The following is a 72,089-nucleotide window of genomic DNA, read 5'->3' on the forward strand; positions in this document are numbered from 1 at the left end:
ATGCCATGGTGACCCACGGCAGTTTTTGATGGATCTCATCAAAAGACTCAGACTGCTTGTTGCAATATTCACATGCAAATGGTTATAAACTGGATGCATGCAATTACTAACCATAGTCATGTATGTTTATACATTTTAGTTTTAGACCTATGTCATATGAATACAGTGCATTTTCTCATAACTGTTATATCAGCGTGACTATCATTAGTTTACCTGACTGGTTGTGCTTGTGAAAATGTTTCATTATTGCCTACTTTATTGTGTAAAGTGGCCCATAAAGTGTTCTGTCACGTTTTTATATGTTTCTTAAGTAAATATTCTTTTTAAAATGAGATACATTATCTTTTAAGGAATTAAAAAAAATTTAGAATTATATTTTCCCGATTTCGATCTCTCAGGATTTCAACAATCAGGATTGTGCCTTTCCGATTGTGGCTAAAATCTGTTTTGGCTTAATCCTATAGGGTGTGAGGAGCCATTGGTAGTTTTGGTGCAGAGGAATCACACGATGAAAACTGAGCATAGAAAGGATTAAACATGCATTTAGAGGCGGTTACTATAATTTCAGGAAGAAGTAAAGAGGCTGAAGAATAATGATGATGTTGACAATATTTTAAGAAGTATAAATATGACCAGGCACCGTGGCTCATGCCTATAATGCCAGCAGTGAGACCCCACCTCTACAAAAAATAAAGAGTGCAGTGGTTCATGTCTGAGTACCAGCTACTCAGGAGGTTGAGGTGGTAGGATTGCTTGAGCCTAGAAGGTTGAGGCTATACAGTGAGCCATGATCATGCTACTGCACTGCAGCCTAGACAAAAGAGCAAGACTCTGTCTAAAAACAAAAACAAAAACAAAAAGGTATAAAAATGTTGTACTATGAACGTATTGGGAGAAAGGACATTCATATTGGCTTATAGATTTTGAACCTGGATAAAAACATATCCTTAGATTGAAGTAATAAGTTCTAGTGTTCGATAGCACATTAGAGTTTTGATGAGATCCATCAAAAACTGCTATAGGTCACCACCGTATATGCAGTTGCCCAGAGACAAGATCCTGAGAAATCTTATCTTTCATAAATGCTGCAGATGTAAAATAAGAACCTTTCTTCATTTTCTGAAGAAGTTTCAGTGTTTTTACATATAGGCATAATGCTTACACAAAAAGTAAACATTGCGCTAATACACTTTCATGGAATCAAATTTGCAAAACATGCGTAAAACAAATTAGAGCTCTTTAAAATTCTTTACACAATTTTAAATTCCAGTATTGAAAATGATGCTAAAATGAAATACATAACAGCAATTTTGTGCATGTGTAAAGGAGAAGTCATACAATATTAAATTATTATTATTATTATTATTATTATTTTGAGATGGAGTCTTGCTCTGTCACCCAGGCTAGAGTACAGTGGCGTTGATCTCGGCTCACTGCAACCTCTGCCTCCCAGCTTCAAGCAGTTCTCCTGCCTCAACCTCCTGAGTAGCTGGGACTACAGGTGCATGCCACCACGCCCAGCTAATTTGTTTGTATCTTTGGTAGAGAAGGGGTTTCTACGTGTTAGCCCAGATGGTCTTGGTCTCCTGACCCTATGATCCACCAGCCTCAGCCTCCCAACGTGCTGGGATTACAGGCATGAGCCACCACACCTGGCCAAGATTAAATTATTGAATTAAGAAATCACAACAGGGAAATAATGACAGAGAAAACTAGAGGAATAATTAGATAGTATATCATTTAAATCTATGCAAATGAGATTTAAAGCAGATGAAAATGATTGTTTCTAAGGAAAAAAAATTCCAAAAATGTTCCCTGAAGATACAGCAAATTCTAAATTGTTAAATTTGCTATTTTTAAATTATTTAATTTTTCATTTAAAAAAATGTCATTAGCAATAGTAACAACCACCACCAAACAAGGGAAAATACCTAGAAAGAAACATGCAGAATCTACGTGAAGAAAACTTTAAAGACTACTGGGAAACCCAAACAAGTATTTAAAAAATAGAAAAATGTACTCTATTTCTCTATTTCAATTTTTAACATTCCATAAATATCATTTATCCCTAAATTAATCTGTACATTTAATATGATAGCAATAAGATTACAGTACATTTTTAGAAATAAGCTGATTCTAAATTGTATCTGGAAAAATATTAATAGCATTAAAAAATCCCTAAATTTAAGAAAATATTAAGGAGGGATTAGCCTTCTGATATTGAAAAAAAAAGTATGATGCTACAGCAAATATATATGGTTCTGATACACAAATACATATGCAAATAAATGGAACAAGATAGGTGATATGCTGGTGAGCTTAGTCTTTGCTCTGAGATCCAATTTCCATGCTTGCCCTTCTCTTATGTGAATGGCATAGAACTACGTTTATCATTTCTCTCCATCTTCTGATTGGGTCTAGTCAATAAGAGGCACTGGCAGAAGTTGGCAGGAAGGAAGGGGAGAAAATCCAGGATATTTCTCTGGCTCTCTCTCCATGACTCCTATTCCTGTCAGACAGCTACTGTCTCCATCATCTTAACTCCCACTGGGTGTCCCTTAAAATAGCCGTCTCCCAACAGAAATCCTGACTTTGGGGCTCCCATTACTAACTTCCCCTTTGTCACCATAGCAATAAAAGTTGTAGGAGCTTCTTGCTCTTGCTAATCTTCAGGTTGTCTTGCTGTCCCCTTTCTGGTGCCCTCATTTCCCTTACCTGTGTAACCAATTCTGTCTATTCTTACAGGAATGTATGAGACTACCTTAATCCTACAAAGCATTGTACATTTTTTATAAGATAGGTTTATCATTATAGCATAAATTTGCTTTTCTCTTATGAGCAAGATTTAACATCTGTTTATGTATTTAAGATATTTCATATCTAATTGTATTTTTCCCTTCTGTGTACTGTCTAGTTATACCTTTGCTTGTTTTTTCTTATATTGTTCCTTGTTTTTGAAGATTTGCAGTATAATTTTTTTTTTTTTTTTTTCTGGAGACGGAGTCTTGCTCTGTCACCCAGTCCGGAGTGCTGTGGTACAATCTAGGCTTACTGCAAACTCTGCCTCCCAGGTTCCAGTGATTATCTTGCCTCAGCCTCCCGAGTAGCTGGCATTACAGGCATTTGCCACCATGCCCAGCTAATTTTTGGATTTTTAGTAGAGATGGGGTTTCACCACATTGGCCAGGCTGGTCTCGAACTCCTGAGCTCAAGGGATCCACCCTCCTCAGCCTCCTAAGTTGCTGGGATTACAGGGAGCCCCCTGCCTGTAGTATAATATTTTTATATTAAGAAAAATTAGACTATTATCTATAATTAAAGAATATATATTTTATAGTTTGACTTTGTTTACTCTGCTTTTGTTTCGTGATAGATTTTTATTTTTATGTAGTCTCATTTATTTATCTACCTTGTCATTCACATCTGAGTTTTCCATCATACTTAAGAAAATTTCTTTCCTTCATGATTTCTTGTAACAATTTTACAAAATGTTTTTAAATGTAAATCATTTGACCCATCTGGATTTTATTCTGGGCATAAGGAGTTAGATGAGCTATCACATTAGTTTTTCACAAATATTCTCCAATTTTCTCAATACAATTTGTTGAATGGCACCTATTTCCCTCCTTAAATACATTGCCACCAGGAACACCTGGGGTCTAAGCAAGAAAACTGAAACCACTGTAGGTATTATAAGCAGAGACCTTTGATACAGGGAATTGGTTACACAGGTGAAATAAGGGTACAAGAAAGGGGACAGTGAGACAACCTGAAGATTAGCAAGAGCAGGAAGCAATTAGACAATAACTACCAGATATAGAAATATTCACTCAAATCATAGCAATTCTACTCCAAGAAATTTATCCTTTCACCACAATTGCACATTTTCAAATTGAAATAAACATTAGGATATTAATTGTTTCATTGTTAATAAAAGACTGAAAAACAATCTGAATGTCCAATAGGGTATCAGTCAGGTCAGGTAATAATGTTAGGACATACAATGAAATATTGTGTAGTCATTAAAAAGAGCAGCAGATCTCCAAAATGTATTATGTATAGTAACAAGCAAAATGCAGTAGAGCATATGTGTTATGCTATCTTTGTGTTGCGAATGTATATAGAGATAGACATACATTCAATGTATAAAATATCATTGAAACGATAGTAAAGAACTATTAGTGGGGAAAAGAGTGATTAATGCACAGGTGGAGAGATATTTAACATAAACCTTTTGAATCTTTTTATTCTTTCTACTATGTGCCTGTGTAACTTTAGGAATGTAAAAATATGAGCATTTCAACTTACAGCATTTATGTTTAACTTAACACTCAGTCAAGAAAACATTTTTAGAGTTTATAAATGAAGGTACTTCTTTGAATACTAATATTATTTTTGAAATGTTCATTTTTAGACAAAAGCAAGAAAATAAGTATTCTCTTTCAAGTATTCATCTGAACACACAAAAAAATCTCTTTGTTCTGCATTGCTTTATCTCAGTAAACTACAAAAAAATTGTAAGAGGTCCATTCAGGTGTGTCTGGCTGAGGCACATGAAGCTATTTCAAAAATAAATCACTTATAACTCCCCAGACACTAAACAAACCAGCACCAAGTCAGCTACTGTCACAGATACCTAGTTAGTGCAAAAAAAAAAAAAAAAAAAAAAGGAAGAAAGAAAAGAAACAAAATTCTGCACTCATAAAAAGAAAGAAAGTTGAAATCATATTGATACACTTAAACTAGTTTTAAGGCAAGTGATTCAAATTACAGGTTAAAAATCAGAAAAAATAAATTTCACAAAAAGATTCTGTTTCTAAACATTGACACATAACCCTCAATATCTTAAACTTGTGAGGTACAAACAAATTCTTACACACATTAATTAAGACCAAAGAAAAGCCTTACTGACATTAGATCAGGGCTTCAAAAATTAATATCCATTGGCAACAATATGAGAAGACTTATAAAATGCTGATTCAGTAGGTCTGGGTTTAGGTTTGAGAGTCTGCATGTCTTATATGCTCACAGGTGATGCTAATATGGTAATCTGCAGACACATTTTAAGTAGCAAGGGTTTAAAGTGTATTATTAATTCTAACCCTTGCTTATAATGGTTATCTTATGAAAGTATCTTGACACAGATACCCTGTGTCTTAATTATGAAAAGGCTGTATTAAACAAATAAAATGCATACCATCATCCCTTTGTCAAGAAAGTACATCTGGTCAAGCTAAAAAAGCAGCATTTTTGCTTTACATAGTGAACTTTTTTGGTAGTTTTAATTGACATGGCGATGAGAGACTGAATATCCTCAGAGGGCTTCTGCTGGTTAAGAACAGCAGACTATCTAATGACATGTCCATGCCCTCTTAGCCACCTGGTTGGGCCACCAGCCAAAGGACTGAAAAGTTATAGGAGAGATGATAAGCAGTGAGAAAAGGCTAAGGTGGTGCAGGATTTGATAAAATGAATATACTTCTCACTGATTCTTGAAAGATTCTATTATCATAGCAGATATATTCAATTCTACTCTCTCAGTTGGACTTTATTTTCCTCGGCCTGTCTTCTAAATTACCACTAGTGTAGGTTGACTATAGCAATGTTTCAAGTAGATTGCATAATGTTTTCATGTTACTAACTTGCTCCTTTGTTCCTATTTTAATCTATCTTTTATTCTCTTGATGAATACACTTGATTTTAGAAGTGTGTTGGCCTCCAGCTATGTTATACATCTCTTGAAAAATGCTTGCTCAAGACTATTGATTTCTGAAATTGTTTGGTTATAGCCAACAGCACACTCTTCTAATGCCATTTGATTCCAGTGTCTTACAATGTCACATTATCAAAGCCATTTATGTATATTTGCAGAATTTGTACCCGAATGGCACTGATTAGTCAACTGGGCTGTTGGACTCTTCTAAATGAAGAAAGCCACTTCTCTTACTGCCAAGGAAATGACAGCTTCCATACTCAACTTGACTATTCTATTGTATTGCTGATGTTCCACTGTTTGCTATTTAAATTATGCAGCTAGATATAGCTCAAATCACCACAAATTCCAACAGGGAGCCAATTCCTTTATTGTAGTGGTTGGATTTTAAGTTCCTTTGTAGTGAGATGTTGCAATAACAGAACCATCACCTGGCTCCAGATATTCTTGATTATTCAGATGTTTTTGTTACAATGGGATTTACTTTAATAGGATTTAACCTGGAGGGACCACAAGAGTGGTGGCCCCAGCACCCATGTAAGCACTGGGGAATAACATCAATTGTATAGTACTTGATGTCTAATCCTCTTGGTTCCACTAAGTAAATTTGTTGAGAAGTTAACCTTTAATCTTCAAAAGGAAGACTGTTTACTTCCCAGAGCCATTTTACTAGATTTACAGGAATGTACCAATTTCTTCTGCTTTCAGAGCGTGGAAAATTTGACAATAATTAACTCAAGTTTTACTTCACCCTTTTACTCCCCTAGACTAATAATTTAAAAAATAAAGCCCTCAGGATTCTGAAAGTCACTGGATAAGGTATTTATAACTTCCAAAGTGAAGAGATTTCTAAACATGAAAGAGCACAATGAAAAAAAAACACTTTTATCCTGCTTAACTTTTTTTAAATGTTTTTTCATTTTAAGCAACTTTTTTCATTTCTTATTTCATAATAGTCCTTTTCACTACCAAGTCCAGCATAATGTTTTGCCTAAAATCAAAAATTATACTAAAGAGCAACAGCCTTTAAGACTTAGTAAATAATACGTGTGAATTGATCAAATTAACATATTCCTAGGTTTTATGTTCCCTACTTTAATCTGCCTTATTTATTTATTTATTTATTTATTTATTTATTTATTTATTTATTTATGTTTGAGATGGAGTTTTGCTCTGTCATCCAGACCAGAGTGCAGTGGTGCTATCTCGGCTCACTGCAACCTCCACCTGCCGGGTTCAAGCGATTCTCCTGCCTCAGCCTCCTGAGTAGCTTGGACTACAGGTACACACCACCACGCCCAGCTAATTTTTGTATTTTTACTAGCAATGGGTTTCACCATATTGGCCAGGGTGGTCTTGAACTCCTGACCTCGTGATCCACCCGCCTCGGCCTCCCAAAGTGTTGGGATTACAAGCATGAGCTACCGCGCCCAGGTTTGCCTTTTTTTTTTTTTTAATGCAAGAAAACATGTTTAGAACAACAAATGTTAGCATTAAGGGCAATAATATTTATAATTACAGTGAGTGTTAGAGTGATTACATGTAGGGGATTTTATATACTTTAATATTTACAACATCTCTATGAGTTCAGTACTAATATTGCCATTTTACAAATGAGAAAACTAAGACAAAAAGAGGTTGGGTTACTTGTCAAAAGTCATTGACACAGTCAGGCTTATGAACTCCGTCCATGTGAACCAGACACCCAGGCACAAGGTTTGTTTGCTGGAGGGCATACATTTCATTTTGGCATTCCTCTAACCTTCAGTTCTTTGCCAGCCTCTTTCATTATGACATCTGTGGAATCCTGAAGAAGGATGCCTTGTTTGACACAATAGGAAGCCTACCTTCCCCTCTTGTCCACACCCTGAAAGAGGGGAAGGTGGGCTTCTCCAAACAGATCCCTCCTGGGCACCTGGGAAAAGATGAGGAGGCCAGGTCCCTTCTCTCTTTGTCAAAATGTTGGGTTGTCCCCCATTGGGTGGAGCAAGCACTTCCTCTCAAGTTTAAAAATTGGGAGTGTTAGTTTCAAGAGGTTATCTGAGTGACTGCCAGAGCTCAGACAATGCTGGACTTATTTTATTGTTGTTTTCCTCATCTCACACAGTATAATCCATCCCCTAGTCTTCTCCTCTGATTGTTTCCTTACCATCTGTTGACTTACTGTTCTGGGTCTCTTTTCTTCTTTCATATACAGTTTATTGATAATAAACAAACCTTACAGAATTCATAAAGAACTAAATAATATACACAATTAAATTTGCTTTGCAAATAAAGAAATATATTTAAAAAGTAAATGACAGTCAAAATGCACAGACAGTAGAAATATATCTAAGAATGACTACTGCACATTTTTAAAACCAGCAGAAAGAGAGCATTGATACACAACAGGGAAAACAATACCTCCATTCAACAATCAAGTGTCCAGCTACAAGAAGTTATTTTGTGAGCATTGTGGGATATGAGAGGATGAAAAGAATATGAAACCCTCTTTCAAAGTTCTTAAAGCCTGGTGGCAAAAAAAAAATGATGCATGTATAAATAAAAGTAATACAAGACAGAAAGCAGTAAACATTACTGTCTAATCTTTCCTGATCCCTGCCACCATTCCCACCCCCAGTTTTGCCACTTGTCTGTTTTTGATAATATTCAGAATGCACAGTTCCATTATAAGGTAACCAACTGTATGTCTGGATTTGTTGGGAAAGTCCTGAGTCATGCCTATGGTTTAAGCATAATTACTAATTGTCCCTCTCACTCTCAAAAATGGCCCAGATTAGGCAATTAATCATATGGTCACCTTAACTAGTGTGACATTTTGTTACTTTGTTTTTTCTTTTGCTTATGTGTCTATTCCTCTACTAGAATGTAATTTCCCTGAGAGACAAGACCATATTTTTAATTTAAAAATATCCCTTGCATTTAGCGTGTACCTAATATGTAGTGGGAAATCATTACAAGCAGTGAAAAAAGCACTATTTCTACATTTGAGGAAAAGGCACATTTACATTTATTTAAAACAAAGGAGGAAATTTAAATGAAGAAATTGGCATCTAAAATGGACCCTGAAGGAAGGACGAGATATACTCCAGAAGAGATGAAAAGAATTAAACTCTAGGTGAGAGAAACTTCAGTGATATCAAGGCAAAAGGCAGAGATGTAGACAGAGAGGACAAGGATTAAATTACCACAAAAAACATAGAAATGCAGTGCCGTTCCCAGTCTCAAGCAGAGGAAATGAAGTCTACCCTGTATTGAGATAAACTCAATCTTCTCCTATGACCTTCAGGATCCAATAAATTTCCTTAGTACTTATTACTTTCCAAGATAAAGATACATATTTGTAATTTGCACCCCAGAGGGTTTTTAAATTTTTACTTTTAATTGTTGCTGGAATAATACAAATGAATAACAGTGTGGAATATTAACAAAGAGTAGACGTTCTATACTGACATGGTTTCAAGACATAAGTTTGACACTGTGTGTGAGCTTACTAAACTTCTGTAATCCCCAGTTTTATCATCTTTAGTACAAGACAAACCACTGCATTGTTTCCGTGACTACTGATAGAAAGCAGAGCCTGCTACAAAGTAAGCAATCAACCGATGTAATGATTAGCTATTACATCAACTTCAAAATGAACAAGCAAAACTTGTCTTCTATGTGTATACATGATTAAAGAACTAATCCCAGATCATTTCTGCAGTAGAAAGAGTAGATAAATCTCTTTGCTGTATTTCAGTATATGCCTGCGTTCTAAATGGATTTTTTTTCTTGATTTACTTCATCAATAGTAGACATTTTAAATTTTAAATTACAAAACTATGTTTGAATTCTTGAAGTCACACATTTGCAGCAGTGGGAAAGAGCTTTCTTTCAGAGATTTGGAACACACATTTTATAACATCTATTTTTGAAACTGAAAATTTCTATAATTTCCAAAAGAGTTTTTCAGAGAAAAAGAGATGTTGATACATTTCAAAAATAGAAGGAGGAGGAGGAGAAAGAAGGGGGAAAGAAATAGAAGGAGGGAGAGAAAGGGAGAAGAGAAGAAGGTGGAGGAAGGGAGGAGGGGATAGAAGGGGGAGGTGGAGGGGAAAAACAGAGTTGCCAAATAAGTAAACATGCTTAGAGAAAAAGATTAATATTTAAATGTTTCTTTTCTTAAAAAGTCTTAATATTTTTTCACTATGTAATTGATCATATATGCATTATATATATTATATATTTATACATATATATATACACACACACACACATACACACACACTTTTTTTTTTTTGAGACAGAGTCTCACTCTGTTGCCCAGGCTGGAATGCAGCGGCGAGATCTCAGCTCAATGCAACTTCCGCTTCCTGGGTTCAAGCAATTCTCCTGCCTTAGTCTCCGGAGTAGCTGGGATTTCAGGCGCCCACCACCATGCCCAACTAATATTTGTATTTTTAGGAGAGAAGGGGTTTCACCATGCTGCCCAGGCTGGTGTCAAGCTCCTGACCTCATGTGATCCGCCCACTTCAGCCTCCCAAAATACAGGGATTACAGGTGTGAGCCACCACACCCAGACCCTCATATATATTTGATTATGCCTTTTCTCTTTTTGTAATTTTCTTTTGTTTTTATAGATTTAGGTAGTATAAGTGCATTTTTCTTATATTCAGATACTGCATAGTATTTTCCTTTTAGTGGAGCATATTCCATTGAACACTGGAAAATGAAACACTGTTCAAGTTCAACCCCTTTCAGTTTGCAATGAAAGAAACTGAAGCAATAAATCTTTATTGACTTGCTCAAGTTCCTATAACTGATTTGTCATAGAACAAGACATATAGTCCTACATTCTTTATAAGGTCACCAGTAATACTAAAAATTACATCAGATAATTTGCAAAAGGCTATTGCTTGTTGATACTAACAAGTACGTGCCTATCACACTGATGTGAATCTATAATTTAACAGTATGATCTTATTCTGCTTTTCTCTTGGCAATCACATATTTCTCCTACTTGACTGTTTGCATCAACATGTCTGTAATGTGTCATCTTGCTTCTGATTGGTGTTTACCAGTCTAGTCCCATCTTTGTAACTGTCTCCCAACATCCACTGTTCAGCTCTTGTAGATGTTTTGTAGTTTCCTTCTGAACTAAGTCATTGATTGGATACACAGTATCCTGTAACTGTGTGGTTGTAGGTTAAATAGTTTTAAGGTTTAAATGATATGTCACAGGTGTGCTAAGTGTGCCTTTAAGCTTCTCCATGGATATGAATTAGCTCCAAACTATATAAGTAAGCTATTTCAAAGTGATTTATAATGCACATTTGAAGTATACAGAAGGCACAAGATTATAAGGCCATTTGTTGATTTTTGAACTGTTAGAATTGGAACAGACTGAGGAATTACTTAGTTAACTGTCTCATTGAATGCAGGAATCTGTTCCATTTATTAGCATGATAAGTCCCCTCTGCTCAAATGAGAGTGTCAGTGGTACAGATCAGACATTACAAAGAAGCTCATTTTCTTATTAGAAAGTTGTATTAGAATTATTAACCTCATGTTTGATTGAAATATATTTTTTAGTCTTTTCTTTCTTCTCTGAAGAAATAAAACAATCTCTGATACTTCTACCTGACATTAATTGAGCTTCAGAAAAGAGCAGAAACCTTAGTGGGACATCAGGGAGATGTTTTCTAATCTCAATTGCTGTATCTGATGGGGCTTTTGTAGGGAGAGATAAAAACATAAGCATAAAGGTGGTAGTTTGAGTAATGCAGGAAGGGATCTCAGTTTCTAAATATAGGATGCAGAGCCTTCCAGTATCTATATCCCTCTAATAAAGGACAGCGCAAATATTTGTGGCATTTAATAATTTGTCTCTCCTCCTGTTTTAACACTTGCCTTAAGTAAACTAGTAATCCATAATTCAACTTGTCCTCTCCTTTCCCCTGAAAATCCAGTGGTCTTATATTGTGGAAGAAGACGGGAGAGACATAGACCAAGGGAAGTTTATGATGATGACATGACTCCAGTTCTAGATAGCTCCAAGGGTAATTTCAGATTCAGAGGAGAGCTAAACAATAATCTACTTAGTATAATGCCTGTGTCTTTGAACTGGAAAGTCAGCTGGAAGCAGTCTCATATTATACTGAACTTTTTGCCAAGCCATTTACTCCATTTTGGTAAGAGATTGTCATAGGTTGTATAAAGTTCACGACTGTGCTTTGAAATCCATCTACATCTCTGATCAAGTCGGTGGACCATTCCTTGGACTTTGTGATTATATTTGTTTTATGCCATTTCCATTAATAATGCTGCTGTTTTCTTCCTTTTGTGTGTTTCCATGGGTTGGTTGAAGAAATCTGGAAGAATGCACTTGTCTAGTCTGGCACCACAATAATCAAAGAATTCCCCATCACCCACCCACATGCCTAAGTGCACTCACATAAATACAGATTTCACCTGTTTAAAACTTCATCATCATTTTTGCCAAGAATCAACAAAACTTTAGAAACACAAAAACACAAAATGTTAGTTTTGAAAGAAATAGTCCTAGAAGAAACTCTAAAAATCAATAGAATAATTATTTGAGCCAATTTGAACATCACCACTTACTGGCAGAGGTGAAAAAGTTTGATATTTCCTAGCATTTATTAATATCCCCTGCCTGCCCCAAAAAGCAAAGCTACCCCTTATGTTTGTATTCTTGCTCCATGTAGATTTTAATCATGCTGTTACATACAGCCATGCTGTTTGGGCTGTGACCATCCTAACACCATTCTTATGTAAGAATGTTCGTGTTATTCTTTCATGGCCACAGTAGGGTGGCATTTCCCAAAGCTGACCACTGGTCTGTAAAAATGATCTATGTATACAATGTCCAACATCAAATAAATATGTACGCTACTACATGCTACTTCTCTTAGGAAGTTACACCGAGTGTGGTGGCTCATGCCTGTAATCCCAGCACTTTGAGAGGCTGAGGCAGGCGGATCACCTCAGGTCAGGAGTTCGAGACCAGCCTGGTCAACATAGTGAAACTCCATCTCTACTAAAAATACAACAATTACCTGTGTGTGGTGGTGCACACCTGTAATCCCAGCTACTCAGGAGGCTGAGGCAGGAGAATCGCTTGAACCCGGAAAGCGGAGATTGAAGTGAACTGAGATTGCCCCATCGCACTCCAGCCTGGGGCACAAGAGTGAGACTTCATCTAAAAAAAAAAAAAAAAAAAGTTACATTGTGTATCAGCATATAAAAGGATATTTTAAGTCCTGTTCTAAGATGTCCCACGTATGATATACATCTACTCTTCCAAATTTCATCTTAAAACATTCAGAAACTACTATCACAGGTATACTGTCCACATTTTGCTTATATGTCCTTGATATATGAACTTTTTAAAGAATAACTTTATAAGCTTACTTGTTTCCCTTAATATCTGGATTTCGAAGTTTTTGGAAGTTGGTTTACAAAACTTTAAAACTGAATTCCCATTCATATTTAGCTATACTCCCTTCTTTAAAGTATCTTATACTATAATTACATGTATATTTTTTCTCTCAGCTGTATGAAATATATTTCATGATATCCTAGGGATTATATCTGACACTTTCCAGAATAGATTTCTTTCATTAGTCAATATTAAATTTTTTTAAAATTAAATACCACAGAACCCTCTGTGCATATTAGAGAACAATTTAACTCAATTTTTGAAATAACAAAAGCATTTTTATTTTTAGGTTTTTAAAAAGAAGTCCATCTAGTAACAATATAAACTTTGATATGCCCAAAAAACATGTGGTCCCAAACCAAATCAATATAATTTTTATTGAATGTTACTGTGGCAAAGTACTGGGTAATGATGTGAAGACTACAGAAACACTTAAAATCTATATTCCCTGTTCTCCACATTCTGTCACCTAGGTGGCAGTGCAGTGGTATGATCATGGCTTACTGCAGCCTTGACCTCCTAGGCTCAAACAATTCTCCCACCTCGGTTTCCCAGGTAGCTGGGACTACAGGTACATGCCACCATACCTGGCTAATTTTTGTAGGATTTGTAGAGATTGATTAAGTTTCATAATTTTGCCTAGGCTGGTCTCAAACTCCTGGGCACAAGAGGTCCACATGCTCTGCCTCTCAAAGTGCTGGGAGTACAGGCATGAGCCACCATGTCTGGCTTCCACATTCTTTTTGTCAAGTTGAAAACATGCTAAATAAACATGTGTGAAACAGAAATAAAGGATTTAAGCAACTGTACAAACAGAAATAGAAAGGATGCTACAGTCTACAGTCTACTCTGTATTGAACAATACAATAATTTACATGGAAATTAGTATAAGACATTGTGAAATATCTAATAAAATTTCATCACCGATAACAAATGTTCGTTTTTAATATATATGATGAAGTTACTGGAATGTCATCAATTTCTTAGCAGTACCCATATCCAGAGAAGTGTTGTCAGCATTGCTATATTTGTCAAGATAAGTCAATTTCATTTTAATTGGAATTTCTAGTTCATCTTAGAAATCTGTTTAGAAGATATTTTTTCCCAATAGTGCCTTTCCCAGTGGTTTATTTAACATCTTGCCACTAATTAAATGGAAATACTATTTTAAATTTTTTTTCTAAAAATACTTTAAGAATATGAATGGAATAGACACTCAGAAATTTAGAACCATGAAATTGAGTAATGGAAAAATAGAGTAGCATTATAAAAACAGTAAAACTAATCTACATAAAATGATTATTTTGGATTTTTACTTATCGATTTATTTTTTGATACAACTGTTATGCTGGCAACATCCTTTGAAGTAGAAAAGATCTAAGATCCAAATTACTTAGTAGTTGTGTGACTACTACTAATACAATCACTTAACCTCTTTTCCCCACAGTGTACTCATCTGTGAAGTGAATGTAATAAGAGTACATAATTTCTAATGATGTGATGGTGATTAGATAATTTAACTACTTAGCAATTTTTCTATCAAAAAAGTAACTACTATTATTGTTTCTAAACAAAAATGGAAATGCTGTAGATATAGTATGCCTCAGTTTCAGCAACACAGTTGACACACTCTCTTATGATTCCTTGTGGACAAGATAAAATGTAAGCTGGATGACAGAAGAATTAGGTGGATCCATGCTGGTTGAACAACTATAGCCTAAAAATATTGATTAATGGATGTTTATTACTATGAAGGAGGTAAACTGTGGGGTTCCACCCTTGGCACTTTTCAATAGTTTCATCAATGAAATTGGAGAAAAGCATAAGTGAACTTACCTAATTTACACATTACCCAAAGTTGAGAAAAACAACTAACACCTTAAATGAAAGTATCTGTGTTCACGTGATCTCAATAAAATATGGCAAAAAAAAAAAAAAGGTTAAATGTGATGATGGGGCAAATAAAGGTTAATGCCATTCTTAATTAGTAAACAAACAATATTATTTCTATTTAAAATATTCATGTGTACACATATAATATGAAGGAAAATTTAAGAGGAAAGAAGCTGTTGTAAAAAAGATCCATGAAATATTTTTGGTTTTCAAAATATATTATTTAGAGGAAGATAGTCTATTGTAACAAACCTACTCAAAATTATATAATCATTTAAACACAATCCAAAATGGATTTTCCTGATCAGTTGGTGACTCTATCAGGGACCATTTTGCAAATGCTATTTTAGTCCTGGATTCCTATCCTAAGTGCACTTCCTTTTTTTTTCTCTTTTTTAAAATTTATTTTTTATTGAAGTAAAACATGTATATGTAGTTTACTATCTTTACCATTTCTAAGTATATAGTACAGTGATAATAATCAGGCCCTATTTAAAAAACAATTGATCTAAAATAATTGTCGCAACTTTATAGACTTCCATTGACATATGTTAACGAGATAAAATGTCATATCTAAGTTAAAAATCATATAAATATGTCAAAACAGTGATTCTTAAATTTGGCTATATATTGAAATCACATCAGGAGCTATCTAAGAAAACGCTTTTTATCACTAATGAGGATAACATTGCCAAATACTAGAGGCCAGATGGTAATGTTTAATCATCATAATTAAGGTGGACTTAATTATCTTAATTAGCACTGAGGCTGGAGTGGCAACCAGGACTTCAGACCCATGGAGAACTATGGCAGCAGTACATGAAGCACAGTCTTCTAATGGTAAAATAGATAAAAAATAACCAATCAGAAGTCTGAAGATAGCCGCTGTAAAGATATGTCACAATTCTCATCCATCTTCTGGGCTTAGGCCAGTTTTGAGACCTGGAATTCATTGACTGAGAGTCCAAGTCCCTAGTATGAAGGGCCCTACAATACCACAGCCAGTTTTCACAATAATGATTCTTCCAGTCCTTTCACAAAGGATATTATGGTTATTTCCTGTGTGAACATACAATGCAGAATGGAGAATACCTAGACATTTCAAAGACTATGGGAGATATGGTCCAAAGTGACCTAAGGACCTGAATTGCCACCATGGCCCTCCTGTTAGAGTAGTGGAGGGAGAGGATGTAGAAAAGACTTATATGGGAATTGTGTGAAGCCCTGGCACCAATCCAACTCACAGTGGATTCATTGGGTCCACAGATATACTTAGTGTCCATTTTTTCTGTGCCCAAATATTATTGGATGGGAAATACTTAATAGTTGGCAAAAATCTCCATAGTCGTTTCTTACTCTGAAGGTTAAGAATTATTATAGAAGGGAAAGTCAAATAGAAACCTATGAAACTTCATCCTTTGGCCAAGACACTAAAAGAAAACACATTATTGTATTTCAGAACAATCATGTGGATACATGCAGGTTGAACAACTATAGCCCAACACTGTTCAGAGGGAGTGATAGAAATTAATGCCATTCTTAAACATTCAAGGAATACAGGGATGATGCTTCCCATCAGAACCACGTTCAATCAACCAGTCTCTGCCTTTTCAGTAACCAAGTTGCTCCTGGAGGATGAGAGTGGGCTACTGAAAACTCAATCAAATTGTAACCTCAATTGCAACTCCTATGCAGGTGTGGTATCTTTGCTAGAGCAGATTAGTATTAGCATGGCTTTAGGAACATAACGTGAGCTATATCCTTTATTTTTCCAAAATTATCTGAAAAGAGAAACAGAGTTCACATTAAATGAAAGAAACAACAGTATATTTTAAAAATCTTGCCCAAAAGCTCTTTTAATGCTCCTGTCCTCTGTCATACAATAATCTATAGTTACCTGGGCCATCTATCAGGACTTTCTGCAGAATATCACACAGGTCTACTTTAAAGATGACTAATTTTAATCAGAAAAAAAAGAAAATAAATGACAAGCATATTGGAAGCTTTGGTAAGGTAAATGTGGTCCACTTTTTTTAGTTATTAAATTAAAAATTCTGCAAATATTTAGATTACTACATCACCAGTGAATATTTAATGATCCCATGATCAGGACCATGGGACCATTAGCATTCTCTGCCAAAGTAAAATTCAAGTGAGTGCATTCTACATCTTCCACCACTGAGAGACAGGCCTCTTCAAGTACTAGAGGCAATATAATCCACACTTCGAATAATGGTTCCAATACATTTACCAAGTGACATGGAAAATGGCCAGCTTTTAACAGGGCACATAAAAGAAGATATACTGGAAAAGGCTCAAGCTGTGGTGCAAGCAGCCTTATCAGATGGGCCATATGAATCAGCAGACTCTACAGTCTTAGAGGGAGCTGTAATGGAAATTTTTGTTGCATAACATTTATGGCAAGTCCCAATAGGAGAATCAAAACTGAGGCCTTTAGGGGTCTGGAACAAGAGTGTTCCGTATTGCCAGTTGTGGTGGCTCATGCCTGTAATCCCAGCACTTTGGGAGGCCAAGGTGGAAGAATCGCTCAAGCCCAAGAGTTTGAGACCAGCCTGGAAAACCTGCTCTACAAAAACAGTAAAAATGAAAAAAAAATTAGCTGAGCATGGTGGTACACACCTATAGTCCCAGCTACTTGGGAGTCTGAGGCAAAAGGATCACGTTAGCCCAGGAGGTCAAGGCTGCAGTGAGTCATGATCATATCACTGCACTCCAGCCTAGGTAACAGAGTGAGACCCTGTCTCAAAAATAAATAAATAAAATAAAATAAATAATACAGTTTGGCTCTGTGTCCTCATCCAAATCTCATCTCAAATTGTAATCCCCATGTGTAGAAAGAGGAAGTTGGTGGGAGGTGATTGGATCATGGGGGAGGTTTCCTCCAGGCTGTTCTCATGATAGTGAGTGAGTTGTCATAGGATCTGATGGCTTAAAAGTGTTTGTCAGTACCCCGCTCACTCTGTGTCTCTCTTGCTGCCATGTGAAACATGCCTTGCTTTCCCCTCCCTGTCCACAATGACTGTAAGTTGCATGAGGCCTCCCCAGCCATGAGGAACTGTAAGTCAATTAAACCTCTTTTCTTAATAAACTACCCAGTCTCAGGTGGTGCTTTTTAGCAGTATGAAAACAGACTAATAGAGTAAGTATTTAAAACAGTGTTCCATTTTTAGCAGAGAGTTATCGTCATTGAAGGAACAGTTAGTTATTCTACTGGGCCCTGATAGAGAAAGATCAAGTTAGCATGCAATCAGAACTGCATTACTTGGATTTTGTCAGGTCCATTAAGTAATATTTGGGCAGGCTAACACTAATCCACCATTAAACGAAAATGATATATACAGGATTGGGTAGTATAGGACCAGAGATCAAACATATACTACGTAGAACCTTATGTTGTATACCACTATATATATCCTTCAGTTGTGTACTGAGGAAGAGGTAATACAGTAAGGTTGCTTCACAGATGACTCAGCTCTGCACGTGGCATATGTCAAAATGAAGTACTGCTGCATTATGATATTAGTGAGGTCCTTGAAATACATCAGCAGGGCAGTTATTCCAAAGGGAAGTGCTTTGGGTAGTACATCTGGTCAACAATTTCATGTATAAAGAAGTGGCAGGAGGTAATAATATACATGATTTTATGGAAAGTAGAGAATGGCTTGCCTTTCCAGGAAGGGAAAAAATTGGAAGGTTAGGAACAAGAGGCACATGGATAATCTATAAAATTGGACACAAAATGTGAAATTTTTTGTGCCATATGTAATTGCCAACCAGAGGACATCTGCCACCAGAAAAGGCACTAAATAACGAAGTAGACATAATGATTCAACCATTTGATGTTAGCCAACTTTCTGTCATCTTCCATTCTAGTGTTGTCAAAATGGAAAGATAAATGGAATATTATGAATGCAGGGATGAGGATTTATCTGTGGGCCACACATAAGTCTCTACTCACCAAGGCTAACTTAGCTACCATGACAATTAAATGTCCAACCTGCCATCTGGAGAGATAACACTGTATTCAAATGCAGCAAAATTAGACAATATACCATAGGACGGAAGGTCATGCTGATTAACCATGAAAGGAAATAGTGTAGTTCCATTTTCATGAAATATTCTTACTTATCTAATATTCAAAGTGCTTTAAAGAAAATTGCCACCTCATCTGGGGTGAAGAAAGTCTTTGCACAATATCCCATCTCTCTCTGTCAAACAGCCACAGTCCACTCACCACTGGGACTAATCTGTTTGTGCCCTTGGATTTGGTTTATGCTGTCACACAGAAACTCCAATTCTCATCACCTCTTTCTCTCCTTCTCTATGCAACTAAGGCTGCACCATCTCCCCTTCTTTTCTTCTTTCTCAAATCCTGAAACTCACAGTGCCCACTGGAATTCATAATTCATTATCAGAAAAATCTCTGATATTCTTCATCTCTCTAACTGAAATGTGGCTTTTCGCTGAGAAATTACTTTGCCTCATATGAAATGTGTTTTCTTTCCCATAACCTTGTAACCCTGGGCCTAAAACTATTTATATTTACCCATTTCATCTCATGGTTAATGGTACCCTAATATTGCTGTTGTCTTTCTCAATTGTAATTGCCTGTTTATTTGTATATTTCCTTTAATAAAGTGTAAACACCTTGATGTACATGATAGTCTCATATTCAGAGTTGCATTGAGCACAGTATTTTGCACATCAAAAGACCTCCTACACATCTGTTAAAAGAAACAATAAATGAATAAATATAGTAACAAAGATATTTCAGATATTTCAGAAATGTTTATAACTTAAACCCAATCATTCCACTTCAAAAACTTGTCCAAAGGAAACCCTAAGAAAATTTATTCAGATGTGTTCAAGAAGATCTGAATCTTCTTGACTCGGAGGGGGGTGGAAAGCTAAATTAACATGAAAAAGTGACTACTTAGGTATTTTACCATGCATTTATAAAATACAACACTATGAAACCACTAAAGTCATATTTTGCAAGAATAATAAATATTGATTATGTTTATTATGAACTCAAGTTTATAGGCAGATAACTGTTAAGTGAAGAAGCTATTTTCAATTTTTAAAAAATTCAAGATGCTAATGAAGGCTTCTTCTGTGTGGTGAGATTATGAGTGACTTTTTCTCATTAAAATATGTGTACTAAAAATTCTACAATGGGCACATCTCTTTACTACTCTGAGACTCAGGTTCCTTACCAATAAACTATGAAAAATTTCCCCACAATATTTTTTTTCATGCTACAATGATACCTCCACATTTTCAATGTGGATAACACTTTCTGCTCACGGATTGTACCTTGTTGAATAAGATGATAAACCTAGAGTTAGGACAAAAAAATATCATTGATTAGGAATGTCAATAGTATATGTCCTACAGTGTTGCTCTGTTTCACTTTTTCCACGAAACCTGCAATTACATTAACACTACATTCCCTAAGTGAGCAATGAATTAAAGCTTTGAGAACCAGCCAGCAGGTCTAGACCCACTTACAGATGGCTAATAACTTCTGAAGCAGGGAAGATAAATGTCTCCCTTAGGAACCAGCATTTAACATGGTAGAAGAACACCCCGACTCCCTATCAAACAGTTTTCTATGGAAGTTCTCATTCAGTTGAGATCTGATCTCTTCACAGTGAAAAGTGAAGTAAGATGAATCATTGCCTCTACTCAACTTGGAAAAATTAAATTATCTTCTTCAGTGTTTGGATTCAGGATATGGCTTTAGAAGAGCTATTTCTCACCATACAGGTCAAATTCCACTTCAAAATATGCCATTACAACAGCAATCTCTGTACAACAAAAATATTTTTCCAGCTAGCAATACCTATAATTATTCGTATAAGAAATTTCAATTGCTATGGCAATAATATGTAAAATCCTTTAGAGAAAGTCAAGGGTAGATTCTGAATATTTTATAATATTGTGTGCATTCGCTGCATGCAGTTTGTGTGTTTTGTGCAAAGAAATATTAATTCTACATTTTTCCATTATCCACATGTATATGCAGTTATTGGCAGTAGCACCATCTATGAATATAAAATGCAAGAATGTGAGTCATAGTTAACACTTACTGACTTATTGTGTACACTCCATTTTATTAGTTTTTCAAGTAATAAAATTGGTAAATATCACTCCTATTTTTTTGACTGAGAAAACATCTGCAGATAGATTCTACTCTATCACATGGAAAACCATCAGCAAGACAATTTGGTTCTTGTCCTTCCTTGTGCCCTGGCTCCACAGCCTCTTAATCTCCATCACTGTCATGTAAAGAACATTTTGGTGGGTCATCTAAAGGACAGTAATTTGTCTTTCAAGTCCTCATACCTGTCTCTGTTTCTCAGGTTTTTGTCATCACATTATGGGTATTTGGAAGATAAGGGCAATGTTTTGGAATCCATTTTTTCAGTATTAATAAAGAAGTCTTTTTTTTTTTTTTTTAAATCACTGAAGACTGCACACACACCTTAGGAGCCTGCACCTGGGTTCTGTTTTGAACTGTATAAGGGCTGTTTCCTCTATGAGAGATTTCATGCAACACCTAGAAACTTCAGTCTTTTCATTTTGCATAAGTAAAGCAGTCTTTGCTTCAGTTCTGTTTAATCTGCCTTGTCCTTCAATCACACTGGGATTAGCTTCCTTCTCAATGCCTAAATTAGCATTTTAATTCTTTTATGTCTCTAATTCACCACTATAGAGACAGTAACTCTGTAACCCTGGAATTTATTAAGCAAGTCCTTTTTTATTAAGTGTTAATGACACTTAAACCTCTACCACAAATAAGTGTTGCTCAGTTTTGCCCTACTATCTTCTCCTTTTTTTTTTTTTTTGCCCTACTATTTTCATTCTTGCTTTAAAATACTTGAGAAGTAACAGTAACTTCAGGAAATTCAAAATTCATTGTGATGAAAATTTTTCACGTTATTTTCATGAACCAATTTCAGTTTGGATGGGTTATACACTCTGAAGAATTCTGAGAAAGGTGCAATGATGAATATACAACAAAACAGACTAAATGATAGTCTCTATCCACATGGAAGTTACCACCTACTAAGGGTGACAGTCATGATGCTATCAATGAATAATCATGAGGTATATAAATTTGGAGAGGAGACTTTGCTTCTTATAAAAGATTGCAGTCTATAGGATGGCCATTCTGACAGGCTGGAAAGTGTATCCTCCAGCAGAGATCAAAATCAAGTATTTTGATGGAGGAAAGGATGAGACAAGAATGTATGCTGAACAGGGTGACCAAGTATACATATTCAACAGACTATAGGAGGAGGAGACATGAAGATTCAAAGATTCACAAAGGAGGTTGTCACACAAGCATACAGAATAAACATGTATGTTACATATGATCCATGTTTCACCTTGGGGTGGAGGGAACATTAAAATGCAGTCAAATCAATTTATAAATATCAAAAGGTGAAACAGGGACACAAAGAAACTCAGGGTGCAGTCTCTGTAAACTGGTCAGAACCAGTCCATTGTTGGTAGTCTCTTATCAGAAGAAAGTTACTGAAATTAATCTCTTGTCCAATCAAAGCTGTATTTATGGCTTGTGGAACATAAGGGTCGATTAGTCAGTGTCTGGTGGTTGGTGAGCTGCAATTGTTTCAACATTGCTTATCTCACGGCCAGTGATTATTCAGCTACTGGAAAAAAAGAAAAATCTTGTGGCAATGAGGACATAGTTTATTAAGTGTAGGGGTGCATGACCTAACGCCTGCCTGGCATGGCCTTAGGTCTTGTTTATAATTCGTATCTTATTTCCACAAAAAGTTTGTTCTGTCAGTCTTATGATCTGACACTCTATTTTAACAGTGGACTGGAAAAAATACTGATTTGGGGACAAGAAGAGTTGTTTCAAGACCCAGATCTTATCCTTACAGGTTGAGGACTTCATACAAGCTACTTAATCTCTAGGGTAGCTTTCCTGTCTCCTCAGGTGCTGTTAGACCAAATAATTACATCAAAATACTTTACAGACTGTGTTTCAGCTACCAAATAGGTGTTGCTAAGGGAAGGAGATGCGATTTGAGTAGTGGCATAAGATATTAAAATAATAGTTACTAGGATTAATTGCACACAATATATGATAGAAACTTTGCTAAATGCTTTATTCATATTTCATTGTTTTATTACCATAGCAACCTGTTGAGGTAGGTACTATAATTACTGTATTTTACAGATAAGAATATAAGGTTTAGAGGAGTTCAGTAAACGGCCCAAGATCATATTGCTACTGAATGTTTGAGCTGGAATTTAAATTCAGTTCTCATTGACACCACTGTGCAGGAATATGAAGTCGGATATTCTTCCCAGCTCTGTAACCTCTTCTCCCTTCTATCTTTTTCTTTCTCTCCAACCTTCCTTCACTCACCTTCCTTTTACACTCCTCCTCTTTCCTGTATACATGATTTCCTATGACAGAAGGAAAGGAACGCTTTCCTATTTTAAGGAAAGGAACAGTTTCCTATTTTAAGGAATACTTAAGACATACCAAAAAAGTATAGGTTTTAATAAAATTAAAACCCATGTACTCACTATGCCACTTTGGAAATAAAACATCCCCAATACAATTGAAGCCCCCTATGAACCCCACCTCAAAAGCATTGTTTTCCCTTTTAATTACTATTTATTCAATTTCCTGTTTGTAAATTCCATGCTTTTTAATGTATTTACTTAATATGGATACATTCTTAAACAATATGTAGTATTGTTTTGCCTATTTTCAAACTTTCTGTAAACTGAATTATAACCTGTGATTTATTTGCATTCATGTTTGAAAGTTTTATCAACATTGATATATCTAGCTCTTGTTTACTCATACTTTGATTCTTTATGGTATTCAATTATGTAAATATCTAAAAACCTATTCTCCAGTTTATGAGCATTTAGATTATTTCTGATTTGTTTCTATTACAAATAATAGTAATATAAGGACCCTTGTACAAGTACTTAGTAGTAGAATTGCTAAATTATGGCACGAACACACTATCAACTTCCTGAAGATGGCTAGATTGTTCTCCAAGGCAGCTGAACTAATATATACAAATTCAGGAAGGCATAAGAATACTAATTTTCCCATCTTTGTAAAGCTGTATTATTATTCTACTTAAAATTTTTGGTCAATTATTAATCTGATGGGCATGAAATTGTATTTCAACCTGGCTATGCTTAGTGTTTTCCTAATTATTAGGGAGATCGAATTTCTTTATTATGTTATTATGTTTATTATGTTTTCTTTATTATGTTTTGGCTATTCTGTTTTCCATTCTATGAATTGTCCATTTACTATGTGGTTGTTGGTCTTTCCTTGTTGCCTTATACAAATTAAAGATATTTGCAAGATTCTAATTTTGACATAATTTTGTTTTTAATTGTATTTAAAAGGGACCAATTTGTGAAAAACTAACACCTGTACTACAGTATTTTCATCCATGAATATAACTTCCATTTATTTACATCTTTTTACACTAGAATTTTGCATTTTCTTCATAAAGATTGTTTACAACTTTTGTTAAATGTATTCCTATGTATTGTTTATTCTGTTGATATTTTAAATGCTATTTTTAAAACTGCATTTCTTAAAAGTTTGTTACTGGAATAATCTAATTGGTATGTATGTATGTGTGTGTGTATGTGTTGATCTTACATAAGCAAATTCATTGATTTTACTCAAGTTCAAAAATTATACTAGAGATTCTCTGGGGATTACTATGGTATATTCTCATTGCCTTTGAATAAAAACAGGTTTGTGTGTTTCTTTCCTATTCTTGGTCAGTTTTCTTGTCTAACATGCTGGCTAGGACAAGTGTGATGGTGAAAAACAATTATAGTAGTCTCTTTGACTTTTTCCACTTTTAAAAGATAAATCTTATCTCACCATTTTTGTTTTGTATGTTATAAATTACCTAGAAATTCATGTTACACCATTTTTGTACTATTGAAGAAAATTATTCTACAATAATTGTGTCCTATCTGTGTTAATCAGGGTTTTCCCAAGAAACAGAATTCACAGAAAACATATATACATGTATTCCTACTTTCAGAAAGCATATATTATTATTCAATATCTATCTATATACTTTATATTATTCTCTATATATAATTACATGTATTGTTATTCTATATATCTATATATTCTATATATGTACATATATGTATTTTGCAAATTATATGAATTCATGTACATGTATATGTACAGTGTGTGTGTGTATATATAATGATGAGATTATGGGAACTGACTCATGCAATTATGGAGACCAGGAAGTTCCATTATACACTCTCAATTATGCACCATCATCTGTAAGTTGGAGACCCAGGAAAGCTGATGATTTAACTTAGTGTGACTCTTAAGGCCTGAGAACCAGCAGAGCTGATGATGTAACTCCCAGTCTGAGGCCAAAGGCCTAAGAACCAGGGGAAGGGATGTAAGGCCTGAAGTCCAAAGGTCCTAAAACTAGAAACTTTTGATATCCAAGGACAAAAGAATGGTGTTCCAGCTCCAAAAGAGAGACAGAGAATTTGATCTTCCTTTGCCTTCTTGTTCTATGCATGCTCTCAACAGATTAAATAATACCTGCCCACATTGGTCTTCTTTACTCAGTCTACTGATTCAAATGCTAATCTCTTTCTGAAAGACTCTCACAGACACACCCAGAAGTAATGTTTTACCAGCTATCTGGGCATCCCTTAGCTCACTCAAATTGACACACATAATTAACTATCAAACTATTTTTTTAGATTCTGTAGAATTCAGATTACTAATATCTTTGAAATAAAATGTAGCTATAATTTTTATACAGTACTTGTATGATTTTGCAAAGCATAACTAGTACCATAAAATGAGTTGAAGAGTGTTTCGCATTATTACTCTCTGAAATATTATAAAATTGGGGTCATCTAGGATACTTTGTGAGTAGATTTTAACCACTGATTCAGTTTCCCTAATTATTACAAAATTACCCAATTTTGCATTTTTTAAAATTTATAATGATAAATTTTATTTTTCTTGGAACATGTAAATTTTACCTGTATTCAAATTTACCAACATAAAGTTATTTATAGTATTTTCTTATTAGTAATACCTGCTGTATGTCTAATTATAATCACTTCACAATAGCAGTACTTACTCCCTTTGTCTTCTATTTTTCTCTCAGTATTACCTTTTGGATTTTTTTCCCTTTTTCCTGAACACATTTAAATTTCTTCCAAAAAGACTCAAATAAAAACTAACTCTATTCATTTTCTTAAATAAAAATACATCTATTTTATCCCTATTACTAAGTGAAAGTTCATTTGACTACACAATTAAGATTGACAAGGTATTTTTTTTTCTAGGATTTTGAGTATATTATCCCACCTTTGTGGCTTACATTTTTCTGCTAAGAAATCAGGTGTCATTCTAATTATTGTAAGTAATTTGTCTTTTTTTTAAAATAAATACTATTAAAAAATCTTCTACTTCGGTATACATAAATGTAAAGTTTAGCTATAATGTATCCAAACGTACCTTTTTAATATTTTGTCTTTCTATGGGTCCTACGTTTTTTGAATCTTAATAGTCTGTGTCTTATATTAATCCAAATAAAACTCAGTATTTATATATTCAGCTATTGATTTCTGCCATTTCTTTTATTTTCTCTCCTGTAACTTCAATAAGACATAGAATCCATCTATCTATTTTGCCTGCTATGTCTCAATATTTTTTCTATATTCACCCACTATGTGTCTCTTCTCTGTTTCTGGCTAATTTCCTCATATATAATATCCAGCTCAACAATATTCTCTTCTCTTCACTTGTCTTATTAGCTGTTTATTGCTTCCACTGACTTTTAAATTTGTATTAGTTTTATTTCTAAATGATCTATTTAGTTCTCTAAAGTAAATATCACACACATTTTGTCAGCTTTCCTTTCCTTGATCATATTTAAATTTTTTTTTTGTTTAAATATTGTAATCACTGTTATTTTATATTTTGAATCTGGTAATTCCAAATTATTTAAATTATCATTGTTCCAATTCTGTAATTTATCATTTTGACTAACTCTTGCTTATAGTGAATTATTGTCTCATGTTTTGTGGTTTGAGAAATAAAGCTCATATTTATAATATCTTAATATTTAAGATCCAAAAGAGGCCTAAATTGAGTGTAAATTATCCAGGGAGAATATGAGATAGCTTTAGCTGGGCAAAAGAGGATATTATCAAGGTAGGAGCACTTTGAATTTACTTCTTACTATGGGATTTTCTAGGCCATGCAGAGAGACAGAGTTTTGCTGCAGTTCCATAAGGACAAGCCTATGGCTATGGTCTTCTGTAGTTGGAGCCGGTCCAACAATGAGAAGTTCCAACATCATTTTTCTGTTACTTTGTCGATTTTATTCCCAGTTTCACTAAGTTTGTAGGGTTTGGATATAATGAACATTAAGTAGGAGTGCCTTTCCCCTCACTGTTTTGGGTCCAAGACTTTTCTCGTGTCTTCTTCGAAGACTTTAAAACCCAAGGCTTTAAGTTCTCGGTATAGCCAAATGTCTTCAAGGCAGCCCAGCATTAGCTTGTGATTTTGACCCCATTTTGTAGTTGCCCACTTCTTTTTTATTCTCTGAGGATTTCCTTTCTTTCTTTCAGCAGAGATATATATTAATGGTTTAAAGGTTTTTAAAATCATACATTGCATTTTTTTCCAGCATGCTTAGTATTTTGTATTGGGGAGATTGTTAACCTTCCTTTCCTTCAGCAGAAATATATATTAATGGCTTGATTATTGTTAAACCATTAAAGAGATACATATTAATGGTGTAATGGTTTTTAAAGTCTTATGTTACATTTTTTCCAGCATGTTTTGGGAAGATTATTAACCTTAATTTCTGGAAGCATAAATCTGTAAATCTGCACAAAGTTGCAGGTTGAAAACAAATTCTGAGATGGGATTATGAAAATCTATTTTTCCCCAAAGTAAAATAAAGGTTAGACTACAGTGCTTAACTACTGTGCTATTCTCTTCTCTTGGCATGGAGGATAACAGAAAAAGTGATTATATAACTAAATTGTTTTGCAACAAATTGTTATATAATTCACATGTTGAACTTGTCAGTCAGATAACCCCCCCCCCAAATATTTTGAATGTTTAACATATTCGATTTTTAAAATAAGCAAAGTGAGTAACTAAAGATGATTTTGCTTTTTTGGACTCAAGAAATCTAGTCTCCAAAAGAAAATCAGCAGAATGACTCCATAGAGATTCTCTCCCCATGCAAAATTCATAAACTTTTTAAAAAAAATCTCTGCCCTTTGTTATTTTCAAATAAGATATCTCAATACCTTGCCAAAATAAAAGATAACAAGTATTTTTTACTTGCTTACACAGACAAAAAAGACAACTATGTATCATTTCTCCTCAAGGGAAATGAAGTGTTTTCATCAAACAAGCTTTGTACCTTCAGCTAAGAGACAGGATGAACACTCTTGTCAGCTAGTGATTGAAAAGTCTTGGATATGACAAGGATTTGCTATTCTAAGTGACTTTTGATGCAAACCTTGATGTAAGATCATCTCTCTTCTTCAGCAGAGATAGATTTTAACTTTATTACTTATTAAAACTTAGCAGAAGTCATGCAAATCATCCTGACTCTCTTCTGTTCCTATTTAAGACAACAGAAAACATGAGAAGTGTGTGTGTTTTTTTATTTCTTTGAGTTCTGTATTAGTCTGTTCTCACATTGCTATAAAGAACAACCTGAGACTGGGTATTTTATAAAGAAAAGAGGTTTAATTTGCTCATGGTTCCACAGACTGTACAGGAAGCATTGCTATGAAAGCCTCAGAAAACTTAAAATCATTGCAGAAGGCAAAGAGGAAGCTGGCACATCTTACATGGCTGGAGCAGGTGGAAGACAGAGCAAAGGGGAATGTGTGACACACTTTTAAACAACCAGATGTCATGAGAATTCAATCATGAGACAACACTAGGGGGATGACACCAAACCATTAGAAACTACCTCCATGTTCCAATCACCTCCCACCAGTTCCCTCCCACAACATTGGGGATTACAACTCAACATGAGATTTAGATGGCAACACAGAACCAAACCATATCATTCTACCCTTGACTTCTCCCAAATCTCATGCTTTTTCACATTTCAAAACAGAATCATGCCTTCCCAACAGTCTCCCAGAGTCTTTACTCATTCCAGCATTAACTCAAAAGTCCACAGTCCAAAGTATCATCTAAGACAAGGCAAGTTCCTTTCACCTATGAGCCTATAACAAGTTAGTTACTTCCAAGATACAATGGGAGTACAGGTGTTAGGTAAACATTCCCTTTCCAAAAGGGAGAAATTGGCCCAAACAAAGGGTCTATAGGACCCTTGCAAGTCCAAAACCCAGCAGGGCAGTCATTAAATCTCAAAGCTCCAAAATAATCTATTTTAACTTCATGTCTCACATCCAGTCCACACTAATGCAAGGAGTGGACTCCCAAGTTCTTAGGCAGCACTGTCCCTGTGGCTCTTCAGGGCTCAGCTCCCTTGACTGTTTTCAAGAGTGCCTGTAGCCTCTATCTTCCCTTCTTTCTGACTTCTCCCATATCAGCCATACTGGAGCCTTTCTATTTATAGGAGAGACAAATGACTTTTCTGATCTGGTCACAACTCAAACCCATACCAGCTTCCTCACCCTCACCCTTTGCACAGAACTATTCATCATGCATTGTTTTGGCTTAACATTAGTATGCTTTCTTGCTGATCACGGTACATCAACATGTTAATAACAGACATAGGCCAGGTCCTCAGGCAAGCTACTGGGTTTCAGAGGCACGGAACTGTAAACAGTATAGTTTCTAAGGGATAGACTAGATCTTACATCTTTTTATTTAAGTTTTGCACTCCTAAGGGAAATTAGCAGTCTCTAGCTAAATCAAACAGATTTCCCAGGCTCCCCTTGCTAATATCTAGAGTCCTACATGAAAGCTAAGTGTTTTCCTAGAGAAATGAGAAAAAGATAACTTGGTTTTGGACAATGGAAAACCTTGTCATAGAAGTATCTTGGGATTTGTGCCGGGTGTGGTGGCTCGTCTGTAATCCCAGCACTTTGGGAGGCCGAGGAGGGTGGATCACTTGAGGTCAGGAGTTCAAGATCAGCCTGATCAATATAGCAAAACCCTGTCTCCACTAAAAATAAAAATAAAAAATTAAGCAGTTGTGATGGTGGGTGTCTGTAGTCCCAGCTACTCTGGAGGCTAAGGCATGAGAATCCCTTGAACCAGGGAGAGGGAGGTTGCAGTGAGCTGAGATCACATGGCTGCACTCTAACCTGGGTGACAGAGTGAGACTCCATCTCAAAAAACAAGAATAAAAAAAGAAGTATTTGGGGTTTTGTAAGGCCATTGAGAAATATTGTTTTGGACTAGTATAGAACTTAAAAAGCTACATTCTGTTTCAGAGTAGCCACTGTTTACGGATTTTGCTTTTATTTTAATAACACATCCTTGGGATACTTTGCATTCCATGTCTTTCAAAACATGGAATCATCAGGCTATTGGGATAGCAAGAGATTAGATTTCCCAGACTCTAAGTGAGGAGGAGAAAAGTATTAGGTTCAGGGACAAGTAAGACCTCCATAAAGTAACCCGAGCTCTCCCTCAGTGCCATGAGTGTTTCTAATGCCAGTCTGGCCCCAAAGTACACCTTAGGAGTAATTTTACTCATCCTAAAAGTTTCTTTTTTTATGATAAAGCAAATATATGGAATTCTCTCACAAACGGACACCAATTTATACGCAACTAATAATACTATACAGCTGGAAGAAACAGACAAGACTTCGTCAAGTTCTTTCAGTCTCCAGGGTTGCTAAATAAAAATGCCAGTTAGGGTTTTCTATGTTGGGCAGATACAAAGAGTACAAGTAAGAGAACCAAAGCCAACATACAATCTCAATAATTTTTTTTAGTATTTCTATATTTCAGTGTTATTTGGAAATAAACAAAGCTGAAACTGGACTTAACAACACCAAAACAGCTGTCAAAACTTTTACATTTTTTTCAAAAGGGCACATTTTGAATATTTTTTTTCATCTTGGTGTAATTAGGCTTATACACATAGATATTAAACAGAAAATGAAAATCGACATTTTGATGGAAATATCTCCCAATGTCACAAATACACACAAAATGCCCTATTTTTTTTTTTTTATTAAAACTGAAGCTATTTCAACTTCACAGCATCAAACAATGGTGCAAACTGCCCCAGGGGTTGTTATTATGGGGCCTGCCATCCTAGAACCACCTATCATTGGTTTTTCAGGATTTCTTCCTGAAGACCTCTAATTTTTTCAGGTTGTATTTACTTTAGACATAGACTAAAGAGTGATATGGTTGTTCATTCACCCATTAATACTTTTTCATACCTTTTCTAAGCCATCGCTAAGTGCCAGGTACAATACTGGGGATAACAATAAAAAAAGGCAACAAAACTGCCTCATGCGCTGGAAAACTTCTTCCTCATTTCTCTTTCATGCCATATCTTGAAAAAGAAGCAGATATTTTTTTCTCTTCCTTCTTCTCTTCCTTCTCTTTTTCCACCCTCTTTCTCCCCTTTTCTCCTTCCTTTATTCATTATTTCATATAACAAGTATTAGGAGACCACAGTGTATCAGATACTGCCCTAGGTACTAAATCATCAATGGTGTGTAAAATCAATCCCAGCTTTCACGGGGCTTTTGGTTCATGGATATATTGTTAATATGCAAGTGATCAGATGGCTGGCATAATTATACAGAATACTGTGATTAGAACTGTAAAGGAAGTAAAGAGAGAACTCTGTTAGAGAATGAGAGTTCTGATTTGAATAGTTTGGTGATGGTCTGTCTGCTGTGTTGGTATTTAGGCTGAGATTTGAAGAAAGAGACAGAGGCAGTCTTGGAAACAACTTAGAAATAAGAAATGAAGTTTTCCAGGCAGAAGGAAAGGTATATACAAAGGTACTGAGGTTGGAAAAAAACTGGAATATTTAAGAATCTGAAAGAGGAAAACAAATGAAGTACAGTGACCAAATAGGCAGTTTCAGAAGAAGAAGGTAAAAGCTAGACCACATAGAAATGTGTGGGCTATTATGAGAAATTTATATTTTATTCTAATAAATATGAGACCATTATAGGATTTCAAGCATGAGACCAATCACAGTCATAACAGCAATGCCAAAAATAATATCTCACAATTTTATAGCATTTCTCTGCATAGTGGCAAGGCAAAAAAAAAGGCAATATATTAATATATTGCTGATCTGTTTCTTTCAGTAATAACCATATTACTAAGCCAAAAAGTCAAGTTTTAAGAAAGGGAAACAACTTTAAACACAGCTTTAATATTTATAAACCTATTGCCTGGTTTTAATCCCTTCTAAATAGGCACAAGTTCACTGTTGCTCAACAGTGTCCAAGATGGAAATACTTCTGCATATGACGGTCTTATGACAACAAGGACACTAGAAGTATCATGGGAACAAGAGATCAGGCCTTACTCTTCCTTTTTTTTTTTTTTTTTTTTGTGAGACAGAGTCTCGCCCTGTCCCCCAGGCTGGGGTGCAGTGGCGCCATCTCGGCTCACTGCAACCTCCGTCTCCCGGGTTCACGCCATTCTCCTGCTTCAGCCTCCCGAGTAGCTGGGATTACAGGCGCCCGCCACCACGCCCGGCTAATTTTTTGTATTTTTAGTAGAGACGGGGTTTCACCGTGCTAGCCAGGATGGTCTCGATCTCCTGACCTCGTGATCCACCTGCCTGGGCCTCCTAAAGTGCTGGGATTACAAGCGTGAGCCACCGCGCCCGGCCAGGCCTTACACTTCTTAAATGCTTCCCCATACACACACACAGCAGATCTACACACATCGTAGGAGCCTGCTGATCAAAGCTGTCTGTCTCAACAATAATAACATCAACAAGAAGACAAGTGGCTGCAAAATTTACTTCTTTGGAAAGTGCGCACAGAATGTCTGGCCATTGTGCCTTTGCATGAACCTAGTGTGGGGATAATCTGTAACACTCTCCTGTTAATTTTGTCAAGTATTGACAGAGGAGAATGTAGCTACATAAGCTAAGGAAGTGAGTCTTGGAAGTTTAAAGAATAGAGGCTGATGTAATATGTGTGGTTACAAGTTATAACAAACTCCTGGGGAAATTTCAGACACAGTTTCACCTTATCTCTTCAGAGTACCTTGTAGTTTTTATTTTTCTGCTATGATCTCCGTGGAATGAGTCTTTCCTATCTCCAAAATAAATCTTAACCCGTTTGGGTAAGAATTTAAATGTAAGAAGAATACTTATTGGACATGATGTTTGAATGAAAATGAACACAGTTTATTTAACATTCTGCTTTTCACCAGTTGTCAGAATGATCTAAAACCAATATAATTATTTCAGACCTGCAGCACATGTTGTTATATTCCATTTTAACTTTCTGGGAACATTGTAGAAAAGTTATCGCAGGACACAAATCTTTGGAAGAACGGATCTCTCCATGGCAGCAGTTATTTGCAACTACATTTTCCCTGGTCAACAAAAATATAAGCAGCTTAATGAGCTCAGACCTATCATCAAATTATTTGTTAGCCATGTGTGCCCTAATGACCATTAAATTATCCTGAGAAAGCAAACCACCAACTACAAATGGAAACTAAAATCTAAGAGATTACCTATGCTTTCTTTATAAACATATATCTTTAGAAATTTTATTAATGTATCCACCTTACTTCTCTGGTTACATCTAGAAAGTATTAAATTTAGATTGCATTCTTGACTCTATCTTAATATGGGCTGATCGGCAGATTCGATATGTGGTATTAGATTAGCAAACTGAGATGAAAAACATTAAATGCATATAATGCTAAGAGCACATAGCGATATCCAAGAGGTGTCTGAGAGTTGGCCACATTACAATTTAAAACTAGCCTTACCTTCATAGTTAGCAACTGTGTCGACGTAGTGTCATTTAAAGAAAAAGCATTAAAGTCAGAAATTTAAATTCCTATCTATATTTTTCACTACTTTACTGTAAAACATTAGGCAATTTACATAAAATATCTGGACCAGACTCTTAAGATTTTTAATGCAGTGGGTAAGAATTGAGTTTTCACATTTGTGTGTTCAAGAAATGTAATTTTCTATACTTGTTTATTGTAAGTCAACTTTATTCCACTGGATTAGTAGAAATTGAGCTCCAATATATTACATATAGCCTTCTCAGTTTCTTTGGAGTGCATCAATACTTCAAAAGTTGGCTTTAAATTAGTCTTACACACTTCTAGATGTCTATCGCTGTTAGCTATTCCTCCTAGCTTGCCCTCAGTGCCTCACTTGCTCCTACCTGTGGGACTATCTCTAGTCCAGAGACTATTGGCCACTTCCAGCCTTGAAAGTGGGGGTAGAATCATGATGATTTTCACAGGCCACATGGGGCCAGGGATACTCTGGGGTCAGCACTACACAGGCAGTTTTTCTTTGAGGTCTTACAGCTGTGGAGAACTCCATCCAGAGAAATAAAGAACAGGTACTCCTTGTTCCTGACAGCCACAAATCCATCTGCCATTTGGCCTTCCTTGGAGCTTGGCCTAGGGTGTTAAGCACAGAAAACCCCCTTCAGGCCCATGAAAATTTGTGCTTCTTGATCCTCTTCTTTTCCCCCAAAAAATAACTTTTTCTAGTCTATGTTTGAGAAAGTTCTCCTCTTACTCATGACGTTTTCTTTCAGCTCCCTTGTTTCTTCTTTATGTTATTTCCACTCTCCACTTGGTTGGTGAACAGAACAGCCTAACAGATGATAATTTCTCTCTTCCTTCTGCTATTATATCCCTTTCCTGAGGCAATGAGTACAGAATAAGCAAGCATGAAGAAACTGAATGATCTCTAAGGATTCTTAGAGTCTAGATCCTAAACCTGGAAGAATTAAAGGAAAAATTTCTGTCTGAACAGGAAAAGCCATTAAGAAAACATGATGACATAACTTTTTTTTAAAGTGCACACAATAAATTTTGTCATCTTATGTAGTTAGCAAATGGGTACCACTTAAGTACATTATTTTATTAATGCAGAATTTACGTGGTTTTCAAAATATACAGCTCTCTGATTTTCACAAACTAGGTACAATTTAGACACAATAAATATTGGTTACATACAATCTATATATCTTTAGTCATTCAGAATACAATATAGAATCATTTATGGTTTTTAGTGATTATAATATGTTACCTGACAGCATGTGGAAGTATTAGTCAAGATTAGTTCAAGTAGAATAACAAATTTTATTCTATAAATAGAGTAACTCCAACTCTGTGTGTGTATGTGTGCGTGCATACCCATGAGATGTAAGCATTTTGGTTGTGCTAGAGCCCTATAATTGAATGGATCCAGTGTGCATTGCTTGACATTTTAACATAAATAAAACAAGCCAACCAACTTGAAATCCTTTTTGTGAGAAAATAGACAGGCAAATTAGAAAAAGTGCTGAAAGTAGAGCAAATATGAACAGAAATTGAATTATTCATTTAAGGAAAGAGAAGGTATACCAAAACTCAGAGAGCTGACTTAATAATAATTTAGGAACTTAAGCCTGTAAATCCTCAAGCTCTGTTGAGTTTGAATTTATGGTCTCTAAACAAAAATTCAAAATGTTCAGTTTATAACTGTATTAATTAACATAAAATCTATAAATTTAAAAAATCAAGTGTTCCTGTTGCTGCAATCAATCAGTAAACTTTTATTGAACCACAACAGCCCTTAAACACTATATAGGGAATCATAGACCCAAACACTAGGACAAAATTACTTCCTTAAGAAGCTCAAGGCTGGTTCAAGAAACAAATAAATCATGACTTAGAACAGAGTGGCTAGTCATGTAATCAACCAACAAATAGTTGTTGACTGCTGACTTTAGAGTCTAGGCTAGGCACTAGATTAAGATACTTTCCTATCCTACAAATTGGGGCCACAGGCCTTCTGGAAAAGGTAATTTAAAAGATAATTAAAATATACATGCTTAGATAAGGCTTATAATTCTACAAGAGATCCAGGAGAGGCACCATATATTCTATTAAAAAGGCACTCCTAGTTGAAGGAAGCAAAGTAGAAAATATTCAGATTAAAGGAGTGGGGAACATAGGAGCAAAAGAAAAGAGAAACTCAGTCATTCAAGAAGTTCATTTAACCTTACTAGAGATTAAGAACGTATAAAGAGAAATTTCATGATGTGGGGTGGAAGTGTAATAAGGCAGAAAAGGTTATGGCTAGAATTGAAGCTTGAAGTATTTAGAATAGCAGATATCGCCTCTGAAATGTTCCATGCCCTGATCCTCAGAAACTGAATATTTTAAGTAGCATGCAAAAGAGATTGTACAAATATAACTAAGGTTAATGACATTAAGATGGAGAGATTAGCCTGGATTATCTGAATGAGACTGATCTAATCACAAAAGTTCTTAAAAGCAGAGAACTGTCTCTGTTAGATGGTAAAAGAATGGTGAAGTCAGAGAGATTCAGCACATGAGAAGGACTCAACCCATCACTGTTGGCTTTGAAGATGAAGGGAGCCCAAGTAAGAGAATGTGGCTTTATATGTTAGGGTAACTCCTGACTGACAACCAGCAAGGAAACAGGGCCCTTAGTCCTACAGCCACAAGAAACTAACTTAAGGAAGCAACCCAAATGAGATTGCAAGTGGATTCTTTCCAGAGTCTCCCCCAAAAGAGCTCAGGACAACTGACACTTTGAGTTTTGTCCTGTGAAACTCAGAACAGAGAAAATAATTGAGTTAACACAGACTTCAGACATACAGAACTATAAGATCATAAATTTGTGTTTCAGCCAAAAGTCTGTGGTTTATTACAGTAGCAATAGGAAACTAATACAAGGTTAAAGAGGTAAGTAAAAACCAGGTTATATAGGTCTTTATATGCCCTCTAGGTTATGATAGAGGTTTGCTTCAAAGTGTCTGTATCAAAGTGACAGAGGCAGGAGGCAGAGCAAATCTAGGCAGACAGGGGAAGGGCCTTGGTGGAACTCCACCTTCAAGCCGAAAAGTGTGAAACCCACAGCCCAAAGTGAGAACTTCTATCCCTGTTTGCTGACTCTCTCTCTCCAATTGGTTCTTTCTGAATAATGTGTTTTTACCAATGGAATGTTGTCTTTTCCAAAACTACCTACAGCCCACCTCACCCCACAACCTGTGCCTATAAAGACCCTAGACTCAGTCAGTAGAGGAGAGAAGCGTCTTGACTGGAGAGAGGTGAGAGGTGACTTGACTTCAGAAGGACAGCTGGACTTTGGGGGAGAGATGACCTGACTACAGGGAAGAGCCAGCCAGAGACTGCCAGATTTCAGGGAAGACTACCTGCCTATCCTGGCCCTCTCTGGCTCCTCTCTCTGCTGAGAGCATTTCCCATTGCTTAATAAAATTATCTGCCTTCACCATCCTTCAAGTGTGCACGCAACCTTGTTCTTCTTGCATGCCGGACAAGAGCCTGAGACCCACAAATTGTGGGTACCCAAAAAAGGCTGTCACATTGGCCCTTTGCCCTCACTGGTGGAGGGCAGCCACCCCATGCCACAAGGCAAGGGGCCCACTGAGCTGATAACACACCATAGCTGTCCTTGGACAGCAGAACTAAGAGAGCATTGTAACATGCCCTCTGGGGTCTTGGGGGTCACAGGCACCCCAGCTGGGCACTGCCACAGGGCCCAAATGGTGCCTGCTTCTGCCAGCACCCAAAGCAGCTGACTGGATCCCACACTCACTTGCTTATGTGCTCCCTCCCACAAGGGATTGAGTGTGGTGGGCTGAGTAAACAGGGCACCCCCATCGCAAGTCCAGTGAAAGGGTTGACAAAAATCCTGCCTCAAAAGCACGTTTACAAAGAAGTAAATTTTGAATGAAAAGTAAATTTTAAAGCAAAGTTGTGGTCTAGCGTCTAGAGTAGACATTAGAAAGAAGTATCTCTTTTTTATTTTTTTTATTTTATTTTTTTTTTTTGAGATGGAGTCTCACTCTGTCACCCAGGCTGGAGTGCAGTGGCCGGATCTCAGCTCACTGCAAGCTCCGCCTCCCAGGTTCACGCCATTCTCCTGCCTCAGCCTCCCGAGTAGCTGGGACTACAGGCGCCCGCCACCTTGCCCGGCTAGTTTTTGTATTTTTTTTTAGTAGAGACGGGGTTTCACCGGGTTAGCCAGGATGGTCTCGATCTCCTGACCTCGTGATCCGCCCGTCTCGGCCTCCCAAAGTGCTGGGATTACAGGCTTGAGCCACCGCGCCCGGCCAGAAGTATCTCTTTCATGTGAGTTTCATGAAGGGAGTAGTTATTGTCTGTACAATGTTACTTCTCCATTCCCTAGAAGAGTTTCAACACTTAATAGGTGCTCATAAATATTTATTATTGAATGAATGATACTAATCAGCACTGAAAAGGATCAATAAATTATTGTTCAAATTTTGCTTATGTCAATTATCTTTATGTGTGCATATTTGGGAGGGGGTGCTCATTTTCTACTACATTTCCTTCCATTTTTGCTGAGTGGACTATTTAGGCAACAAAATCAAAATTCATTCAGAAAATGGCACTAAGATGGCAGTGAGTGCTATCTTATAGAAGGTGAAAGAAACAATAAATATATTGTGAGGACCTGAGTTGGCAGGAGGTCATCTGGAATCAGGAGTAAGTGCCCACTGAATCGCTCCTATTTAATGTTTCTGTCTATACCTCTTCCTTGTCATTGCTATATGTTCTGGATTTCTAACTTGTTGAATTAAGGGGAAATAAAACTAAATTTCTTAGGAATTGTTTAGAGTGAACCATTCAAAACGGGGACCATAAAATGCCTTTGGGCAAAAAAGGAAATTAAACACAATTGAAAAGACCATTCTGACTTACTAGTTTGGGTCTTGTAAAGGAAACAAATTCAGTTTCTGCAAGATTATGTTTATCTTATGTTTTTATGTTTGTAGTCCTGGCCACTGTTTACATCATAATCTCCTCAAAGGAAACAATGAAGTGAATCCTCGTGCATCTGTACAAACCTAGCTTAATATTTTATGCGCGAATATTCATTTAACAATGTCATCTGCCCTATTTGAAAAAGTTAAAAGAAAAAAAAAAAAAAGAACCAAAAGCAGATCCCTCAATAAATTGGCAACTACACTCTTATTGCAATCTTAATTCCAGCTTTTTTCTTGTCCTGTACCCCAGAACAGGTAAAAAGACACTTAATTCATTTGGTCATTTGACAAACTATCACTGAGTGCCTACCATGTGACATGTGCCATATTACATTCAGGCACAAGGTTATAAGAAAATCAGACTCAGTTAGCCCCCGATAACACAGTCCACTGGGAAAACAAACGATGTACTCAGTGATAATAATAATATAACAGATTGAGTAAGTATTCTTAATAATGTAAAGACTATCTTCCTCAGGTAGAAAAAAGGAAGCAAAACAGTGTGAGGCAGACATTTCCACGGAGCTCTGATGCATGTTAGAGGAACAGGAAGCTGTGTAGAACTGCTAGCACATAAGGCTGGGCATGGTGAGCAGCTACAGATGGAATAGAGAAGTGGGAAAGCCTGTATGTGTCCAGCTGAGTTACCTGGATTTTATTTAGTAGGTGATGAGCATATCTATAGTCTTGGGGCTTCCACTTCATAAAGTTATTTTAATTTGCCATGTAACTTACAAAAACCATACAGTTACAAATTTCTATCTTTAGAAAGCATTTAGCTAAACAAATAATAGTGTTAGTAATAATAATAATTGTGTCCCATTTTCTTAAAAGAAAACCTTAGATTCTCTTTTTAGTTTGTTTAGAAAGGAAAGTATGCATGTAGGTAATATTTCAGTCACACACACAAACACAAAATTAATCTGGAAATTGTCCCCTTCATTCCAGAACACAAGTTATACATGGCAAATAGAACAACAGACAGAAAGCTTCTCCGTTTCATCCCCAAAGACTTTTTTTTTTTTTTTTCCCCGAGACGGAGTTTTGCTCTTGTTGCCCAGGCTGGAGTGCAGTGGTGCAGTCTCGGCTCACCACAACCTCCGCCTCCCAGGTTCAAGCGATTCTCCTGTCTCAGCCTCCCAAGTAGCTGGTCATCCCCAAAAACTTTTTAACTGAAAAGAAAATAAAGGCCGGGCGCGGTGGCTCAAGCCTGTAATCCCAGCACTTTGGGAGGCCGAGGCGGGTGGATCACGAGGTCAGGAGATCGAGACCATCCTGGCTAACATGGTGAAACCCCGTCTCTACTAAAAAATACAAAAACCTAGCCGGGCGAGGTGGCGGGCGCCTGTAGTCCCAGCTACTCGGAGGCTGAGGCGGGAGAATGGCGTGAACCCGGGAGGCGGAGCTTGCAGTGAGCCGAATTGCGCCACCGCACTCCAGCCTGGGCAACACAGCGAGACTCCGTCTCAAAAAAAAAAAAAAAAAAGAAAAGAAAATAAAAATTCTACCACCACAATAAATACAAACTAAATATAATTAGACACACTAAATAAATACAAAATGATTTTCCATTTTGTAAATAAATATAAAACGTAACACTTTAATGAGAACATGTAGATGTTCTTTTATATAAACCTAACATCAGAAAATATCAATAAGGACTATTTATATTAACATTTATTTTAACAATGGCAATCAATCTTACTCTTTTCTCAAAAGGAACAATTTTGATTAAAACACAACCCAGAGTTTAAATGAGAAACTTTTAGTTCTTGAATTCATAAAAATTGATATTCATTGTTACTTAGCAATTTTTCCAAAACACACAAAAAAGGGCCATTTTGTTTCATTTGCTCTTATTCTAACCTCCTGCTTTATCATCTGTACAAGCAATATATGTTAGGAAAAGAATATGTTAGAAAAAATATGCAATATATGTTAGAGGAAAAATGCAGTGTAAAGTCTCTCTAGTGAAAACAGTGAATGCTCAAGTCCATAACAGAAATATGTGGGTTCTTTAGGGTAGGGGGAGGGACTCTTCCATTTTGCCCTAAAATAGAAAAGGTCATCTGGATTGGACAAATCTTGTGTTTCCTCTAACACTCTGAAGATATTATCTATAAGAAAATTGTTAAAACATGAATAATTGTTTAAACATAGATTCATAACAAATTAGAGCTAGGAGAACTTAAAAGATTATCTTATCTACATTTCTATTTTTCAGTCTTCAGGAAGGTGTCTTATCTTGCCTAATGTGCAGAAATAATTGAGCACTCACCAAATATTATATTTGCTTCTCTATGTTTCCCAGATTCTCTTGTACTTAGGTTGAGTCTTGTAACCAGTTCCAGTCAATGGATTGAATGAAAGCGATATATTAATTCTCAGCTGAGCTCCTATCTTGTGTGCCTCCTCCATCTCTCTCTTTTCCTCCTGTAGCAACCCACAAAATCGTGGCTCCTCAAGCAGTCTGGGACCTTGAGTGGTTATAAAGTCCCCTCTCCTGCCAACGTGCATTGGAAAAAAGATGTGGACAGGGAAAAAAAATATTGTTTTGTTGAACCACTGAGATTCTGGCTTTTGTCTTTCATGGCAGTTAGCAATTATTTAACCCAACACATGTAGCATGAAATGTGCTTCTGGTTTGACAAAATCTAAAGTATTTGGTATTGTTCTATTGTCCTAAGGCAAGTTAAATGATAAAAGCTTGAAAGATAGAGGTACAGTTATGCATAAGTAACATATTTGTTAATTCTGGTAAAGTATGGGAAAGATCCTTATAGTTACTGACCTTGTGGTTGCAGAGAAAGTGTATATATTATTTGCCTTTGGCTGTGTTTGATAACATAGCACAAGAAAGTGATTAACACAAAAAGACTTAGCCAATTTGCAAGTAGAAATGTAGGCCTTGCATCACTGGAGAAAACTGACAGCTTTTTAAAATTGGTTTCAAGAGACAAAGGCCAGTACATCTGTTCTACTGAATAAAATAAAACAATCAAGACCAGATTAAGGTGTGACTGATACATCATTTCAGAAAGCCTTAAGGTAGCTTCCAATAAGTGTGGAGACAGACATAGAACAAAAAAGCCAAAAAGTAAAGCAGACTTCAGTATCATGACTCATGGAACTGACTGGTAAAAAATAAATTAGAAGCCTACTGCATTTTCAAAGGAAAGTTATCATAAGCTTGAACTATTAAATACCTTTGATTGTTCCAAAGGTCGAGTCAAGGAATAAGGAAAATGACAGACATAGGAAGTCTTCCTGAGCAGAATAAGAAAATTATAAAGGTGCCTCTACCACGCAGGGTAGGAGGTCTTCAGAACATCTGCCAAGTGGAATTTCTAGATTGCTACAGAGGAGTCACTGCTATGTGCTGCCCAGTCTTCCTTTGTCCAAATGAATTGGTTTTTGCAGTCATCTTTACACACTGATGTGGGCTGTATGCAGGTAACCTGTCTTTTTAGTTTGCATATTCAGCTCATAATTGATTCATAATGGAACTGAATGTCTCATGAAGATCATAGATTTTGAATTTGATTAAGTAACTTATTGGAACATTGGGTTGTCTCACTTGAAGGGGCATTATCTGTTTTCTATATGTGAGAAAAAATATTTTGGTCTGTGCCAGAGACAACTAGTACTTACCAAGCATTCCATATATTTCCCTAGGTATTCTATTTTGGGGAGTGATGAAATAGCTTAGCAGCAGACTAGTGTTTCTACCTAGAATAACTGGAAAGGCAAAATAAAAAATGTAGCATACATTTGTCAGAAGGTAGCAGGAAGTTTCTGAGGCAAGGAAAATAGAAACACTAAGATTCTGGAGACAGAAGAATATTGAAGAAATGACTGGCTTCTGCAGATAATTTTATTTGGGATCTTTTGATTATTTTGGGTATTGACAAGAGACAGAATATCCAGTGAAACTCTGGTGCAGGGTTGCTATGTTGGAATAGAGAAACTAATAAGTAGAGATTTAGACAGCCTCAAGTACATGGCTAGTATTGCAAAAACTGGGACATCGTGGGTCAGGAAGCCAAAACTATAAAGAAAAAGACAGTAAAAAGCAAAGAATTGATGGGACAAACATTCAAGTTTGGTTCCTACCAGGGAGAAGAGGCTGCAGAATATATCAGACTCCTGTTTACTTGAAAACTCTGTAGGGACAGGGATGAACATGTGGTAGAATAAATGTTTTCAGGGCTACAATGATGCAATGACTATGCCAGCACCTAGTTGAAGTTGATCAACCACTAATCTCTCTGCCCAACAGAGGCAGGGAGAATCTTCTGAGGAAGGAGGTAACATAATTAAGAACCTTTACATATTTTACCTATAATACAAGAGTGTTTCTTAAATAGATTAAAGATTAAATACAAAATTATTTAGCAAAGTAAAAAAAAAAAATAGGAGAAAAATAGACAATAGAAGGATACCCACTGATGATCCAGATGGTAATCCTTACTCCTAAGGTCTTTAAAGTGTTTATAATTGACATGGTCAAGAAAATCATGGAGAAATAAACAAAAATAAATACAATATGGAAAATTTAACCTGGAAATTAAAATCTATGGAAAAAAATCAGCTGGACGTTGTAGAAGTAAAATAAATCAAAAGTTAAAATCTCACTAGATTCGTCTAACAAAGATTACACACAGCCAGCAGAAGGCAGTATTAGTGAAGTAAGGTAGATCAATAGAAATTGTTCACATGTATCTTCTTATATCCTGACCTCTTTTGCAGTCAACTATGGCCTTGTGACTGGTTTGAGCAAATGAATATGTATAAAAGTGATATGTATCTCTAAGGTCAGTCAGGTAAAGACTAGTGTATCTCTTTAATCTCTCTTGAGCTTCTATGATAGCTTCAGAATCATATAGTCCTCACTTTCAAGGTAGTATCTCCATCTACCAAGGTCACTGAGTAACTGTCAATCTGATCACCCCACTATCCTTATATACCTATGTGGGATCTAAAACATACAAAAGGAATAATTATTTCTTGTCAGTCACTGAAATTCTGTTTCCTTATTCCCTGCTGTGAAAGTTATTAAGGCTTAACTCAGTGAACACAATGTATCTATGTTTATATAGAAAGTTAGTAGGTAGAATCTGCTGATTCTGCCTCAATTGTTTTTTCTCTTTAAATCACACTGCCTCTCAGGTCTTGAGCTATGAGCTAAGATAACCAACTTACTCATAATAGTCAAAGAAAAGCCATCTTGAAATCAAGATTTGTTTTGCTATTTGTTATCTTGTTTAATTTGCACACTAAACACATTTTGTTACATATGATTACTGAAAGCTTAGTTAGCAAAGGATTTTATCAATTTTCTAACACTGGGTTCAGCAGCAATGTAGCAAAGGCTTGATTTGGTCCTTGATTCTGATCATGGCAACATTATTAAAATTAACTACTAACTACTACCCAACCAAATTGGTATCTCCATAATACAAGGACTGATATTTCTAGGCAATTCCTAGAGATGAGCTTCTTTCAGAGCCAATGGACTAGGGCAGCAGTGGGGTGTGGGGGAAGAGGCAGGGGCACATGACCTACTGAGACAAGAGCAAGGGTGGCTAAGGGAGTGCTTGTGCCACTCCTCTCCCATCCACTGGTAGCAGCTGTGTGCTGTGGAAAAATCTGTGCACCTGGGATAGAATGTGGCAATTGTGAGACTTTTCATTCAATGTAGTGCTGCCCTGTTATTGCACAGAATGAAGCTGTGCTAGGCTCAGTTAGTACCTACACATGGCAGAAACATTTGGACCAGACCTAGCCAAAGGAGACTCACCCAACCTGAAACTTGAGTTTCTCGGTAGGCCTTGCCATCATGGGTCAAAGTGCTCTAGGGTTTTAGGTAAACTTGAAAGGCAGCCTATGCCACAAGGACCACAATTTCTAGGCGAATACCAGCGCTACGGTGAGATTAGAGACAGTGGACTAGAGTGGCACATGACCTAGGGAGACATCAGAGTGGGTAAGGGAGTGTTTGTGCCACCCCATCTCCAACCTCAGGCTATGCAACTCATAGCAATGAAAGTGACTCCTTCCTTCTGCTTGAGTGGAGCAGAGTAAAAAGTAATGAGACCTTTATCTTACATCTTAGATAGCAGTACAGCTACAGTAGGATACAGCCTTGGGCAGAGTCATAAGGCACCCATTCCAAGCCCTAGCTCATGGACATTTCCAGGTATACCGTGGGCCCAAAGGGAACCTGCTGCTTTGAAGGGTAGGACCCAGTCCTGGCAGGATTCATTACCTGCTGAATAAAAAACCTTTAGGTCCAAAATAACCCACAGCAAAATCCAAGTAATATGACATGGACCTCGGGCTCTAAGACATGCTGGCTTTAGGTGTGACCAAGCACATTCCCACCTATGGCAGTTATGGTAAAATGATCTTTCTGTTTGAGAAAAGCAAGAGCAAAAGTAAGGGGACTCTGTCTGCATCTCAGATGCCAGCTTGGCCACAATGAAGTAGAGGAATAAGCAATCTCTGGGAGTCCCCAAATTCAGGACTAGGTTATTGATCAGCATTTCTGGACTTACCTTGGGCCAGAGGGGAACCCACTGCCCTGAAAGGTGAGTCTCAGGCCTGGCAGCATTCACCACAAGCTGACTGAAGAAGCTTCCATGACTTGATGGTAGTGGTGGCTACAGGGAGAAGCTCCTCTGCTTGTGGAAAGAGGAGAGAAGAATAGAAAGGACTTTCTACCACCACCACCACCACCACCCCATGGAGGGTTCTTCCAGGTTACTACTGATGTATACTTAAATCTCAAGGGTTCTTCAGAAAAAAGAGTTAATAACCTTGAAGACAGGCTATCTGAAGATACACAAAAGAGGCAAAAGTAAAGAAAAGAAAAACAATGAAACATGTCTACAATTTCTAAGAAATAGCCTCAAACATATAAAGAAGGTTCTAGAACACCAAGAAGATTTAACCCAAAGAAGACTACCTCAAAGCATTTAATGATGAAACTCCAAAAGGTCAACAATAAAGAAAAAATTCTAAAAGCAGGAAGAGAAAAACAAAACAAAAACAAACAAATAACATAGAATTTTTCATCAATACGCCTGACAGAAGACTTTTTGGTGGAAACCTCGCAAGCCAGGAGAGAATGGCAGGCAATATTTAAAGTGCTAAAGGAAACAAACAAACAAACAAAAAACATATTTACCCTCAAATAGTATATCCAGTGAAAATGTCTTTCAAGTATGAAGGAGAAATAAAGAGCTTCCCAGACAAATAAAACCTGAGAGTTTTCATCCATACCAGACCTGTCCTGCAAGAAATGCCAAAGGGAGGTCTTCAACCTGAAAGAAGGAATATTAATGAGCAATAAGAAACCATCTGAAGGTATAAAACTCACTGGTAATAGCACACATAAAAACATAGAATATTATAACACTGTAATTGTCATGTGTAAACTAGTCTTCTGTTAAGTAGAAAGACTAAATGATGAACCAGTTAAAAAAAGCTAATGACCAACACCTTTTGAAGACATAGAGAATAGAATAAGACATAAAGAGAAACACAAAAAGTTAAAAAGTTGGGGAATGAAGTTACAGTGTACAGTTTTTATTAGTTTTCTTTGTGTTCACTTGTTTATTTCATTGCTTATATAATCAGCGTTAAGTTCTCACTGGTTTAAAACAATGGGTTGTAAGAAAGTATTTTCAAGTCTCACAGCAACCTCAAATCAAAAACCATATGTAGCTCTATGAAGAGCTACAAAATTAATGGGTTTGAGACCTAAGCACCTTCAAATACCTGGAAAGCCTGCCCCAAAAGAATGGGCACAAACAAGCCCAAACTGTGAAAACTACAATCAACACTTAACTTTTCCATGCCCAGGCACTGACAAACATCCACAAGCATCAAGACCATCCAGGAGAATATGACCTCACCAAATAACAGGTATGTAAAGATTAAAAGGCAAGAAATTAAATCATATCACCAGAAAAATCACCTTCACTGAAAGGAAGACAGGAAGGAAGGAAAGATGGAAGAGAAGACCATGAGACAACCAGTAAACAAATAACAAAATGACAGGAGTAAGTACTTATCAATAATAACACTGAATATAGATGGAGCAAACTCTTCTTCAAAAGACAGAGTGGTTGAATGGATGAGAAAGCAAGATCCAATGATCTGTTGCCTACAAGAAATAGAATTCAACTATAAAGATACACAACAACTGAAAATAAAGGATGCAAATAGATATTCCATACCAATGGAAACCAATGAGAAGCAGGATTATCTATATTGTATAAGACAAAATATATTTCAAGAGAAAAACCATAAGAAGAAACAGAGAAGGTCATTATATAAATATAATGGGATCAATTCTGCAAGAGGATATAACAATTTTAAATATATATGCACCCAGCATTGGATCACCCAGATATATAAAGCAAATATTACTAGAGCAAAAGAGAGAGATAACCTCAATACAAAAATAGCTGAAGACTTCAACATTCTGCTTTCAGCATTGGAAGGATCTCTGAGATAGAAACTCAGCAAAGCAACATTGGACTTAATCAGCACTATAGATCAAGTGGACCTAATAGATATTTAAAGAATTTTTACTTCATCCAAAGGCTGCAGATAACACATTCTTCTCCTCAGCACAGATGATTCTCAATTTTAAAAAAATTTAAAAATGCCAGGCATCTTCTCTGACCACAATGGAATAAAACTGCAAGTCAATAACTAGAGGAATTTTGGAGACTATTCAAATACATGAAAATTAAACAATATGTTCCTGAATGACCAGTGGGCCAATGAAGTAATTAAGAACAAAATTGAAAAATTTTTTGAAACAAATGATAATGGAAACACAACATACCAAAATCTATGGGATACAGCAAAATAAGTATTAGAGGGAAATTTATACCTATAAGTGTCTACCTCGAACAAAGAAAAAAACTTCAAATAAATACCCTAATGATACATCTTAAGTAACAAGAAAACCAAGAGCAAATCAAACCCAAAATTAGTAGAAAAAAAGAAATAATAAAGATTAGAGCTGAATAAATGAATTTGAAATGAAGGAAATACAAAAGATCAATGAAACAAAAAGTAGGTTTTTTGAGAAGATAAATAAAATTGACAAATTTTTAGCCAGACCAACAAAGAAAAAAGAGGGAAAACCAATATAAATAATAACAGACATGCAAAAGGTGACATTACAACTGATACCACAGAAATTTGAATAATTATTAGGGGCTACTATGAGCAAATGTGTGCCAACAAATCAGAAAACCTAGAAGAAATGATAAATTCCTAGACAGATACAATCAACCAAGATTGAATCATAAAGAAATCCAAAGCCTGAAAAGACCAATAACAAGTAAGAAGGTGAATCCATAATAAAAAGTCTCCCAATTAAGAAAAGCCTGAAACTCAATGACTTCATTGCTGAATTCTACCAAACATTTAAGGAAGAACTAATACCAATCATACTCAAACTATTCTGCAAAACAGAGAAAAAGTGAATACTTGCAAACTCATTCTATGAGGCCAATATGACCCAATATCAAAACCAGACAGATACACATCAAAAAATACATTTTACACCTAATTCTTCTATATTAGGCGTAAAATGCTTGAACAAAATACTAGCAAACTGAAGAGTTAGGTGTAACAATCCCCAACAAAATGTTAGTAAAACAAATTGAACAATACATTTAAAAGATCATTCATCATGAAAAAGTGAAATTTATACCAGAGATGCAAGGATGGTTCAACCTATGCAAATCATTCAATGCAATACATTATATCCACAGAAGGAAGGACAAAAATCACATGATCATTTCAATCAATGCTGACAAAACATTTTATAAAATTCAACATCCCTTCATGATAAAAATGCTCCAAAAACTGGATATATAAAGAACATTCCTCAACATAATAAAAGTCAAATATGACAGACCCACAGCTAGTATCGAACTGAATGAGAAAAATCTGAAAGACCTTACTCTAAGATCTGAATATGACAAGGATGCCCAGTGTCACTACTTTTACTCAACATAGTATACTAGAAGTCCTAGCTAGAGTGATCAGACAAGAGAAAGACGTAAAGGGCATCCAAATGGAAAAGAAAAAGTCAAATTACACATGTTTGCATGTTTGCAAATGACATGATCTTATACTTGGCAATACCTAAAGACTCCGTGAAATAAATGATTAGAACTGATAAACAAATTTAGTAAAGTCACAAACAAAATCAACATACAAAAATCAGTAGCATTTCTACATGCCAATAGTGAAACATGTGAAGAAGAATTAAAAACATAATCCCAGTTACAATAGCCACACATAAAATTAAATACCTAGAAATTAACCAGAGAGGTGAAAGATCTCTATAATGCAAACTATAAAACACTGATGAAAGAAATTGATGTAACATCAAAAAATGAAAAAATATTTTATGTTCATGAATAGGAAGAATCAGTGTCATTAATATATCCATACTACCCAAAGCAATCTACAGATTCAACGCAATCCCTATTAAAATACCAATGACATTCTTAACAGAAATAGAAAAAAAAAATCCTAAAAGTAATATAAAACCACAAAAGACTCAGAATAGCCAAAGCTATCCAGAGCAAAAAGAACAAAACCAGAGGAATCACTTTACTTAATTTCAAATTTACAAAGCTATAGTAACAAAATAGCATGGTATTGGCATAAAAACAGACACACAGACCAATGGAATAGAATAAAGAACCTAAAAGCAAATTCATACACCTACAGTGAACTCATATTTGACAAAGGTGTCAAGAACATACACTGGGAAAAGGACAGTCTTTCAATAAATGGTGCCCAGGAAACGAGATATTCACACGCAGAAGAGTGAAACTGGACCTCTATCTCTAGCCATTTACAAAAATCAAATCAAAATTAACCAAAGATATAAGTCTAAGATCACAAACTATGAAAATGCCACAAGAAACATTAGGAAAACTCCCCCAGACATTGGTTAGGGAAAAAATTTTCTTGAGTAATATTCCACAAGCACAGGCAACCAAAACAAAAAATGGACAAATGGAAGCTAAAACTTCTGCACTGCAAAGGAAAAAACTAACAACATGAAGAGACAGTCCACAGAATGGGAAAAAAAAATTTGCAAACTGCCCATTTGTCAAGGGATTAATAACCAGAATATATAAGGAGCTCAAACAACTCTATAGAAAAAAAATTTAATAATCCAATTTGAAAATGGGAAAAATTTGAATATTTCTCAAAAGAAATAGATACAAAGGGCAAACAGGCCTATGAAAAGGTGCTCAACATCACCGACTATCAGAGAAATACAAATCAAAACTACAATGAGATTTTATCTCACCTCAGTTAAAGTGGCTTTTATCTAAAAGCCAGACAATAGCAAATGCTGGCAAATGTGGAGAAAAGGAAACCCACATAGCCTGTTTGTGGGAATGCAAATTAGTACCACCACTATGGAGAACAGTTTGGAGGCTCCTCAAAAAACTAAAAATAGGCTGGGCATGGTGGCTCATGCCTGTAATACCAACACTTTCGGAGGCCATGGTGGGTGAATCACCTGAGGTCAGGAGTTCAAGATCAGCTTAACATAGTGAAACTCCACCTCTACTAAAAATACAAAAAAAAAAAAAAAAAAAATAGCCAGGTGTGGTGGAAGGTGCCTGTAATCCCAGCTACTTGGAAGTGTGAGGCAGGAGAATCACCTGAATCCAGGAGGCAGAGGTTGCAGTGAGCTGAGACCGTGCCGTTGCACTCCAGCCTGGGCAACAAGAAAAATCTTAAAAAAAAAAAAAAAAAAAAAAAATGCTAAGTATAGAGCTACCATATGATCCAGCAATCTCACTGCTGGATATATAATCCCCAAAAAGGAAATCAGTATATTGAAGAGATATCTACACTCCTATGTTTGTTGCAGCACTGTTTACAATAACTAAGATTTGGAAGCCACCTAAATGTTTATCAACAGATGAATGAATAAAGAAAATGTGGTACATCTACACAATGGAGTACTATTCAGCCACAAAAAGAATTATATTCAGTCATTTGCAACAACATGCATGGAACTGGAGATCATTATGTTAAATGAAATAAGCCAAACACAGAAAGATAAACATTGCATGTTCTCAATTATTTGTGGGATCTAAAAATCAAAACAATTGCACTCATGGACATAGAGAGTAGAAGGTTACAAGAGGCTGGGAAGAGTGGAGGTGGGGATGACTAATGGGTACAAAATAAAAATAGTTAGAAAGAATAAATAAGACCTACTATTTGATAGCACAATAGGGTGACTGTAGTCGGTAACAATTTTATTGTAAGTTTTTAAATAACTAAAAGTTCATAACTGGATTTTTTGCATCACAAAGAATAAAAACTTAAGGGAATGAATACTCCATTTTCCATGTTGTGATTATTATACACCGCATGTCTGTATCTGGGTATCTCATGTACTCCATTAACATATAACTTACTATATACCCACAAAAATTGAAAATAAAATAATTTTTAAAAGATGCCAACACAACAAGACATTATAAAAATTCATCATCAGTTTTTAGAGTGCAACTGACTTATGTTAAATTATTTATCTGATAATTACTAGTATAATATATTAAACCTCTTTGAGTTCCATTTTTATTTTTCTTTGTTTTTTTAAGCACAGGGATAATAGTCCTGATTCATAGAGATGTAAGAATTAAATATGATAATATAGGGTACATGGTAAATGCTCAATAGTTGGCTTCCAGGAATAATGCTTCTACCACTATATAGTTATTGGCAATAGCGTTCTGTGTCTCAGTACTATAGCCAAGTAAATATGTTTTAAAGATGAAGCCTCCGAGGTATTTGGAGAGTGAACAAGATAGCCCGAGGAATAGGAACAGCTCAGTCTCAACTCCCAAGCCTTGAGAAGCGACACAGAAGACAGTGATTTCTGCATTTTCCAGCTATGAGGTACTAAGGTTCATCTCACTAGGGGAGTGCGGACAATCGGTGCTGGTCAGCTGCGCAGCCCGACCAGTGAGAGCTGAAGCAGGGCGAGCATCGCCTCACCTGGGAAGCGCAAGGGGGAAGGGAATCCCCTTTTTCTAGCCAGGGGAACTGAGACATCACGACATGGAAAATGTGGATAGCTCCCACCCCCAATGCACAAGCTTTTAAGAGGCAGGGCTGGGAAGTTATATCCCACACCTGGCTGGGAGGATTACATTGCCCATAGAGCCTCCTCATTGCTAGCACAGCAGTCTGTGATCTACCCGGCAGAGCCCAGCGAGGCTGGGGGATGGAAGCCGCCATTGCTGTGAGGCTTAAGTAGGTAAACAAAGCTGCTGGGAAGCTCAGACTGGGTGGAGCTTACACAGCAGCTCAAAACCTACCTGTCTCTGTAGACTCCACCTCTGGGGACCAAAGGGCACAGTAAGCAATAACAAACAGCAGAGAGCCTCTGCAGATGCAAGCGACCTGTACTGACAGCTTTGAGAAGAGCAGTGGATCTCCCAACACGGAGGTTGAGATCTGAGCGGACAGACTGCCTGCTCAAGTGGGTCCCTGACCCCTAGGCCCAGCCTAACTGGGAGACATCTCCCAATAGGGGCAGTATGATACCCACACCTCACAGGGTGAGTACACCCTGAGAGGAAGCTTCAAAGCAAGAATCAGACAGAGTGCACTCTGTTCAGCAATATTCTATCTTCTGCAGCCTCTGCTGCGGCCACAGGCAAACAGGGTCTGGGTGGGCCTCAAGCAATCTCCAACAGACCTACAGCTGAGGTCCTGACTGTTGAAAACTATCAAACCAGGAAGGACACCTACCTAAACCCCATCCAGGTACATCCTGCATCATCAAAGACGGAGGCAGATAAAACCACTAAGATGGGAGAAAAAGCAGGGCAGAAAAGCTGGAAATTCAAAAATAAGGCACACATCTCCCGGCAAAGGAGCGCAGCTCATCGCCAGCAACGGATCAAAGTTGGACTGAGGAGAATGACTTTTGTGAGATGAGAAGAAAAGAAAGGCTTCAGTCCATCAAACTTCTCTCAGAGCTAAAGGAGGAATTATGTACCCAGCACAAAGAGACTAAAATCTTGAAAAAAAAGTGGAAGAATTGATAGCCGGAAGTAATTGATGCAGAGAGAAGGTCATAAACAGAAATGAAAGAGATGAAAACCATGACACGAGAAATCACATTGACAAATGCACAAGCTATTAACCAACTTCGATCAACTGGAAGAGAAAAGAGTATCAGCGATTGAAGATCAAATGAATAGGAAATGAAACTTGAGAAAGAAACAAAAAGAACAAAGAAAAAAATGAACAAAGCCTAAGAAGTATGGGATTATGTAAAGACCAAATCTACATCTGATTAAGGGTGCCTGAAAGAGTAAGAGGAAAATGGAATCAAGTTGGAAAACACTCTTCAGGATATCATCGGGAGAACTTCTAACATAGTAGAGACGGGCCAACATTCAAATTGGGAAATACAGAGAGCGCCACAAAGATACTCCTCGAAAACAACTCAAGACACATAATTGCCAGGTCCGCAAAGTTGAAATGAAGGAAAAAAGTAGAGGCAGCCAGAGAAAAGTCAGGTTACCCACAAAGGGAAGCCATCAGACTCACAGCAGATCTCTCAGCAAGAAACTCTACAAGCCAGAAGTGGGGACAATATTCAACATTCTTAAAAGAAAAGAATTTTCAGCCAAATTTCATATCCAGCCAAACTAAGTTTCATAAGTGAAGGAGAAATAAAATCCTTGACAAGATAGAAAAATGCTTAGAGATTTTGTCACCACTAGGCCTTACAAGAGACCCTGGAAGCACGCTAAACATGGAAAGAACAAAGCGGTACCAGCCATTGCAAAAACATGCCAAAATGTAGAGACCATCGAGGGCTGGGAAGAAACTTGCATCAACTAACGAGCAACATAACCAGTTGATATCATAATGGCGGGATCAAGTTCACACATAACAATCTTAACCTTAAATGTAAATGGACTAAATGCTCCAATTAAAAAGACACAGACCTTTGGCAAACTGGATAAAGTCAAGACCATCAGTCTGCTGTATTCAGGAGACCCATCTCACATGCAGAGACATACATAGGCTCAAAATAAAGGGACGGAGGAAGATTTGCAAGCAAATGAGAGAACAAAAAGCGGGGGTTGCAATACTAGTCTCCGATAAAACAGACTTTAAACCATCAAAGATCCAAAAGAGACAAAGGCCATTACATAATGGTAAAGGGATCAATTCAACAGGAAAAGGCAACTATCCTAAATATATATGCACCCAATACAGGAGCACCCAGATTCATAAAGCAAGTCCTTAGAGACTTACAAAGAGACTAGACTCCCCATACAATAATAATGGGAGACTTCAACACTCCACTGTCAACGTGGGCAGATCAATGAGACAGAAAGTTAACAAGGATATCCAGGAATTGAACTCATCTCTGCAGCAAGCAGACCTAATGAACATCTATAGAGACTCTCCACCCCAAATCAACAGAATATACATTCTTCTCCAGCACCACATCATTGCCTCCAAAATTGGACCCGGTGGGGACAGGCAGAATGGGTCAGGGATGACAGACAGGACTGTCTCTCAGACCACAGTGCAAAATCAGAAAACTAGAACTCAGGACTAAAAACTAAATCAAAACCACTCAACTACATGGAAACTGAACAACCTGCTCCTGAATGACTACTGGGTACATCACGAAATGAGAGCGAAATAAAATGCTTTGAAACCAATGAGAACAAAAGATACAACATACCAGAGATCTCTGGGACACATTTAAAACAGTGTGTAGAGGGAAATTTATAGCACTAGAAATGCCCACAAGAGAAACAGGGAAAGATCTAAAATTGACCTCTAACATACATAATTCAAAGAACTAGAGAAACAAAACAAACACATTGAAAGAGAAGCTAGCAGAGAGAATGAGAAATAACTAAAGATCAGAGCAGGAGACTAGGAGATAGAGACACAAAAACCCTCAAAAATCAATGAATCAAGAGTTGGTTTTCAAAAGATCCAACAAAAATTGACAGACCACTAACAAGACTAATAAAGAGAAGAAAAGAGAAAAGAGATAAATCGTATGAAAGATTAAAATGATAAAGGGATATCACCCTGACCCACAAATACAAAACTACCATCAAAAGAATACTATAATAAAGCACCTCACTTAGAATAAACTAGAAAATCTAGAAAATGGATAACTTCCTGGACACTTACACTCTTCCAAGACTAAAGCCAGGAAGAGAAGTTGAATCCCTGAATAGACCAATAACAGGCTCTGAAATTGAGAGAAAGCGTAATTATGTACCTACCAACCAAAAAAAAGTCCAGGACCAGATGGATTCACAGCTGAATTCTACCAGAGGTACCGAGGGAGGAGTTGTTCCATTCCTTCTGGCAAACAATCCAATAGAAAAGAGGGAATCACCTAACTCATTTTATGAATGACATCATCCTGATACCAAAGCCTGGCAGAGACACAACAAAAAGAGAATTTTAGACCAATATCCCTGATGAACATCGTGCAAAAATCCTCGGCAAATACTGGCAAACCGGATTCAGCAACACATCAAAAGCTAATCCACCATGATCAAATTGGGCTTCATCCCTGGGATTAAAGGCTGGTTCAACATGATGCTAAAGTCATGACATAATCCAGCATATAAACAGAACCAAGACAAGAACCACATGATTATCTCCAATGAGGCGAAGAACTTGACAAGGAATTCCAGCAGCCCTTCATGCTAAAGCATTTCGATAAATTCAGTAGTGGAGCATTACCTCAAAATAAAACTATTTGCCAAACAAACCCACAGCCAATATCATACTGAATGGGCAAAACTGGAAAAAATTCCTTTGAAAACTGGCACAAGACAGGGATGCCCTCTCTCACCACTCTATTCAACATAGTGTTGGAAGTTCTGGCTAGGGCAATTAGGCAGGGAAAGAAATCAAAAGGGTATTCCAGTTAGGAAAAGAAGAAATCGAAAATGTCCTCTTTTGCAGATGACATGATTGTATATTTAGAAAACCCCATTGTCTCAGCCAAAATCTCATAAGCTGATAAACAACTTCAGCAAAGTCTCAGGATACAAAATTAATGTGCAAAAATCACAAGCATTCTTACTTACCAGTAACAAACAGAGAGCCAAATCAGGAATGAACTTCATTCACAATTGTAGAAGAAAATAAAAATACCTAGGAATCAACTGACAAAGGGATATAAAGGACCTCTTCAAGGAGAACTACAAACCACTGCTCAATTAACAAGGAAAGATAAAAGGGACACAAACAAGCGGAAGAACATACCATGCTCACGGATAGGAAGAATCAATATAGGTGAAAATGGCCATACCAGCAAGGAGTTATTTATAGATTCAATGCCATCCCCATCAAGCTACCAATGAGTTTCTTCACAGAATTGGAAAAACTGCTTTAAAGTTCATATGGAACCAAAAGAGCCGCGCTCATGCAAGGAGCAGTCTAAGTCAAAGAACAAACTGGAGGCATCCATTACCTGACTTCAAGCTATACTGCAAGGCTACATTAGCAAAACAGCATGGTACTGGTACCAAAACAGAGATATAGACCAATGGAACAGAACAGTCCTCAGAAATAATACCACACATCTACAGCTATCTGATCTTTGACAAACCCTGAGAGAAACAAGAAATGGGGATTCCCTATTTAATAAATGGTGCTAGGAGAAAGTGGCTAGCCATAAGTAGAAAGCGGAAACTGGGATCCTTTCCTTACTCATATATCTGAAAATTAATTCAAGATGGATTAGAGACTTAAATGTTAGACCTAATACCATAAAAATCCTAGAGGAAAACCTAGGTACCATTCCAGGACATAGGCATGGGCAAAGAACTTCATGTCTAAAACACAAAAGCTTAGCGGCAGCAAAACCAAAATTGAAGCAAATGGGATCTCATTAAACTAAAGAGCTTCTGCACAGCAAAAGAAACTATCATCAGAGTGAACAGGCAACCTACAGAATGGGAGAAAATTTTTGCAATCTACTCATCTGACAAAGGCCTTTAATATCCAGAACCTACAAAAGAACTCAAAACAAATTTAGAAGAAAAAACAAAGCAGCGTAAAAAAGTGGGCAAAGGATATGAATTAGACATTTCTCAAAGAGGACATTCATACAGCCAACAGACACATGAAAGAATGCTCATCATCACTGGCCATCAGAGAAATGCAAATCAAAACCCACAATGAAATACCATCTCACACCAGTTAGAATGGCGATCATTAAAAAGTCAGGAAACAACAGGTGCTGGAGAGGATGTGGAGAAATAGGGTACTTTTACACTGTTGGTGGGATTGTAAACTTGTTCAACCATTAGCAGAGAAAACAGTATGGCGATTCCTCAGGATCTAGAACTAGATGTACCATATGGCCCAGCCATCCATTACTGAATTTATATACCCAAAGGATTATAAATCATGTACTATAAAAGACACATGCACAGCATGTTTATTAGCGGCACTATTCACAATAGCAAAGACTTGAATCAACCCAAATGTCCATCAGTGACAGACTGGATTAAGAAAATGTGACCGCCTAGACACCATGGAATACTATGCAGCCATAAAAGGATGAGTTTGTGTCCTTTGTAGGGACATGGATGCAGCTGAAACCATCATTCTTAGCAAACTATCCACCAAGAACAGAAAACCAAACACCGCATGTTCCTACTCATAGGTGGGAGCAAGCAATAGAATCACTTGGTTCGGGAGAACATCACACACTGGGGCCTATCATGCTGGGAAGGGGGAGGGGGAGGGATTGCATTTGGGAGTTATACCTGATGTAAATGGCGAGGTTGATGGGTGCTTTGTGAGGTTGATGGGTGCAGCACAACAACATAGCACAAATTATACATATGTAACAAAACCTGCCGCGTTATGCACATGTACCCTAGAACTTAAAGTATAAAAAAAAAAAAAAAAAAGATGAAGCTTCTAGTATTTCAGGAAATAATAGGAGTTAAATACCCACCAGGGGTAGCCAAAAACAGAAAAAGTGATCATTGTGTTTGAAAGTGAAGTTGTGCGGTAATATAGAGGTAGATTGCTACCTCCCTAAGACAGCTCTTTGTCTCCACATTGAATGTAAAGGTATTATAAAGCTGTCTTACTGCTATCAGAATCAAGGATAATAGCTAACATTCATAAATACCATTAACAAAGGGTGACAAAATACAACTTATTTCAAAATAATTTATAATAAACCAAATATGTCAATACTTTTCTTCTTAAAAATTAGTATTTATTGAATGTCTTCACTAAGTCTTTTAGGTGCTTGACAGCAATTGGTGAACAAAAATGTTTACCTCCCTACATTACAAGTTACATACCAAAACCATTTCTTATTTTAAAAATATCCTATTGGTTACATAGCCCAGCCATGATTCAGTGTGGGTGGGGATTCCACAAACCACCACTGTCATAATACAAGGAATATTCAGGACAAATATGGAGGTTGCCTAACTCAGCTTGCCCCCTGGCCTATGATAAATCATGTTCCTCCCATATGCAAAACATACTCCTCTCTTCCCAAAGTCCCCCAAAGTCTCATTCTTTGACAGCATCAGTCAAAATTACAACTTTTACCACCTAAATTAAGGCCCATTGTAAATGAGGCTCCAGGGATCCGGTTCTAGGCTCTCATTGTAAAGACCTGAGAACGAAATAGAAAAGTTGTCTTTTTACCATATTTCTAATGCAGACTCTCTTTTGAAACAGGCAAAGAATAGCCACTATTAACTATCCCACTGAAAAAGAAGAGACAATAAGAGTCGCACAGGAGTCACTGGTTCATAACAATCCTTAAATCCCACAGGGAACATACTGCCAGTTCCTTCATTAGCACTAAAGACCTGGAGTGATTTGCAGGATTCTTTTGCCCTTCCAGATGTTCTTTCTTTGTTCAGAAATGGAGCCTGGATTTGCAGCTGAGTAATTTTTTCAGTTTACTTTCAGGTAGTAAAATTTTGGGGATCTAAATTCCTCTTTTTATTTTGTACTGTCTCTGTCTTCTTCTGATCAGTCTTGCAATCAGTTTCTATTAGTATCATTTTCTTAAAATTTCTTTGGTCCTTTATGAATCGTACTGGGATACGTATCATTAGACAAAAGCCACACCTATAAGCATCTTCAAGATAATATGTACTCTACCTTAGTTTCAGCTTAGTCTATGAGAAATAAGTCCTATTGTTTAACTGAATGGCTCTCTGAGGTACCATTATAAATTTTTCTGAGATTTTAACATAGAATTTTACAGTCATATGTATGGCTTCTCCTTTAAATCATACTTTCAAAGCTAAAACAATATGTGTTCATTATATCTCACAGTTTCTTTTTTAAAATAAATTTTATTGTATATATTTGAGGTTTACAACATAATGTTATGGGATATGCATAGATACATATAGATAGTTCTGTGGATAAAGCATTCAGGGGCAGCTCATCTGGATAATTCTGGTTGTCTCTCATGAATTTGTAATCAAAATGGGGGCCAGGTATGCAATCATCTAAAGGCATAACAAGGGTTGGAAGAGCTACTTTCAAGGTGGTTCACTCACATGGCTGGCTACTATTTGCGAGTTGTTGGCAGAAGGCCTCAGTTCATCACCATATGAACTGAGATGCCCTTCCACAAGGGCGTCTGAAAATTCTCATGATATGAAAGATGGCTTTCTCCAGAGTAAATGATCCAAGAAAGGACAAGATAGAAATGGAAATATCTTATATTTCCTAGCTCTACAAGTCATACAAAACCACCTCTATAATATTCTACCTTTCTTTCTTGGGAAGTTTTTAATGACTGACTCAATCTCCTTATTTGTTATTAGTCTTTTCAGATTTTCTATTTCTTCATGATTCAGTCTTGGTAGGTTATATGTTTCTAGGAATTTTTACAACATGGATGGACCTGGATGACATCATGGTTAGTAAAGTAAGCCAGACACAGACAAAAAAACACAAATATTGAATAATCTCATATATATGTAGAATCTAAAAATTTTGAACCCAAAAGAGAGAAGGAAAAAGGGTAGTTGCCATTGTCTAGGGGGTGAGGGACATGGGGAGATATTGGTCAAAGGGTACACACTTTCAGTTGTAAGTTCTGGAGATCTAAGGTGCAGCATAGTGACTATAGTTAATAATATTGTATTGTTTGCTTGAATTTTGATAGAGAAGATTTTAAGTCTCCTTTCCCCACCCCTTCAACACACAATGATAACTATGAGTGATAATGTTTTGACTGTTATAATCATTACACAACATGTGTGTGTATATATCTATATAGATATATACACATATATATATATATCAATACATTGTATGTGTCGAATACATATAATTTTAATTGTATGTCAATGAAAATTTCAAAATAAATGGTAACGATTATTTTAGAACATTTTTGTAGCAATTTAACCCTTTATTAAGCTGGAGCATATGGTAGTACTACTTTTAACTTTTTGAAGAACCTCCATACTATTTTTATAATGACTGTACTAATTTACATTGCTACTACTGTATTGTAATCCCATTATTGAATGCATGTCCAAAAGAAATGAGATTAGCGTATTGAAGATATATCTGGACTCCCATGTTCACTGCAGCATTAGCCTAGATACGGAATCAATCTAAGTGTTCATCAATGAATAAATGGGTAAAGAAAATGTGGTATATACAGTGGAATACTATTCAGCTTTAAAAAGAAGGAAAACTGTCTGTCACTTGCAAAAACATGGATAAATGTGAAAAACATTATGATAAGTGAAATAAGTCAGGCACAGAAAGACATATAACACATGATCTCACTTAAATGTAGAATCTAAAAATATAAAACTCACAGGAGCAGATAGAATGGTAGCTACCAAGGGCTTGGAGGTGTAGGAAAAGAGAAAGGATTAGTGTTCGTCAAAGGATACAAAATTTAGCCAGAAGGAATAAGTTCAGGAGATGTATTGTATAATATGGTGACCACAGTTAATAACAATGTATTACATATTCGAAGATTGCTAAGAGTGTAAATGCTCTCACCATAAAAGATAAGTGTGTGAATATGTTAGTCTGACATATTCATCCACAATGTATGCATATATCAAAATATGAAGTTCTACACCATATTATATGCAATTTTTATTTGTCAATTAAATATAAATTCAGGAAAAATAAGCACTTCTCTACATATATTTAAAAAATATTGCAATAAATAGAAGACTGTTAGAGATGTGTACTGTGTCCATCTATTGACATAAAATTTCAGTTCTCTCCCAATGAATCTATGGATTTATTGCCATTTCAATAAAAACCCTACATCATTTTCCAAAAAACTTTACCAACTGATGATAAAATTAATATGAATTTAAGAAGAAAACAACCAATACTGAAAATTAGCTAAGATACTCCTAACGAAGAAGACAAGTAAGTTTTGGGAACTCATCCCATCCAAATATAGCAAATTGCAAAACTTTTGACTTTCTTTAGGTATGTTAATTTTTCCTTAAGCACATGTATCCTTCTGAAAAAAAATTCAGGATCAAATGCATGTGGACATGCTAAAACTCATTATCAAAATTAAAGTAAATAACTATTGAAACAATATTCTGTTAGCATTTAAATTAGTTTTCTCTCAATGGGGTTAAATAATTACAGAGTAAAATTGTTGAATTAATTACCAGTATGAATTTTAAATGATTGTTATCAGGGATATTTGTTTAATTTACAATAATAATTGACTGATGGTATTCTAATGATATCCCCATAGACTTTTCAGAATTTGTTCCCCAGGGTGACTGTCAGTTTCAAAATGTGTGGCCTGAGAGATCTAAAAGGCTTTGATCATGCTTCCAGAGAATGTGGAAATAAGAACAAAGTCTACATTCTGTCTATATATGATGCCAGGTCCAGTGGGAGCTCTATCACTTCACCTGACTCTATCCTTTGATCTCTTCCCACCATAATCAGAATAGAGTCTGTAATGGATATTTCGATATTTTATCTACCAAGGACAAATTTAACACAGTTGCTTAATAAAATCAATGAGACACATCAGTTTATAATAAACAAAATTTTCAGTCAGGGTAAAACTTTTTAATATATATAAATGCATGTGAATATTCCATGTGTTCAATTCGCTTACAAGAAGTACACATAAAAACTAATGTTCCCCAAGTGCATTATCCATTCTCTATTTTACAATTTCTTTTTTTTTCCTTTGAGATATGGTCTCACTCTATCATGCAGGCTAGAGTGCAGTGGCAGAATCACAACTCACTACAGCCTCTGCCTCCCTGGTTCAAGTGATCCTTCTACCTCAGCCTCTTGAGTAGCTGAGACTACAAAAGCTCATGCCACCACATCTGAATAATTTTTGTATTTTTTTGTAGAGGCAGGGTTTTGCCATATTGCCCAGGCTAGTCTCGATCGAACTCTTGGCCTCAAGCAATCTGCTCGCCTTGACTTCCCAAAGTGCTGGGATTATAGGCGGGAGCCACAGGGCCCAGCCAACAATTACTGATATTAATATTTGCTTCCTTCTTTCTCAAAAGCATTACATTTTAATTTGGCTTAATTCCTCGGGAAGGCTTATCTAGTCCCATAAAGAATTTACCACCCTTTCCTTTTATGATGCTATGCATACCTGTGGTAGCTCTGGCAGTCCCTTATTCCATCAATTTGTTCACATGACTTTCTTCCTTCCTGATTGTAATCACTTGAGAACATAGGTGGCATCCTATTCATCTGTGTGTTGGCCACTTAAGGAAGATGGATTATCTTCCTCACAAAGTATGGCAAATCTTTGAACTGTTATCTCCACTGCCACACCATCCATAATATGTTTCCTCTCATACTCAATTATTGTACAGCCTCTAGTTTTTCTTAAGTATTCTTTAATGTTGTATTTTTATAAAATTATTACATGATCTTTTGTTCACATCAGTTTTTGATGTGTATTTATCCATGCTGCATTTACCTAGTATTTCCCATGAGCCAAGTACTGCGCTAGACACTAAATATATACACACAAAGAAGGCACGGTTTTCACCCTCAAAGTACTGGAAGACTAGTGAGAAAGCAAAAACTAATAATTACAATGCAATGCAGTAAGTGCCATAGCATAAACAGGCACAGAGTGATCTGGAAACATAGTGATTAGTTTTGGGCAGTTAAGAAAGGATTTTAAAAAAAAAGATGTATATGCTTACCTAGTTTTCAGACAAAGAAGGCAGGAAGTAAAGTTTAGGAAGAATGCGTGCAATGATGTTAAGATAGCATTGGGGTTATCTACTGAACAAAAACCTGCTTAATATATTTGGAGCATAACATACCTGATATGGAGAGGAAGGAGGTTAGGAAGTCAGAGAAAGAGGACGGACCTTGTGGGCAATTTTAATGGATGTGTGCTCTATCCTTTGGTAACATGAATATAAAAGTAACATTTAAACAAGGCAGAGGCATAATCAAATCTAGGTTTAGGAAAATCAGGCTATTTGCAGTATTGGTCTGTTTCCATGCTGCTGACAGACATACCTGACACTGGGAAATTTGTACAGAAAAAGAGGTTAAATGGACTAATAGTTCCACGTGGCTGGGGAGGCCTCACAATCATGGCAGAAGGTGAAAGACATCTTACATGGCAGCAGACAAGAGAGAATGAGAGCCAAGCAAAAGGGGTTTCTCCTTATAAAACCATCAGATCTCATGAGACTTACTCACTACCACAAGAACAGTATGGGGGAAACTGCCCCCATGATTCAATTATCTCCTACCAGGTATCCCCCATAACACATAGGCAATATTGAAGCTACAATTCAAGATAAGATTTGGGTGGGGACACAGCCAAACCATATTATTCCACCCCTGACCTTTCCCAAATGTCATGTCCTCACATGAGATTTAATATGAATGCTGATGAAAGGAAAGAAAGATATAATGCCAGTAGTTTGGGCAGAAGGTTAATGGAAAACTTTTTTTTTCAACCTTAAAAGGAGCTAAAATAGAGAAAATTGATGGTAGAGGAAATAGAAAAGATAATGGGATTAAATTCCTGTGTAAGTGAGAGAAAATTCGATATTGGTATATTAGATTTTTGCTGCTGCTATAACAAATCACAAAAATTTTGATAGCTTATAAAAACAAAAATTTATCTTATAGTTCTGGACATCAGAAGTCTGAAATGGGTTTTTATGAGATTAGATGCCAGCAGGACTACATTCCTTTCTGGACCATGTAGGAAAGAATATATTTGCATGCCTTTTCCAGCTTCTAGCATCCATTTCTTACCTTAAGGTCCTATCACCCATCTTCAAAGCCAGCAGTATAGAGCATTAAAATCCACACTCCCACCCCCCACCATGCCTCTCTCTGTCTCTCTCTCTCTCTCTCTGATATGGTTAGGCTTTGTGTCCCCACCCAAATCTCATCCTGAATTAAAATCCCCACAATCCCTTTAATTCCCATGTATCAAGGGAGAGACCAGGTAGAGGTAATTGAATGAGGGCAGTTTACCCTGTGCTGTTTTTGTAATAGTGAGTTCTCACAAGATCTGATGGCTTTATAAAAGGTTCTTCCCCTTTGCTCAGCACTTCTCCTTCCTGTCATCTTGTGAAGAACATCCCTTGCTTCCCCTTCACCTTCCACCATGAGTGTAAGTTTCCTGAAGCCTCCCCAGCCATTCAGAACTGTGAGTCAATTAAACCTCTTTCCTTTATAAATTACCCAGTCTTGGGCAGTTCTTTAGAGCAGTATGAAAATGGACTAGTGCACTCACTCACACACACAGAGCACACATCCCTGTTTTCATTGTTACACTTCCTTCTCTGAGCTTCCCATCTGCCTCTTGTGTGAACCTTTGTTGTTAAATTAATCTCATGTAGATAATTCCTAATTTTACCTTACATGGCAAAAGAGATACTGCAAATATGATTTATCTCCATCTCAAGATCCTTAATTTAATCATATTTGCAATGTCTCTTTTGCCATGTAAGGTAAAATGTTTACCAGTTCTAGAGATTAAGAGGTCAACATTTTGGGAAATGTTATTCTGCCTATCACATTGAGCAAGGATGGGATGATTCAACTGGGAAAGGACAAACAACTTCTTTTTAAACATAAGGGAAGAAAGCCAGAATGGGTGACGTCATATCTAAGCTCAAAGGTCAAAGTCAGTGGCTGGGCCCTTTTGATGGCTGTATTTTTCTTTTGGCAGCCTTGGGAGATTAAAGTATGCTATTGACAAGAGGAACACATTTTTGAAAAACCTGCTAGAGTCTATTGCAGAGAACATGACTAGAAACAGGTAAAGAGGGAAGAAGCATGGAGGTGAGAGTGAGGGTGCCAGTTGAGCTAGAAAACATAGAGTTGTTGTGAGACTTTTTGGCTAAGTTGTTGTCCAGCAACACTTGGCAGCCTGGGAACAGAAGCAAAGGAAATAAACGTAGATTAATGAAGTGATGGATGTCTGAAGGCTGGGCATAGTTAAGGAAATAAGGAGAAATTTAGAGCAAGGATCTTAGTGAATACACTGATCCTAGCATTAGTCTTGGTCAGGTCCAATCTACTCCAATTTCAAAATTTTGTAAAAATCAATTTGTTTAATGTATAAGGGGTGTGTGTGTGTGTGTGTGTGTGTGTGTGTGTAAGACAGAGAGAGAGAGATAAAAATGATCCCCAAGCTGGCCGGGCGCGGTGGCTCAAGCCTGTAATCCCAGCACTTTGGGAGGCCGAGGCGGGTGGATCACGAGGTCAGGAGATCAAGACTATCCTGGCTAACATGATGAAACCCCGTCTCTACTAAAAATACAAAAAACTAGCCGGGCGTGGTGGCGGGCGCCTGTAGTCTCAGCTACTTGGGAGGCTGAGGCGGGAGAATGGCGTGAACCCGGGAGGCGGAGCTTGCAGTGAGGAGATCACGCCACTGCACTCCAGCCTGGGAGACACAGCGAGACTCCGTCTCAAAAAAAAAAAAAAAAAAAAAAAAATGATCCCCAAGCCTTGGGAATGCAAAATTCCTGCCTATAACATTGACAGAACAATATTCTTATATATTCACATTACAAAACCACATTAATAACCAAAGTAACTTCATGAGATTGAAACTTATAGGTAGAATGACGATGAGAAATAAATCTATCCTCATTCTTCTGGCACATAATATTGATTTAAACATTTTTGATATCTATTTTTGGCAGGCAGATTAATTTCATCAAAAGTTTATTTAACAAAGTCTAAAGCTAACCAGCAAATAGAGAGGGTTTTCCCACTGGTAGAGACAAACAATATAATTTACCACATAATTATTTAGTAATTACTTTGTCATCAGATATCTTTTATGAGAAATTTAACTCTATCTCCCATGTGATCTGTTTCATTTACTTTAACTCTAGATCTCATTATTCTCATTCTCTCTGTTATAATTCATTAAAATATAATGCCAATTTCATTAGCTGGCCAAAAACTGTCAGTCAACATTCTAGAAGGCTACAATCATTTCATTATTAAACATTATATCTCTAAATTTTTCTAAGTAAAAGAATGCTTGCAAGCCCATCATAAAATATAAAATGTTCTTGTAATCGTTTTTTTTCTTGTTAAAATATATTATGTTTTTGTTTATTTACCTATACTACTATTTGTCCATATTTCTTTTCTTGGCTTCATTTGCACAAACTAAGTGGATCTGGTAAATGTTTAATATTTTAAACTATTTGGCAAATCATATGTATATCAAAGTCACATAGGAATTTAAGAAAAATATAGATGGGAAGAAAATTAGTAAATGTTTCAGAGAAAAGTAATGGCATATTCAGGGCCCTAGATTGAGAAGATTACTCTGATAAGTAGTTGGTAGTGGGAAGAAATCAGAAGTGAGTGCTCCAGGAAAGAGATGATTACTGTAGCCAATGATGGAAGTATTGCATTCTGAACCAAGATGATAGTCACAAACATGTCAAGATTATTAAACATAGAAGAGAAATCTGTAAAATGGGTATAGTAGAAGTTGTCCTAGCTCTCACACAGGACTATTCTGGAAATAGCATAAAATTTAGGGGGGGGGGGGGATTGTTTAAGTCAGAATTCTCTACATGTTGAAAGCCTTTATATTCTTTATTATGTAAGTGCACATTTCTCTCTCCAGGTTCTCTTCACTTGCAAGAGTTCACAAGAGGCGAGTTCATACCTGTCACCACAATCTACTTCTCCTGTCAGTGCTCACAGCCTGCTTTTATAGTTAACCATTATATATTTTTATTTGCTATTTCCTTTAAAAAGATCTGTTTATTATCACTTTAAAATGAAAATTATTTTTAAATTGTGTTTCTTGTTTAAATAATTACATGTATAACACAAAAGACTATGCTCTAAACCATTGCCTTTTTTGGAATAGAATGAGATACCAGTACTTGTAAATTTTAATAAATGGGAAAAGTGACAGTTCTCATTTTTTTCTGCCATTCTATCCAAATTAATAATAAAATTTAAGATTAGGTACAACAAAAAAGTATTCAATAATTACAAGTGACATACCTTATTTTTACTGTTAAAGAATACAAATATGCTAAAAATTATTATATCTCTAAATTTCATTTTAATTTCTCATTTCAGTTTTTCATTAAGTTTTATTAAACAGAATTTTCTATCTGGTTCCTTGCTGTTGGTGCTTACATCTAAGGGTTACTTATTAAGTAACTATGACTTCAGTAGTCTAAGAGTGAATGAAAGGTTTTAGAAAGTGTTAAAATTATTTGAACTGTTAGTCAATGAATAATTTCTCTGTATTATTACAACTGTCAGACAGCAGTTGTGATAAGCACGTTTTAGACAATGTCAGCTGGAGAGTATTGTAGTAAACAAGAAAAAGTAAAACCTTATCACATTTCAATGCTTATTTTCAGAAAAATAATAATACATATTATATGTTTCAGAGTGAATATCTGATAGTGCAGTCCATTCACTAGTGAGAACATTTTTTCCAATCACACCCGAACAAGTCACTTTAAACGGGCACTCAAATTCAGCTTTCAATTCAGGAATAATGTTAACTGCAACATTCATGTACAAAATAACAAGGTATTTACTCACCTATGGACGCATTAATCCTCAAAAAATTTAAGAAATCTTTATAACAAAACAGTATTGTTGAAGTTAATTCATTTTAAGGAAGATAAACCAGATAAATTCAGAAAGTAAATTTTACATCTCAAATCAGCTTCTTATTCCACTAAGGGATCACCACTGAATTTCTCTGACTAGGCTTTCCTTTAGTGTATTTAAAATGGAATAAAAAATTGACTAATACACACTTTCAGAAACATCATCTCATCTAAAATGAGTTTATCTGTATTCTGTTTCTTTTGCATAACCTATAATAAAATGTGGCAATGGAGAATATGTTTTGCTGAAACATGTTTTGGTTGCTGTATTCCAATATTCCAATCTATTTTTATCAAGATTCTGTTATGCTTCCAAGATACCTCTTATTTCAGTACATTTCAAAATCAATTCAATAAACAATATTAAGAATCCTGCTGGATTATTACATGTTTGCACTTTTAAGATTGGCTTACTACTTTAAACCTGTGAAATATATATCTCACATTTAAAAATTGATTACTTAGTGATAAATGTCTTTGTTTTTCTGATTTCCATTTTGCTAATGTTACTACTTACTTCACAACAGCATTGATATTAAATAGATTACACATACCTACTTCCATAAAATATTTCAACCTAAATTAAACAATTTACAATTCCAACTTAATCTTAGACTTATATGTGAAATTAAGTTATTGTCAAAACCTTTTCTTAAATCCTGATTGGTTTTATTGTAGGTGCCAAGGACACAAGTTAAATTCATTATATTTCTACTTTCCTTGTTACCTTTTTGGATACAACTCTTTCTTTCCTGAGATAGTTCCAGAAATGATTGAGAGATGGAATAATAATAAAGTTTTTCTTCTAGTGCCATAGGTAGTTATATTTTGACCCCAAAGAAATATAATTTTCACTATAATTCTGTTTTTCCAAACTTCTTTTAAACTCCAAAAAGAATGGCCAATAATAAAACAAGTGACTGTGGTAGCCAACTTAATTTACCTAATCTTCAATCATCAACTTGATAAATGATATTTTCAATATATTTTAATGATGTGATTACAGTACATTTTTTCACTTACAAATCAATATATTCAGTTCACATTTTGCATTTTTCTTTCCAAGACGCTTACTCTACAGAAAAAAAAAAGGCCTTATTAGTGTCTGAATTCCCTTTGGTATTTTTATTGCTTTTACCACTACTTCTCTTAGCCATAGCACAAGGATAAAATCATCTACTCATTAATATGTTAGACAAAATTCAACCTAGCTGATGTCTTGAGTAATTTATAATTCTGTTGGATCAAATAATTGGAATTTTTTCAACAGAAACAATGGTAAATTCCCCTGCTATAAAAGAGCACAAAGCATGCTTTCCATTATAAACATATAATGGAAAAAAAGGTGGCTATGAAGTTAGCTAGGTGACTTTGGTCAGTTTACTTGATTTTGGTGAACATGATTTTACTCATTTGTAAAATGGAAATAAAATACCTACCTCATATGCCTAGATATAATATATACTCAGCACATAATCGTGTTCAATAAATGAGAGTGGTGGAGGAGGAGGAGAGAGAAAGGATGATTATTGTGATACAGCAATTACTATCTAATGTCACATGACCCCATTCCCTCCTTTCAAGTCTCTTTCCCACTCCCTTATCACTCAAATTACCTCATTTCCCCAAACTTAGTTCTTCTCTGCCTAATTCTAGGTTTCTCAAGACTAGCAAGTCTCCCAGAATCTTAGATCTTTAGCTTCTGACCTTAGTCAAGACTGGTGGATTCTAGGATGCCCAAATGTTTTCATTTAGAAATGTAGGCCCTAGCTACACTGAGATACACAAGCTTGTTTCACCTACTCCACAGATTTGATTTACACTGAATGTTTGGGGTGTAACGTTTGAAAATGACTGACAATATAATCCAAGTCCAGTTCTATAGGAAAGGTCATGATTACTATTCATGTATCATGTTTTATTTTCTCCAGCTTCCTATCAGACACAGAGGTAGACTCAGTTCATCATTTTTCAATACAACTCTTTGTAACATTCTAAAGAAGTCATTTTTTAGAAAAATAAAAACAAGGAGCAAATCATCTCTACACAAGTGTTTTGGTTACTGCATTTTAGATGGATATTACTTTCAGGTGTTTAAATTATACGTATTTGCCTCAATAGGCTCTATTTGATACAAACTCTTCTTCCATGTTCATGGGCACCATGCAGGCCTAGATTATTTTACAAAATCCTATGCCTTAAGTCATATTTATCAGGAAATAATATTTGAGACATATGTTTTTGCACAGGAAGATTATTGATCAGGGCTCTCATGACCAAGACCTATGAGGAAAATGCAGGAAGCTAGATTGGGTAGAGGGAGAGGTTAAATTACAATAAACTTGCAATAAAGGCTCCAGCTAAAGTCACAGTAAATTTCAGAGCTAGACTCACCCTATAGAGTTGTCCAAAATTGAGGTTGGACTCTGGCCTTTTTATCCTTAATCACCAGTTATTGCATGTGGATTGCTCTCTTTGGGCAGGCTGTTCCCTGCCGCTGATGGAGGGCAATTGCTTGAGACGGCACCTAGCTATGAACTGTTAGTATCCAACACACCTTGCATTTGGAGAAGTAGTGTTTCATCCTAAAGGGAGTTATGGGTGGTGCACTGCAAAAGGCACTATCTACTGCTAACCAGTAGTCATTTACTTTAATGCTTTGAAATAAAATATTTTGTATTTTTAATGCATAAGTATTAAGATGACACAACTCTTGTCATAGTGACATTTCAAATACTTTAACAAGTGAAAAAATAACAGGATTTGTTCTTCATGCACACCACATACTGTTTTGGGTTTCAGGAATTCACCTGCAAATATGGCAATGGATGATCACTAGACTTGCTATTCTTCAACATTAAGTGTAGTAGAGAGACTTCTTACCACAGAATGGCAGTAAAAATGCTGAGCATTGTGGATTTTAGTGAGTGAAAGACTAGAGAAATAAGTTAGCCCAGAAGTTCTTAAAAAATTGCAGGTACTCTACATCTCAGAAACCAATACAACTAAAAACCATAGTATAATTTGGGTCATATTTTGGTACCAATATTGGGATCTGCAGTCCTTGTTCACTGGCTGAAATGTGTCTATGCTAATGTTTCCCAGTGGACTCTTACTGCACATCAATCCCATAGGATAATCAATTTTTTAAAAATTCTATGATTAAATGTAATCGGGAAACTTATAATTCCAAAACCCCTTTTGAAGTTTGTAGCACATACTAATAATTAATAAGCAGGCTGCTTTGACAACACAGAATCAGAATATTCTCTTTTATAGATGTCCTCTACTGAAATTCTCCTGGGAAAAATAGGCTAAAAGCAATTGCAATTCAAAAGTCAACAAAATAGTTTCTCTATCAGTGAGTCACATGTGTCCATATGCACATATACATTTTCTTACCTATTTGAAATAATCTTAACCCATCAGATTGCAAAGATCAAAAAGTTGCATAATATCATGTATTTGCAAAGGTTAGTGTGAGCCTAAACTTGCACGACATCTAGATAAAGCAATGTGGTAATAGTTAACAAAATTCAAAATACATTCCCTTTGACTCAGCAACACAATTTCTAGCAATTTATCCTATAGAAATACTCTCTTGTATGCAGAACAAAGCATGCTACAATGTGCAGCACTGCTAGTTATTGTAAAAGCCTAAAAAGAGTGTACATTTTTATGAATTGAGTGCTAGTAAAATATTTTGGCACATATATAAAATAGAATATTATATATAATGTATACCATTTCCTATAATACTGGCCTTCAAGATATGTTATAAAGCAAAAAA

Source organism: Papio anubis, chromosome 6 (genome assembly GCF_008728515.1).
Source record: "Papio anubis isolate 15944 chromosome 6, Panubis1.0, whole genome shotgun sequence".
NCBI classification, from domain to species: Eukaryota; Metazoa; Chordata; class Mammalia; order Primates; family Cercopithecidae; genus Papio; species Papio anubis.